At 41.6% G+C, this 72,089-nt stretch overlaps 1 protein-coding gene across 10 annotated transcripts; it reads right to left on the reverse strand.

The window, feature by feature from the left end:
* Window positions 1–9,460: 9,460 nt before the first annotated feature.
* Window positions 9,461–56,749, reverse strand: SNX19 (sorting nexin 19). Of its 10 annotated transcripts, XR_006713897.1 has the most exons (13): window positions 54,530–56,735; window positions 52,650–52,788; window positions 51,308–51,408; window positions 51,072–51,191; window positions 49,027–49,157; window positions 47,694–47,790; window positions 46,786–46,966; window positions 44,166–44,295; window positions 21,172–21,356; window positions 19,997–20,084; window positions 18,944–19,082; window positions 14,425–14,510; window positions 9,461–9,606 (listed from the first exon to the last, which is right to left on the reverse strand). XR_006713897.1 is itself a non-coding variant. In XM_045483490.1 (12 exons), the coding sequence occupies exons 1-11, from the start codon at window positions 56,225–56,227 to the stop codon at window positions 18,950–18,952; spliced, it is 3,003 nt and encodes a 1,000-aa protein (XP_045339446.1). In that variant the 5' UTR covers window positions 56,228–56,735; the 3' UTR covers window positions 9,461–9,601; window positions 18,944–18,949. The 10 variants fall into 10 exon arrangements, 8 of the variants coding, with proteins under 8 accessions (XP_045339446.1, XP_045339444.1, XP_045339448.1 ...); XM_045483490.1 differs by lacking the exon at window positions 14,425–14,510 and having other exon boundaries at window positions 9,461–9,601; XM_045483488.1 differs by lacking the exon at window positions 14,425–14,510.
* Window positions 56,750–72,089: the final 15,340 nt, after the last annotated feature.

Below are 72,089 nucleotides of genomic sequence, written 5' to 3' on the forward strand. Positions count from 1 at the left end.
CTAGACTTCCACTTCTCTCTGCCTCACTGGTGGGCTGTATTCCTTCCCGGAACTTTACATACTTCAGTACACTTAGTTGATTAAAAACATTCTTTCCATAAACTTCAAATATACTGGCAACAATTTTTGTAGCAGAAACTTTGAAAAAATGAGATTTCAGGCTGTTTTCTGTTTGGAGACTAAGCATCTGGGAAAAATGCCATTTTAACTAAGGGTACATCAAGTCACAGACACTCATGGATAGCCCTCCCTGCAACATCGTCCCAGATACCAACAAAGCACTGCACAGCCAGCCTAACTGCCTGTACCCAGCCATAATGCCTGTACAGCAGTGCATTTGAAAGTCTCTCTTATTCTCTAGAACTCATGGTGCACTGCATGCTCCTTCAGTGCTGGTGACCAATTAGTGCTCATTTGAGAAGAACAGGGGGTTTTAGAGTAAATACTAAAACCAGAGATCCAACATCTCTTTCTGTGAATGCAGCAGCCTGTGTGAGAACCCCTGTTTTATAAGCCCTCCGGAACACAGAGTGAATGCATGAACTGGGTACCAGTGATGCTGGGCTTGCCTTCCCCAGCCAGGAGGTCAATCCTCAAAGCGCTCAGAGTAAATCATGCTGGTGAAAAGTGGAGAGCATGTAGTACGATCAGAAAGCCCAGATAGAGTGCCAGCACCACCATTTTTGGGTCATGTGGCCTGGGTCTCCTATTTCTCATCTGTAAAACATGAACGCATACCTTTGTTTTGATAAATGACAATATGTGCTTTTATACTTTGGTGACTTATTATCTTGCATAAATAATGTATATATTTGTCTTGATAAATAAATATATGGCTGTTCTTCAATTTTAGATCTTAACAAGTCCATGTCCTAATGAGTTTGTTTTACTTCTTGGTCAGGGAGGAAAGAGAGAGAACAATGGTGGCTAGTGGTGACTTCAGGTCAAGCTAAAACACAGCAGAAGGTGGATATTGGTCCTGTGTCTCCCCTAGCCCTCCTTCCCCCTTGGTAGTTCTTTATCTTCTTTATCTCCAAGTGAGCATAGATTTATGCACCTGTAATAAATACATGTATTAGTGACACCATTGGTCTTTGCAATGCTCCCTTTTCAGAGCATTTTGACCACAAAGCTTATAAAGGGACATTTGGACAGGATCTACAAGCCCCACCTGCCTGGTGTCTGTGTCTTCATCCAGCTCCACTTCCTAACACTACTCACTTACACAAGAGCTCCACTCACCCACTAGGCTATTTTCTGCCTCACTGCCTTTGCCCTGGCTGCCCCTCTGCCCGTCCAAATCTTTACCAACATGACTCCTATTCAGCTCTGATACTGTCTAGAATCACCAGGAATCCTTCACCGATCCATCAGGCTGGTGAAGTCCTCCCCGCATGTGCATCTGTGTGCACCTCCAGACCTCCACTTCCCTCCTCAACCTGTGACTTTCTGATTATGTGTCTTTCCCTATACCCTTCCCCAACCTGCGGACAATGAATTTGTTCAGGACATGAGCTTTGTCTTTCTTATTCCTGAATCCTATGCCCACTTGGCACTCCTGAATCTTAAGTTATGTTGTTAGAACACATGGAACGTCGAGGAAGCCTTTGGGGCAAAAAGAGTAAGTGATTTCCTTCAAGCCCTCCCAGCAAAATAGCATCGCAGCTGGAACTAGAACCCATGAATTCTGGTTTCTCACCTAGAGTTTTTCCATTGAATCAGGCTGGCTAGAGTTTGGCTTTACCTCTCAGGGTCGGGTAGCAATGTTTGGCTGGGACAGCCTAGCATCCCACGTAGGGATTACTCGCAGTCGGCAGGGGTGCTATGTGTCCCCCAACCAGTACATTCACAGCCCGCCTAAACCGGAACCGCTTCCTTCTTGATGGTTAAGGCAACAGCGCCACCTCCTGGCCTCACTGCCACTTGTCGTAACTGGACTTGAGAGGTCTTGGGCGTCCTCTTGTGGGCTTTGAGAGGATGCAGCGCAAAAGCAACTTGGTTATCACCAGGTCACGCTGGGGATACTTCCACCTTTGATGTTTGAATTATTCTGTGAGCTTGTGCATTGTAACCAAGCCTAGAGAGGAAGGCTTATAACAACTTAGGATGCAGACAACCAGAGGCATATAAGTTGCCATTCATAGGTGACATGACAGGCTCCCTTGTGGCATAATGTCTAGAGAGCTCCTCTAAATGGCACATACAGCAGTGAAAATGGTGGTAGGTGGCATGGAAAGAATTGTGGAGAATGATGGGAAGGAATGGGTAGTGAAAAGAAGTGGAAGGAAGGCAAGTGGATGCTACTCTGACCCACACACCCTCCTCCAAGACTGAAATCACTAACAAGGCCATTTAAGAAAATCTGGCCAGAGTGCAAAAAACTTTTTCTGAGAACGAGTTCCGCAGCATTTCCAGTTACCCCTGTTTGAACTGTTCAGGAACATACTCAGCCCCTGAGTCTTCTCTCTGTTCTGTCGTGTTATTGACAATCATTGACGGCCCTGGCTGGGGCTCAGCTTCAGCTCCAGTGTCAGCCATGTAAGAATCTGTGTCTTGGGAACGTGAGCCCAACTTGAAATACACTTCCTTGAAAGGCTTATTTTGTTTTGGGATAAGTCTCATGCCAATCTGTCCTGCCAAGAAATTATTGCTGTTGAATTGTTGGTTTTCATTGCTGTCAAACATAATCTTACAAGAAGAGCAAGGGGGCAGCAACCCTCGAGGACCACCTGGGAGAGGAGATCTGGATGGGATTTTCTTAGAACCCTCCGGGGAATTAGAAAAGAAAAAGGAAAAGGAAAACCTAGAATGGCTGTGGTCTGATGAATACTGACACTCATGGTCAGCTGAACCACCCACCAGTGGCAATGAGTGGTTCCAGTCCATTTTCAATGACCTAGAACCAGCATTACTCAGGTGCCTGAAAGAGAAGGCCAGATGAAGACCTGGAACTCAGCTGCAGCTTAGCTTTGGGCAAATGCTTAGATTTCTTCTTTATTCTAAAAGAAGATGTCCTGCAGTGTCCTGCCTAACACACAAAGGTTGGGAAGAATAAAGCAACAGTGTACAGCATTCAATATTTGTCCAGATCTGGGCTACTGAGCTACTGGGCTACTGCAGAAGGGACACTGGACAAAATCAGTGTTGATGACTCCTTTGCAGTAATGCCTCTAAAAACACTCGGAAGCATGAAGAGGTAAAATTTTATGCGACTGGTCTTATTCTCTTGACTGTTTTGATTCTATAAAAATTATTCAAGTGCAAAACCAGTAGAAAATTGGTAACTCAGAATTCGGTCAGAAGAGTTGTCACATCAGGCCACATTCTAGGAAGAGTTAACAATTAGAAGTCAAAGATTTTAACTTTTCAAGTGCTTATGCCATTTATGTTTCCCTCCCTGGGACTCAGTTTCTTACTCTGTACAGTTGAGAGTTGACCTCCTTTGAAGTACCTTTATAGTTCTGATGCTTTTTGGTTCTTTGACAGGAAGCCTTATGTTATCCTACAGCAGACCGCATGTCACATCATTGTCCAGAATGGTCCCCACTTCTCAGGGAAATGTTTGCTCATTCATTTTCCCATCCATTTGGTCAACAAGTATTGAATACCTACAATATTCCTGATACCACCGTAGGTACTGAGAACAAGCTGTGAATAAAGTCAGGTCTTGGCCCTCATGGAACTTGCATTCTTATGGGGACCATACAATAAAAAAAAATACATAGTGTAATGTACTATTCTATACTATACTATACTAATATGATGTCAGTCAGTAATTAGGTGCTGTGATGAAGAATAAGGCAAGACAAGGCATATGGGATGAGGAGTGCTATCTTTTAGACATGGTGGCCAGGAAAGTCCTCTCTGAGAAAGTGACCTTTGGGCAGAGACAATGGAGTGAGAGAGGTGGCCACCTGGAGGTCCAGGGAAAGATATGCCAGGCAGAAGGAAGAGCAAGTGCAAAGGCCTGATGCTAGCATGCCCAGTGTGTTGGAGGAAGGTAAAGAAATGGGGAAATTAGGACATGAGGCTATATTGCTGGCTTCTATCTTAGGTTTTGTTGCTAAGTGTGATGGGAAGCCATTGGAGAGGTCATACATTCTTAAGAGTCAATGCTGTGAGCCCTCTGCTAGGCATGGGAAATTCTGAGAGATGAAACACAGCCTCTGTGCTGAAGGGCCTTCCAACAAACATGCTCTAACCCTCGTGCATGATGGTAAGGGACTGGGAAGCTGGTGTGTGCCAAGGGTCGTGTGAAAGGAATAGACACTGGTTCTGAAGGAGCCCCAGAGACTGGAGGCTGCAGCACTCAGATGCCTCACTCAGCAGGAGGAATCAATCAAGTGTGCACCTGGAAGAAAGGGTGGACTGAGAAGAGGAAGACTCTTTAGTCCAGGAAGGAATGAGCGACAGGAGGAGGCAGGAGCATGCAGGGCTTGTTTGGAAAATGGCTTGGTTGTAACAAAAGTCGCAGAGCAGAGCCATAGGAAGTAAGTGGGTGAACAGGCTACCAATGAGAAAAGGACCCCCCTTTCTAAGGCTGGGTAGGAAGGTGTTTCTCTTCATCCCTAAAGATAGTTCACGATCAAAGTAGTTATGACTCTGATGGCCTTTATTACTCTATGAGAGGGGAAATGGTTTCCCCTTGGGGCCTCATCCTCTCCAAGTGCTGAAAGGGATGGTTACCTCATAGGCCACCAGGCCCCACCTGCCCTGTGGTCAGCAATCCTGCCCTCGCAGGCCCAGGGAAGTAAGGATGGCAGCTTAGCCCTGCCTTGAGTACCCTTTCACCTAGTGAATTGCTGCTCTCTGCATTCTGACCAAGCCTTTCAGGTACTTCAGGGCCTCTCCACCAGGGATCACCCTCCTGCAAACCAACAGGACTTGTAACAAAAATGAGCCTCTCTGTACCTCAGCTTATGTTTTCCTGGGTTTACTCCTGGATGAGAAGCTTTGCAAGACCCTAATTTTCTAGTGCATAGATTGGCATCTTGGACCTCAAATTGTGTGTCCACTGAGAACCATGGGTGAGAAATACTCACGGGGCCAGATTCTGACCATGCCTGCCAGCAGCAAACTGGTGCCTGCCTGCTGCCACTGTCTATGAGATAATGTCTCTCCATTTTGGGATTGTGACATAGCTACATCAGACCTCCACGGCCAGTACTCACATTCCAGGCCTGAGACCAGTGTGACAGCAGAGAAACCTGAGCCTTGAGGGGACATTCTCAGGCTCAAAAATCACAAACCCGACAGGGAAAGGCATTTGATCAGAAAATGACACCATTCAGGTTATTTTAATGCCCTGGATTTGTGCTGCCCTTTAAGTGGAGCCCCTTCTGTCACAGGACTTTGGTGCCAAGTGACCCTGGCAGATGACTTTCCCTTGTTTTTAACTGTAGAGCAAGGTCACGTCTGGTCTGGGTGTGCTATGAGGGGTCCAGACTGTGGACAAGAGGGCAAGCCCTGGTTCAGGTCTGTGTCTTCCATATACAAAATGTGCAGTCAGACAGTGGCATGGGCCTGGTTCTGAGGCTTTGTGGAAGCCAGCCCAGGTGAGAACAAAGGCGAACTCTCTCCCCTCCCCAGCCCCTGCTCCTCCCTCCACAGAAAACCCTTGCTCAGTCACTATGGTATTAAATGCTATCCAGGCAATTCTCTGATCATCCTGAATTTGCAACAAAGAGGTAAGGACAATTGCCAACCACTGGAAGGGTACACTATCAGTCCATCAAACAATCAATTCACGAATCAAGATCTATTTATGTACCTGCTATTGACTGAGAATTTTGCCATGTGCAACAGAGAATACAAGCCTGCATGCAACATAGTCTGCACTCTCAAGGAATATATAATGAAAATATGAAAAAACAATACTTGTTCTCAGAAAGCCAAAAATGGTCAAATATTGAATCATCTGGTGCTGATGATAACTACAGTTGGAAGGGAAAGAAGAGAGACTATCCCAGAAAAGACCTAGAGGTAGTAGTGAGCATGCTCCCATTGTAGTGAGCATTCCGAAACCCTTTGATCTCTTAAGACTGAAGGTAGAAGATCCTTTCCCCAGAGGAGTGGGAGAGTCTGCCTTCAGGCTGTCAGTAGTATTGCATGAGAGTGGTTGGTTTATAACTTTTAAAAACTTAAGAGCAGTGGAGGGCAGCGTGGTTTAATGGTGGAAGGACTAAACAGAGTCCAGGAGACATTAGTTCTAGACCTCTCTGTTTAAGAGAGGCTCTGGATGAGATTTGCACTTAAACGTTGTCAGCTTTAGGTTTCCTTCTGTATAATAAGGATAATATTGGTGTAGGGCAGCAGAAACATCACTGAGCTAAAAGTTGGAAGACCCAAGTTCTAGTCTTGGTTTTGCCAATGATGACAAACAATTAAGATGCTTTGTGTGCTAGAAGTTCTTCTAAGCATCTAAATGCATTAACTCATTTAGTCCCTTCCCCCATCCAGTTTCTGTGATGAAAGTACCATTATTATTCCAATTTAATAGATGAGGAAACTGAGGCATGAAGATTTTAAATGATTTACCTACAGACACAGAGCTAATCAGTGGCAGAGCTAGGATTCTCACCTGGATGTCTACTAGCAGAGCCATTTTCTTAATCCTGGTTCTTTTGCCTCCTGAAAACATGGGCAGAATCTTGGGCAAGAGACAAACTCTGTGTATTTCAGCTTCCTCTTCAGTAAAACGGGGATGCCAATAACTTCCCAAAGTATCTTAAAAAGTGATTTTCAAGATCTAAATAAGATATTGTATATGAAATACTTTGTGATTTAGAAAGTCCTATATATGTGTCAAGTATTACATCTCTCAAAGGAATAATGAGAAGATAAAATGAGATGGTTCACAGAAAATAATCTGGAAAATGAAAAACAAAATGGTGTACTTTGATGATCCTAAGAAAGGTTGATTGGAGATGAATAGGTCTTTGGATTCCTTGAAAATTTGGGGATGTAGTTTTTCCTTAAATCTGTATGGTATTCTTAAACAATTTAATTTTGGCAGGCTTAAAGATGGAAAATGTAGGATGGGAACTTTGTATCCTAGGGCCCAGAGAAAGGCAAGACATTCCTCTCAGAAAGAGTATGTCAAAGCTTCCTTCCTTCCTTCCTTCCCTCCTTCCTTCTTTCCTTCCTTCTTTCCTTCCTTCCTTCCTTCCTTCCCTCCCTCCTTCCTTCCTCCCTCCTTTCTTCCTTCCTTCCTTCCTCCCTCCTTCCTTCCTTCCTTCCTCCCTCCCTCCTTTCTTCCTTCCTTCCTCCCTCCCTCCCTCCTTTCTTCTTTCCTTCCTTCCTTCCTTCCTTCCTTCTTTTTCTTCCTTCCTCAAATTGAGACCCAAATGAAGTGAAAGAAAATCTCTATTGAGATAAAAGTCAAGATGAAATATAATCATTCATTCATTTTCATGACAAACCACTTAGAAAGCATCATCACTGTTCCAGAAACTGGTCTCAAACTGGAAGACAGCCTTTGCTGTCTAATGGATGTTGCAGAGCTGAACAGGGTCTTACCTATTATCCAGTCCAACCTTTCTGTATGGAGGAAAGAAACATCAGTCCAGGAAAGTAAAGAGATTTGTCCAAGATCACTGTGACCATGACTAGAAGCCAGCTCTTTCAATGCCCAAATATGTTCCTTCCCATTTTGTTGCTTCTCTTTGCCTGAGTTTGGGGTGATTGGGAATTTGTTCAAGGTCCATATCATGCCCTTGTGACAATTCCAAAGAATGAAGTGGTCATTTTTTAAAGCTAATCTTTGGAATGTTTCTTTCTCTGCCTTTACATGCCTGAAGAGTTGAACAGGCACCATCTATATGGGCCTCATGGATACTATTAATCACCTGTTTTCCTGTGGGAAGGAGTACTGCCCTTTAAGATTGAAATCTGCTCCCATTTATGGTGCTGTGTGTTCCTGTGAGCTGAAACAATGAATTACAACAATGCATCCCAGGAGGCTGACTTTCTGCTCCCCTCCTTCTCTACCTTCTCTTTTCCCACACTGAGGGCAGAGACTTCCCCCACAGACAGGAAGATATTTCAAATCCTTTAGTGTTATTGCTCCCTCCCACTTTTGCTCAGCATTTTGAACAACGTATAATGTAATAAGAAAGGGGGGAAGCCCTTTCACCACAAGCTAGGTTGGGGATTGGAGAGTATGTCTGTTAGGGGGGAAAAAAGCAAAACCCTTTTTTGAGCCCAGAATTCATCTGATTCCTCCTGTGGTGATAAAGAGGCTCCTTCGCCCCAGCAACCAAGAAGTTCCAGCTGGCTATGTGCTTATGAGATGGGTCATGTGTTTAAGAGCTGTCAGTGTGGGGTCTGCTTCTTGGGACATTTCCACCTCAGATCAGACAGTCTTAAAGGGTGTTAGAGTCAGGTGGTGGCTGGTTACCATGGCAACAGGCCCACAGGAGTCCCCAAGGTTCAGATGAAGCCTGCTGCCACTACAAAATTCACACAAGATACCCTCTCTGGTATCAAACTGAGAAGTTGGTATACTTTGATGGCAGAGGGGGAGATCGGGGCCAGACACAGGCCAAGGGCCCCACCTTTGCTTACATGGAACTTGGGTTAGTCAAGTGGGTTTTGCTCTATTTTGTGTGTAGGAAGATGGAAAGAAAATTGCCAGATGGCAATAAGGATTCCAAGACTACCAGAAGGAAAGAAAACTGTTACTCATTGACACAAGAAGGCTGCCAAGTTCATTTATGGATCAAGCAACTGTGTACAGGCAAAGTCTGTCACAAGCTTATGTGGAGAGGACAGAGGAACTTGACAAGCTTTCTGAGAATCTATGAGATGACAGCATAAGGAGAAAATAGGGAGGTGCCATGGTGTAATGCGTAATGCTGGAGAGACTGTAATAAACATGACAATCAGCTTCAAGGGGTTTACAGCTCAGTTAGGAAGACAGGCAGCCATCTGATAAGGCACAGGTTAGAATGAACATTTTAGGTGCTTCTCAATGAAGCTAGCTGGGTATGTTTCAAGCAAGTTGTGCTGAGTCCAGCCAACTTAAGAGAAACTTTTAATTACATTTTATTTTTTGAAAAGGAGCTTCTTTATTACATATTGCTTAACAGTGTGGGTAGGTAAAAGGCATATAGTACTATGAACAACAGATGCAATTAGCAATAGTGTTTTGCCTTTCACCTATCCTCCTTCCCATCTGAGCACTTAGTCACTAGTTTTCAGAAAGTTTCTCTAGGAGGGAAAGCTCATAGAGGTAATTTGAAGGAGAGGAGAGCTTTAGCAATATACTCAGAGGCAGTTTTTATATTTTTTAGTGCCTGAACAGTTTTTACACCAGATTTTCCATGGAGGGCTCAGAAAGTCCCTAAATTTGCTGAGTCTCAGAATCTGGATTTAAAATCAGGGTAAGAGATTTACATGACTAAACTGTTTAGCTGTGTATCTTAGCTCGAGCTGCCATAAGAAAATACCACACACTGGGTGACTTGAACAATAGCAATTTATTTCTCACAGTTCTGGAGGCTGGAAGTCCAAGATCAAGGTGTCCACAGGTGGGTTTCCTTCTAAAGCCTCTGCTCTTGGTTTGCAGGTGTCCCATCTTCTCACTATGTGCTCACATGACCTGTTCTTCATGTGCATGAGGAAAGAGAAAACTGTGTTGTCTTTTCTTCTTCATGTAAGGGCACTAATCCCATTATGGGGCACCACCCTCATTACCTGATCTAAATCTAATTACTTCCCAAAGGCTCCACCTCCTAATACCATCACATTGGGGACTAGGGCTTCAACATATGAATTTTGGGAAGACACAAACATTTAGTCCATAACATTGTACAAACAGCTTGGGACATGGAAAGAATTTATCAAAATGTTTAATTTCAGGATTGGTGGTTATTCTGATTTCACAGGAGGGGACAGTAGGGCAATCTTCCTCCTAGAATATCGACTGCGAGTCAAGTATAAGAAATATCATGTTTAAGATTTCCATGGAACCTTAAGTTGCTGTCCATATTAATTTATCAAAAAGACAACTGGACTAGTGGGGCAGCCAAGTCAAACCCATGAAGATTGGTAAGCTGACATAGGAAAAAAAATTAAAGATGAGGAAAAGCAGCTTTGGAGCTGCACATACAATAAAGAGAAATGACAGAAATATGAAGTTTTTTGAAAAGGTTTCTTGTTTTTTCTTGTTTTTTACTTTAGTGTTTAAGAAAAGGGTTTCAGAAATAATATAGAGAAGAAATAGGCTTAGGCAAACTATTGGTCCAATGCTGCCTGCTATGAACGAAACTAGAAGAAAAAAAATTTCTATTACATGGGAAAAATCTACAGAAACTCTAATCTTATAACTCAGGTCATTCCACCCCAACAGTGGGTATTCTTCCATATCCAAAACCTTGCTGAAACACAAGCTCTTGCCTCAATCCTCTCCAGATTGCTAAAAGGAGGTGCATAGCCCTGCTCTTCAAGCACTAATGCCTCAGATGTTACTTCTGTATCCGCACATGCACAATTATCACCCCTCTTACTTGTCCAGACAAGCTCCTTCCTGGTAAATGTTACATGCCACCCACGAGCCCCCATCTGTGCAAGGTAAACCCCTGTACATGGGGATGACTTCTGCTTCAAACATTAGAACAACACCTTTCTCTATCTCATCCAAACAGATCACCAAAAAAAAATTTTGGGTCTTCATCCATATGCAGGATGTACAAAGCTGTCTGGAACTGATCTGGTATTAATTATGCAGTGCACAACACTGGAATAAGTGGTTAATCCCAAGGAGGTTTACACTGGAGAGTGACCAACCTGCCCCTGAGTGGATACAGAACCAATCTTGGCTCCAGAGACTATTCCACATCATGTGTTGTGCAAATGTTAACTGGCACCAGAATGGACTTCATTCCATAGCAGATGGGATCCTTTTTATGCAGACCTAGTCTAAGATAATATATGACCCAAGCACTATATTGTCTAGAGTTTCCTTCTTTTCATGAAATACATCGTTTTAATTCTCAGACTGAACCTCCTCCTGTGCTCCTTTACCTGCTGTTGCCCTCTTTCAAACCATGGCCTGGAGGCCCTTTCTGGGGCCCCCAAAACAGCAGGTGATTTTATCCCCTCAGGGCCAACATGTTGTCCTGCCGTTAATCCAGATGTCTTAGATTGGTTAGTTTTCATTCCTATGGCAGCTGCCTAGTTTTGATCTGTTGTGTTTGGGCAAATAGTTGCAGCAGGAAATGTGGTGGGGAAGATAGCAAACACCTGTAAGAACGAGGAGGAATTTATGCTATCCTTTCTTTTCTTCAAGGTTATTACTTTGTCTTTGAAGAGTTTTCCTTGTAGGATCTTAGACATGGCTTAGATATGCTGTTAGAGAAGGTCTGAAGTAAAGAATCTTAAATCTGGGACCAAAGGATTTCCAAGATTATTTTAGAGCAGTCAGGTAGCAAACCAATCGTTCTCCTCATGGTAATTGCTTTCTTACAAATTTGTGTCTGGGGCAGGAAAGAGTTGAGAATATTTCCTGTGATTGTTTGTTTTGTTTTCTGATCCAGTAGGTGAAGGTGGGGACTAGAAAGTAGACAGGGTATGTTTTGTACTTTTGTGACTGGAAGATTTTAAAAATATCTTCAAATCAGGACTAATTTTCTTTAAAAAGCTTACAGTTTTAGCACCTTATGGTCCACATAGACTGCAAACAGTACTGTTATAAAACTGTGTGGATTTTGGCATGGGAAATATAAAAACCAACTTCTTTCATTTTATATTTGCTATTGAATAAAGATAGAAGGTCAGAAAAATGAAAATGTGCTTCCCCCTTGTCCCTCTCTCACATTTCTGTGCCCAGTAAACTCTTTAATTTATTAACATATTTTACCTTCTAAAAGTATTACAAGCATAATCTTCTTTAGTTAAATAAGCCTCAGTATTTATTATTTTGTATCTATTATGCACTACCTATGGGGAGGCTGAAGCATAGGGATATAATGGGAATAAAATGGATATGTTTCTTGCCCTTGAAGAATTCATCTCTTACTGAGGACCCCATAAAATGCACATTGACCTTGATCACATTGAGAAGTGTAAGTAACTCAGAAGGAGAGAGAATTTTGATTGGCACAATCAGATAAAGCTCCTCGGAGAAGGTGAAACTTGAATTGGCCTTGACAGAGGGTGCCCACCTGTGCACAGCTGGATGAAAGAACAGGGGCCAAAGGACAGAAGCTGGAGAGAACAGGATGCAGGCCCCTAGATTTCTGGGAAGCCATCTCATCCAACCTTCTGCGAAACCATCTCCATAATACATTCTCTCTCCAAGCAGAAGTCCTATTGCCAACCAAGCCCACGTGACTCTCCCAGAGCCATATGAAGCCTTAATGAAAGGTACCCTCAGTATTCTTGAATCATTTGTGTTTACAGATGATAGGAGGCAAACTTTTGCCACAAGTACAGGAAGCTGGAAAGGAACTGGCTTGCCATTAGTTTGAATTTGGACTCCATGTTAGTATTGGTAAAGAATGTAAACTCCAGAAGGACTTTTTAAGTTTTTTTTTCTTAATAAGGTCAATCCTCCCTAAAGGCAAGATATGAAATGCAGACATTTTGCTAAATCTTTGCTAATCTTTCTGATGCTACTGGGGCAGGATGATTCTCTAACAACGTTGCACAGGCAAAAGGGCCAATCACCTGAGCTTGAAGATGCCCAAATCCAAGGCAACCCAGAACAGAGAAGTCACAGCTTCTGCAGACATACTAGAGCCTTTCTTTGCAATCACAGACTTGTGGGTTAATCTTGTTTGGCCTTTGCCCTCATTGATGAATGCAAGTGTCTGAAAGTACAATTATAGCTATAGCTCTCCATTGCTCATAATAATAGGCTGCAACAGTCCTACGGAACATAAGGGGAAGGGGGAAAAAAAAAAGCCAAAGTAGGAATTTAGATATCTGACACAGACTTACCTTCTTAATCATTACAACACCCTAATACTACAATTAGCTTGCAGTTCCTAAACAAATTCTGGTAACAAGGAGGTCTATTTTGAGTTAAAACGAGTAGATAATTGTCACTTAAAGAAATGTTAGTTCTAAGTTTGGATCCTGATACTGGTATTATTTTTTTCCTTCCCAAACTTCCACATCCCAGAAACAGTGTGCTAGTGACTTCTACAGAAGCACTTGTAGGTAAGGTTTGAAGAGTCAAGATGTGGAGAGAAAACAGATTTTGTCATGTGGAACAGACATCAGACAGGAGTTCTCTGGATACAGCTGCATGCTTCTTTTCATTTCCAAGAAAGCAGAGTTCAAGTGCATTCTCAGACCAGAGACAGGTGAGAGATGTAGGGAGGCGGCAAGAAGGCTCGGCAAGTCTGAGAATAGCACAGTGTATCTGCCAAGGTGGCTGTCAGTGCCCGCATTTCCTCCGCCAAATCAGCATTGCCCCGGCTTCCAACCCTGTTGCTGTTAGGTCACTACAGGAAAACAGCTCTGATGATTTTCACTTGCTTGACACATTTTTGTTTTTTTCTTTCTTTTTTAAACAGGCCAGTGATGTCTTTGTGTAATAAATACTGGACAAGTCTTAGGCTATGGAAGTAGTATTTGGGGTAGTCTCCCCTCACTGGCTCTCTTCTGAGAAACACTGCTGTGTGTAGCATTTCTCATCCTTTACACCACAGAATGGCGGGGGTTTGTTAGCAGAAATTCCCCCTGCAATGGTTTCATTCTCTTGTCCACAAAGGCAGTGAAAGCAACTACTGCCCTGTTATTTCTGGCACTCTCAGTGGAAAGGAAATGGAGATGCCAAGTGATGGAAGAGCTTGCCCAGTTGGGCCTTTAACTACAAAAGCATCATGGTTTCCTTTCCTTCCCAATTAACCACTCCTGCCCTTGGTTGGTTCCCATTCCCATTTGCATCCAGCAGGGTTGGCTAACCTTCCTTTCCTCCTCCTGGGAAAACACATATTGCCCCAGTGCAAAGAAGACCAAGATAAACGGCAGGTTCTTAGAGGGCTGGGGAACTGAGGCTTGCTAGAGGACAGTGTGGCTCCATGGTATGTGAAGCAAGGCATCTCCAACTGTCCCTCAGACAGCAGGACAGCAGGATAATAATACCACTGATGTTTCTATAGCATAGCTCTTGTGTTTTATAAAGCTTGTTCTTACAATTCACTTCTCAAAATGGTTGTATTTGTCCCTTTTTCTGAGAGAGAAATTTAAGTCTCAGTGAAGCTAAGTTACTTGACCACATCTTCACAGCTGAATAAGTGACAGAGCTAGGTTTCAGTCAGGCTGTTGTCACTTCAGCTCATTATACTCTATAGATCCTGAAGCCACCTTATATGTAAGAAAGAGTAGGAACAGACTCGAAGAAATTAAGGAGGGTCAGAAGGTGATGGAGACAGGGGTCAAATCCAAGGGGCAGGACTAAGAAAGGCTGTTTACCTTTTATACCACCATGTGTCCCATAAGCAGGAACTGTTAATTTTGATGAGAAATACTCCTCTGGAAGATTCCTCAACAATTCCCCACTGTGTAGAGGGAGAACAGCACCAGGTTCCTGAGCATGTCACACTAGACAGGCCCTCTCCCAGCACCCCCTCTCCACCCCCCTCCCCGCAGCCTGCGCTCCCACTGTGCCACTTGTAGCTCTCCATGGCTTTAACTTTAAATTTCTTGATTGTAGTAAAACACACATAACGTAAAATTTACCATCTTACCCACTTTCAATGTACAGCTCAGTAGCGTCACATCGACTGATACTGTTGTAAACCAGATCCCCAGGACTTTTCATTTTGTAACACTAAAACCCCGTACCCATTACACACTCCCCATCCTCCTCTCTAGTCCCCGACAACCACATTTCTACTGTTTCTGTGAGGCTGACCACTCTAGGTACCTTGGATACACGGGATCATATGGTATTTGTCTTCCTGTGATAACTGTCTTTGCACACATTGTTCCCTCCATCTGGACACCTTCCCCATGTTTTCACTGGCTAATTCTCATGAGTCTTTCAGGAGTCAATTCAGATATTATTATCTCAGGCTTTCCATGGTCCTCCACTCTCAATTAAGTGCCCTCCCTAAATATTTAGTAGTGGATTAATCACACTCGATGAAGAGTTGCCCATGTTCTAATCCCTTGATACTCAGCATGTGGTAGAAGATCCACATTCTCAATGGCATACATTGGGGAGCTTGTTAAAAATGCAGCATATTCTTTAACAAGATCCCAGCTGAATCACACGGACATTGAAGTTTGATAAGCACTGTTCTAACTCATTAGACAGGAGATCTGCAAATGACTCATGGGCCACATCTGGTCAGCTGCCTGTTTTTGTAAATAAAGTTTTGTTGGAACATAGCCACAGTCATTTCTGTATGTATTGTCTATGGCTGCTTTTGTGCTACAATGGAAGAGCTCAGTAGTTGCAAAAGAGACCACCATATGGCCACAAAGCCTGTATTCATTCTCTGCTCCTTTACCGAAAAGTTTTCACACTTCTTTACTAGATTGTAAGCTCCTTAAAAGTGAGAACCTGGTCTTATTTTGCTTTGTAAGAAGAAACATAGACTAGTGTAATGATTATGCATGTAGGGTTGAGGGTAGACTGGCAAGATCTGTATCTAGGCTCTGCCATTTCCTTGCAAGTGACTGGGCAACTCACAATCTCTCTGTGCCTTGTGTTCCTCATCTATAAAATGGGGACATATAACAGAACCTACTTTACAAGGTTGATTAAGTAAGTTAATGTAGATGAAGTGCTCCAAGTGGTGCCTTCAGCAAATATTCTCTCTTACCTGGTACCATATATTTTTAGTGCCATGGGGGTTTGTTGATGTTGTAACAGATAATAGAATACTATTAACACACATTCTCTGTTTCTTCCTTGCTAACATCTAATGGTTTTTTTAGGTATTAACTTTCCTGGGGGGTGATCTCCTCTCTGGTGGGGTAAATACTATTGCAAGCCAACCAGGTAATGCCATTTTCAGTGACCGTGGATTGGCTCAGGGTGAACAGTTTTGGCCAGTGAGTCATGAGCATTCTTGAAGGACTTCTGGGAAAAGGTTTCTTCATTCTTTAAAAGAAAACATGGGGGCGCCTGGGTAGCTCAGACAGTTGAGCATCCAACCTTGGCTCAGCTCATGATTTCACAGTTTGTGAGTTTGAGCCCTGGTCAAGCTCTGTGCTGACAGCTCAGAGCCTGGAACCTGCTTGGGATTGTGTCTCCTTCTCTCTCTGCCCCTCCTTGACTTGTGCTCTCTCAAAAATAAATAAATGTTAAAAAAAAAGAAAAGAAAAGAAAAGAAAAGAAAAGAAAAGAAAAGAAAAGAAAAGGATGGAAGAGGTGCCCCTGTTCTTTCACATTTTATGTATGAATGTGATGCCCCAAACTGCAGCAACCATGAAGGCAGGCTGTCTGAGAACAGAAAAAACATGTTTATGATGGCAGAAAAGAAAGATGGGAATATTCTGGGCCCTTTATGGGGTCAGAGTTGCTGAATCCATCAATCCCTGTAGCTTACCTACTCAGGTACTGATCTTATAGAAGAAAATAAATTTTCCTATTAGTTTCCTTTCAGTCCAAAGCATCCTGACTTATATAGCCAGGGACCATGTTTATACATATTTTACTCCATCCAGAACCTAACAACTGTTGTTGGGTATTAGGAGCAACTGGAAATGAACGTGCTGGGTAGGGCAAAAGAAAATTCAGGAATGTTCTGGGTTAGTGCAGACCCAATTTTTCATTGCCTTTTATTATTCAGCCAACAGCATCTTTTCCTGATACCTGTGGCTCTCTCCCAAATGCTGATCTCCCTTGCAGTCTGTCCCTTCTACCCAAACTTGACAGGTTATTTCAAGATCAGATGGGCTTTGATTATTTCCTTGGTGATATCCATTATTTCCCTTCTGGGCAGGAGGATCTGAAGACAATTCATGTTTTGGGACATAGAAAACAGGGATGGGATCTCTTACGTAAAATGAAATACAATGGCAGTGTCAAAAGATTCCTTAGATGTTACAGCCACAGGATTTTATGGTGTGTCAGCTTATGGACTGGCTTTGTATGACACCTGAGCCAGAACTAGTAGCAGAGATTCAAAGCAATATAGATGGCTAAGTACCTGTGAGGGTAAAGTATGAAGAGAGAAGGGTAGCAGAAATGAGCTGGCCACCTGTACCTATCCCAAAAAGCATCCGGCCCCATAGTTGAAAAAGGTGAAGGATCCACTTCAATATGTGAAACTGGAACCCCTGTAATCCTGCAAATACGTAATTACTAAAGCTAGAAATGCTGAGTTCTTTCTGCCTGTGAGTGTCCAGGGCGAAAGAAGTTTTGGAGCCATAAAGTCGCTATAACAATCAAATTTTAAGGCTAGAAGGTGCCATGAGACATGATCTCATTCATCTCCTTGTCCTTAGGCAATAATAGCCTAACTAAAGCCTTCTGATTACAGCAGAACACATTTTATAGGTAAAAGCCTCCCAAGGGGTATTTAAAAAAAAAAAAAAAAAAAGTAAAAGATTACACAACTTTCTCCCATAAACCACTTTAATTTTGTGTACATCATCTACTTCAGAGTCTAAGGGAACCTGACACTTGTTCTAGATCCATCTCCTTGCCATCTTACCCCAAGATCCCCTTCTAAATGGGAGGATCCATAATTCAGTGACAGCAGGGCACTAATAGGCAAGTGCAAAGCTAAAGGGATGAGGGGGGGCAAAGGTCTCCCAGTGACCCCCTTAAACCCTGTCAGCTACTCACATGAATTTAATGTATAGTACTTCCCTTTTGACTTTCTGTCTGCCTCTTTCCTACCAACAATTTCTCTTAATTGTTCCATTCTTCTAAGACACTAGTGTCTGATATAGTATACCTTTGCCTCCATCTTCAAGTGTTCCTAAAGACTAATTATAATCTTAAAGAACAGTACTTCCTGTTTAAAGCATTTTGTGGTAATCAATCCATTGCAGGTTTGCTAATATTATCGGTTCAAGTTAAAAGTCCCCTGCCTATGAAAAAGTCCCCTACCTGTGAAAAGAGAAGCCCTGTACTTCCCCTGGGTTCCCTCCTCTTTGGGCACATTCCCAGGCACAGAGCAGGAGCAAATCTTTCCCTTCCCTTTGGAAGCACTGGGCTGACTAAGCAACTTGCCATATGATTCTGCTGAAGGAAGACAGAGAGAAGTTCACAAAGACCAAAACTCAACTGTTCTTGGAGAGGGGTTAGGAGGAAAGCTAATAAATAAAATCTGATGCAACTCCTTTCAGGAAAGGGTGTAGAGGGTGGGGTGGATCTACCCAGAAGCTTTAGCAGTCCACTTTGAAGTCTTCTGAACAGGAAAAGTGTAGCCACCCATGGAAGCAGCCTTCAATGATATCCTCCCTAGGACTGATGTGTTGGGAAATAGCCCATCAGCAAAAAGTCCCTTGAGAAATGTTTTCCCTCCTTCTTCTGGAATTGTTGAGAAACTAGATAGAACTCAGAGGATCTGGCTTTCAAGAGTGGACCTGAATGAATTTTCAGTTTCTTAGTGGGAACAGAGAGCTCTAGAAGATTGTCTACTCCTCCAAGAAATCTGGTTACCAGTTTTCTCTTGGTCTATCTACAACTTGTGTTAATGGATTAGGAACATGTATATACAGGGCCAGGCTCCCGTCAAACAACCTTAGGAAGGAGGGCAAAGAGGAGGCAAAAGGGGCTCATTCTTCTACCTCACGGATTCCTTTTCCACTAGTAACAATCCAAACACTACAAAAAAAGGTATGGAAATGGATACGCATGCGATTGGTACATATTTCTCCCATCACCTGCTACAAATGGAGTAGAGCTAGGGAAGAACTGTGCCCCTTCTGAGTTACAGCCCAGTTTCAGAGAGCACAGGTTTCCTGACTGGTCATGCGGTGGGAGAACAACTCTCCTTTCCTAGCCTTCAAAGAATGAGCAAATAACTTATGGCTAAGGGGAGACACCCATTCTCCTGGGGTTGCCTGGGGTATCTGAGGCAGAGGTGGTTACGGTAGACTCCTCAACAGAGGCACTGAGATCCAAGAATTCCAGGATGATGTCCCAAAGGCAGTAAATCAAATGCCTGAAACAAATGGACAAAACAACTTAGAGGAGGGTCTGGCTCGGTCAACAGACACCAGATCCCTGTTTATGACATTTATTCTCCCTTCCCCTCCTTGCCCATTACTGATATCCTTAGTGAACTCTAAATTTCAATAGCTTGATGAAGCCTCCGCCATGAAATAGAAGTTTGCGAATAAAGGTTATGACCGCAAGAGAGGTAGAAATAGAACTTGAGACTAGATTTTAGGAAACTCCACATTTACTTATATAGCTGCATTAGCAGATCAGCACTACTCTGAAAAACTGTGAAGTAGGGAAAATCTTTGTGATATCAACTTACTAAGAATTTTCAGAGCTTCTGACTATGGCTGTTTCTCATAATTAATCATCATAGATCTATGGGTGACCTTACAGGCAATGAAGCAAAAGCCAGGGCCCTTAAGTAGTGACAGTTAATTGATGCAGTCTGCTTTGGGACAGGGTTTGAGAAAGGACTGGAAGTCCTAAATACTTTTCAGAAGCACTATATCCCAAGGCACCAGCCAGGGAAATACCTACCTCTTCTGGATTATTCTAGGAGTATTCACCCAATATTTCTGGTCCCTTTATCAGAGCCAAACCTTATTATCTTGTCTACTTCATATTAAGCAAAGACAATTCCTGATTGTAATACTATTCAGCTTTGCTGTGCAGCCTTGAATGTAGAGCTGGAAATTATATGACCTGTCAGTGACATATGAAGCTGTCAGTGTAGGTTTTTCTTAGTATGTGTGGATCTGGACATCACACCCTGCAGTCAGGGCCCAGGGCAAACAAAGACTGCAGTTCTATTCTTCTCAATGTGGGTTGCACACTTAGAAATCGTGGACACCTCTGAGACCAGAGATGGCTTCAGCTGTGGTGATGCTGAGTATACATACACCTTCAGCCTACCTGTTGATGATGGGTTGCTGTAGTGACTCCAAGACTAGACTCCAGCTCAGCTGGCATTTGTTCACCCCCAGGATTTCTACTACAATATCTGAAGAGAAAAAGCAGATGTGGTTTCAGTGCTACCGTGGAAGCCTTAGATTCTAAGGAGATTATCTCATGATATATGCCATCTTTATTCAAAGTAGGTATTTCTGGAAAACTTCTGAACTACATAGTCAAACTAAAACAGGGAAAAGCTAAGAGAAATGTTTCTCAAGTGTTTAAATAAGAATGGGCCTCAAGAAATAATTCTGTAACCAGTCATTAAAGTGCAGGATTTTTTTTTTCTTTTGAGAGAGAGAGAGAGAGAGCATATGCATGAGTAGGGGAGGGGCAGAGAGAGAGAGAGAGAGAGAGAGAGAGAGAGAGAGAATCTTAAGCAGGCTCCACTCTCAGCAGGGAGCCCGATGTGGGGCTTGATCCCACGACCCTGGGATCATAACCTGTGCCGAAATCAACAGGCAGACACTCAAACTACTGAGCCACCCAGGCACCCCTAAAGTGCAGGTACTTCTGATGTAACAGTTTAGGGTGGAGAGCAGAGGTTAATAAGAGTACATAAAATTGTTTTAAGAGTTAAGAGTTTACTACTGTACCCTGGTTACCACAGCACAGCGACAGGCAACAAACTGCCTTTCCTGCCTGCTAAAAGGCTATAGAAAGTAAAGGAAAAAAAGTCCTCTCCAGAGTTTGTTTTTATCTACTGCTAATAACCAGGTACTTTATTCAATGACCCCAATTTATCAAGGCCAAGCTTCTATGGCACATATCATTTTCTTCCCTAGTCCAAAAACCATGAATTGGCAGAGAACCTGAGGTCTTCATCTGGTGGGAACAGTTCTGAGACCTGCCTCTGTGGTGTAGGCAGAGCTGTTATTATCTCAAGTATCTGCAGGATTCTCACCTACTATTTACGGTATGGTCTCAGTGATTCCTTCTATTCCCTCAGCATCACTTGAATGAGGGATAAAAGAATGGCGGCCCCGATCATTTTCCTGTTGGCCTGAGAAATGGTGGGTCAACAGTCTAATCACATTTAAGCCCTTTTAAAAATGGGAAGGGGTGTGGGGTAATGGTGGCAAAGCCAGATGAGAAAGGACTAATCATCTGTATAACTTATTTCATCATCCAATTACCTGGCAGGATTCCCATCAGGCTCTGCAAAGCCTGTTTTTCAGCAGCCACTTTCTGCTCCTGGGTCCTTACAGGCCGTGGATACTTAGGCAAAACCCCACCAGGCCAGATGGACTCCTGGAGAAGTTGGAGGTACTGCACCCAGCGTTGTGGACATGTTAGATTAGCCACTTGCACCTCCAGCCACCTGTGGTGGAAGAGAGAATGGTCAGATAAATCTGAAGGAAGGACTGCAGAAAGGTGTGAATCATGTGAGCAATCAGCACAGAGCAAAGCGAAGGCAGTGGCAACTCTCACAAATGAAACCCAGCCAATTTAATAACTCGGCATTATTTAATGCCGACTTTGAAGATGAGTAATAGTAATAATACTGTTATTTACTGTGTGTCCGATAGGAACTGCATGTTGTATTAGAGGTTGCACAGAACAGAGCACTAGGAGGGCCCCAGTATCTGGCAGGGCTGGAGCTTTCCAACTGTCTTCTAGTGGGAAGTTCTGTCATTTCTCAGCAATGTGCACATGCTGCCTTTCCAGCTAAGGGTTTGGTGATTTTAGATAAATCCCTCTCCTTTGCCACCCTGTCCACATCCAGGGTGTGGCACATCCAGGCTCTTCATGGACCCATGAGCTGTTCTAAGAGTGTCCTACATCCATCTTTTGCTCGTAACAGTCTGCTCACTGACAAGGCCCTCTTCTTTCCAGTACAAGTCTGCCATCCTAGCAAGACCTGCTTAACCCCACCTCCTCCACAAAATTCTTCTTGACCATTCCAGCTAGAAGTGTTCTCTTTCCTCTTAGACTTCCTTCAGCACTTAGTTCTACAGTACAGATTCGGAACTAATAATTTACTCTAGAATATAAATTATTTTCTCATGTGCTTACAGCTTTACTTTTCCAACTAAAGTATAAGCACCACAAGATTTCTATATGTCTTATACTGTTAAAAAGTTTCCCACAGTGCCCTGGTGCTCAAGAAAGGCCTGTTGATTGACTAGCGATAGTTCTTATTACAATGAAAATTTCCCCCTTTATCTCACATTCAAAAATGAGGCAATAACTCTGAGGGGGCAAACATACTAAATCTGCAGTTCCTGCAGTCATTTCACCCTTATTCTTTATTTGTTCCTGCATTTCTTCAGAGCAATATGGTTACTAGCTGAGGTTCAAGCCTGCCAAGTCTCCTCAGTATGGAGCAGGGCTGAGCCTGACAAGGCTATGATTATAACGGATGGACCATCAACCACTTCTACTCTATTTGGTCCTGCACCACATGGCAGCTCATGCCATTGCTCCTATACCCGAGTTACTTGTCGCCCATCCAAGAGCAGAGGGGGCTGCCAAGGCAAACTTTATTTAACCTCCACTCTGCCAGACAGTCTGCATTCCACTCAAGCTAGGCATTCCAGCCTTGGGGGCTGCAATCCCCCAAGCCGAGGGCTCACAAATGATTCTAAGAATAGGAAGTATGAAAGGTAATGGCAGGGCAGGAATGGCAGACACCGATGGAGATCAAGAGCGGCACAAAGCTGCTCTTGCCCAAAATAGCCATCACGATCGTATTTGATATTATTAGGGCTGCATCTCCTTTTTATAGGGCTTTTCATTCAGCGAGCCTAAGACGCCTGATGAAAGGGATCCAGTAGCAAGAATTTCTGTTCCTGTTTATAGAAAAGGGTCAGCAAAGGGAGGTGTATGCAATGACCTGATCAGATTATCTGCAGGGAATCAAGTGACCCAACTCTCGTTCTTCACCTCAGGCCACAAATACTTGTGTGACTTCTGCTAAGGTGAATGATGTGCACTAGGGTCTCATCTGAGCAACTGGTTTCATTGGAGTGAAAACCAAAATCTTGAAGTCCTCCAAAAAAGCCAGGAGAATCTTAAACCAGAAACCTTTGCCTGGAATTAGTTCTAGCTCAGCTTCTCATTCCCATTTGCACATAAGCCAGTGTACCCTTATTCTTGTTGTCTGGGGCCAGTGATGCCTGTGACTCCACTCTTCAAAGGTATCTATCTCAGCATCTGCTCAACCCTTCTTAGAGCAGAATACTGAATAGTAAATCTGGGGACCTCGGTCATCTTCTGGGCACGTCTTACAATATAGGAGTCTGATTGTTTTGAATTAACCTTAATTCACCTGATAGGAACAGGCCCTTGCACCACTGCATTATGGCAAGGATGTCCTTTTTGTTCTCTTCCATTGTGACTTCGTGACTCAAGCATACCAGCTGGGTGCAAAACAAATTTTTGCACATGGCAAAATATGAGTGTATAAATGTATACAAATCTATAGAACTACAACTTATCAAACCCTAAATGGGAATGTTGGGAAGGAGAAACAAAGTAGGGAAAAGTAAAAATAAGGTCCTTGATGATGAGGATGAGTCAGTGAGTCAACTCAAGTTGTGGGAGCTAAGTGGAACTGACAAAGAGAACTAAGGTCTCCAAGTAAATGTCAACTGCTGATAAAGAAACTGTCAAGCACTATAAACCCTGAGGCACAGAAGTGATCAACAAGTTATTCCCAGGAATGTAAGGAATATGAGAAAGTATAGGACTTGTACAAATTGGTGGAAACGAAACAAACTGCATGTCTAAAAAGAGGAATGTAATGTACAAAGTGGCTTCTACCTGCAAGGTGCTGTGGTTTCTCTTACCCTCAGGCTTCTTCATACCCTGAAGGTAAAAGACACCAACCACACACACTTGTACCACGCAGATTTAAACATTCACCCTTTTCAAGATTCTCCTCTTGCCCAGGTTCCTCCCACCTCTCTTCCTCTAAGAAAACAGGCTTTCTCCTGGACATCTAGGGTTAGCCATGTTTCATTTCCTAGCCCCAGACAGCCCATGGAAAAGAGGCAGGGCAGCAAAACCTTTCGTGCTCACAGAACTCCTGAGATATGGTATCTTATCGTGAATGATGAGCATCCCAAGGTAGAAGGAAAAAAAATCATAAAGCCAAAACCTAGAAAATGACCAGTGCCGACTACTACCACCACCCAAATTGCCCTGCGCCTCAGACAGAACAGAAAAAATCTGTGAGCTTTAGAACAATTTCTAAGGCATGCTTTATTATTACACAAAATGCCTTTCTTAAGTTGTAAATGACCAGATTCAGGGATTCTGTATTATTTACCTTGCCTAACACCTAGCACAGAACCAACAACTGATGACAACAAAGAAGGCAGGGGTTTCTTCATCCAATGATCTCTTCTCCCCTTTCCATCCCCATTTTCCCTTCCTCTTATTCCATCATCCTTCTCCAGAGTAGAGCTCCACACATACCACCACAGTGCTTTATCTAGTCTTACTGATTCCCTCCATATTGGTCTGTTCACTCTGAAACCGGGCTAGAGAATGTGAAGAGATTAAGCACTGGAAAATTAAAAGAGAGACTAATGCCTTAGCTTATTAGTTCCCTTCATCTCTCTATTCCACATGCTGTCTTTCTATTCCTAACTTACAAGTGGGAAAGTTAAAAAGAAATCTGTATCCCTATAGTTCTTTTGAGGCAAAAGGAATGGAATGCATGTGTCTGAAGTCCAAGGTACCACAGGAGCTTCTCCAGTATCAGTTTCTGGAATCTGCTGGTACCACTTACTATTATGCTAACAGAAATCTGAAGTTTCAAGGTGGACACAAACACATATATCTCAGTCTATTTATTATAAATTATTTATAAGAATTCATTTACTAAATACAAATGTTATTGTTTATGTAATTCAAGATGCATGAGGTAAATATGCTAAAATAAATATGGTAGCGAACATCCACAAATAGCATTGGTTTTATTTTCTACTACTATTCCAGTTCTGTTATTTGATTTAGAGATATCTCCTCCTACCATCCTACCTTTTCCCCAATAAAAAGAAGAAGAAAAAAAGCCAAACCAGGTCTGTTCTATGAGGCCATCTCTGAATGATTCAGAGCACATGGCAGCCTTACTAGTGGGCCCAGAAATAGCCAATAAAGTGAGAAAGAAGCAACAACAGATTGACACTGAGATATTCATGAGCTTCTTTGATGCCAGACATGGAAGGAGGGAGGATGTGGAGATTAGGGCTTTTCATTACACTGGGAGTGCAAGTCTATCCGTGTTCACAAGAACCTGGTCTGAAATAGCTACAGATAGAGGAATGGAGCAGTGGCTAAAAAGGAGACAGTTTAATACTAGGGCTTAAGACAGCACCTCAAGGTTAGTACAAGGTCATTTCCCATCAAAACAACAGAATCAACTCTCACAAGTAAGGGGAGAAAGGTTAAGGGACCATGTCTAATCTAATTAGCCAAATTCCCTTCTCTTCTCTGCTAAGAGCTTCTATGGCTGAGTGAGGAGGGGCCGTGGGTAAGTGAGCCTAATGGGGAGGACAGGGGGAGAAGGAGAGTGAAATCATAACATAGAAAATATTCTTGGGGTGCCTGGTGGCTCAGTTGGTTAACTGTCTGACTTCGGCTCCAATCACTATCTCATGGTTTGTGAGTGCAAGTCCCGATTTGGGCTCTGCGCTGACAGCTCAGAGCCTGCTTTGGATTCTCTGTCTCCCTCTCTCTCTCTGCCTCTCCCTGGCTTGTGTTCTCTCTCTCTGCCTCTCAAAAATAAACAAACATTAAAAAAAGAGAAAATATTCTTAACAGCAGTAACAATATTCTAACAAAAAATGCTTGGTATAGCCTAAATGAAAGATACAGTAGAATCATTCCTCTCATCCTTTTTTCAACTGGGCTACCTCTGTAGACAATCCAAGGGTGATTATACTCCAACTCCTTAATGTACCAAACGCAGTTCAAAGTAAAAGAGTAAAAGAAGATCAGCTTAAAGCTTCTGCCGTTGTAAAAGATCTATAGTAGATTAGAAGTGTCAGCTCATTTCAATTACCTTCAGAGCCAGGTTTTCCAACTCTGGCACTACTGACATTTTAGGCTAAATCCTTGTTGTGAAGGGCTGTCCTGTGCGTTATCAAACACTTAGAAGCATTTCTGCCCTCCCAGATACCTCTTGTGTGACAATCACAAACATTTCCAGACATTGCCACATCTCCTCTGAGGGACAAAACCTTCCCCAGTTGGGAATCACTGACTTAGACCTAGGGTCTTGGCTGCCATGTGTCAGGCTACTTCCAAAGTCATTTCAACTCTGGTGGCTGTAGCACGGTATTTCTCAAATTCTGAATAGCATTAGAGGTGGCCATGTACTCAACTCTGGTTTGTGACAACATTTAAAAACATCTAAGTAGAAACAGCTTAGAATACATAGAAGTGTATTTCCTGCTTTGGGACTCTTTTTTTTCATACATGGACCTACTGATGTGTGTGCATGCATGTGTTGTGTTCACAGTGGGTCCTGTTGTAAAATGCATTTTTTACTGTGGGTTGAAGTTTAAAAATAGTTAGAAAAACATTGATATAGTATAAGGAATGAGGAGTTCCAAGAAATGGGGGAAAAAGCCCAAGCTACATTTTTAGCCTCCTGGAAACACTCCCCACCCTCCACCCATCCCCCAAGTACCCTGTAAAATGTTTACAATGGCATAAACCATGAACATTGTGTTCTGTACCCACAGTCCTATGAGTATTTGCTCATTAATTCAGTAGCCCCAACGTACAGAGTGGAGAGAAAGGAGATCTTGAGGGTGATGGTGTGGATCCAGGGTATTTCCCATTAAACAAGTTATTTTTGCCAGTATCACACCTGATAAAAGTAACACTTCTCTTCCCTCTGATTCTTTTCCCAGGCCTCTGCCTTCCTGCCATTGCCCCTTCTTTTGTTTACAGACAGTTCCTCCGTGTCAGCTCTCACTAGCCTTCTTGGTCCTAGAACTGGCCAGACCCAGGTTACTCAGTTGTGTCTGAGAAAGTTGAGCATTGTTGCCCTCTGACTGTGTATCTAGGTCACCATCCTTTCCTGCTCTGTGTTGGAAGAAGAATGGGGAGGAAATGAACTTTGAGGGCCAGAAACTCCTGTTTCTTTTTTCCAGTGACTATTGTGAAATCTAAAATGGCCATGGAGTCCACACAATTTCTTCTTTGATTTTTGCTTTCATGTTTTAAATAATGGATCCACATCTTTAAAACACGTGCTTCAAGGGAAGACTACATATGGCCTAAACACCACAATTTAAGAATCCTGAGTTCCACACTTCTGTATCTAGCCACGGTTTTTGTTTTTGATTAGAAATGAACAAGTTACAGTTATAAGACTATTATGCATTACAAACTGAAGCATTTTGAATCAAGGAAGGAAATTAAAGAAATCATCTGTTTAACCTTGGAGGTGATCTACTCCAATAATCTAACCAATTCACACATGAAAACAGAGAACCAAAAAGGACTACTGCATAGCAAAAGGTTTATAATAAGAACATACAACTTCATAGCTGGAAGGAAACAGGCAATCCCTACCTCACCTCCTCCCAGAGTAGAAATCTCCTGTGTAACATCATGGCAGAGCCCAAGGGTTCTGGTCCGTGAATCCAGAAAGCTGGGCTTTCATCTTAGCTCTGCCACCAATTAGGAATGTGACTTTGGGGAAGTTGCTTAATTCCTGAAAAGGATAACTGCAATTTATTAGAGATGCTTCTTAAATATTGGCAACCAAAAACTGCCTCGTTGTAACTTCTGGTCATTGTCTTGCTTCTACCCTCTGGAGTTAAAAACAGGAATTTTAAAGTTACCAGGTCATATCTCTTTCAAAATGTTTCAAAGACTTACATGTGAGACTTGAAACCATAAAACCCTAGAAAAAAACACAGGCAGTCACTTCTCTGACATTGGTCATGGAAACATTTTTCTAGATATGTCTCCTCAGGCAAGGGAAATAAAAGCAAAATTAAACTATCAGTAATACACCAAAATAAAAAGGCCTTTGCACACAGTGAAGGAAACCATCAACAAAATGACAAACAACACTGAATAAGAGAAGATATTTGCAAGTGATATATCCAATAAGGGGTTAATATCCAAAGTACATAAAGAACTTACACAGCTCAACACCAAAAAAACCTAAGTAATCCAATTAAAAATGGGCAGAGTTCCTGAACAAACACTTTGCATTTTTAAACTCAACTGCTATTTCTCCCCTAAGTCTCTGTTACAAGTTATACATCCACGATTCTGATAACCTCAAAGTTGAGCACACAGAATACACTCAACAAAGGTCTAAAGAATGGAGGAGAGAAATGAACGATTCCTCATACTGGTTCCAACCTCTGGGTGTGTGCTGCTTTCTATTCTCTCTTAAAATGGAGTACCCAGAACAAAACACAACCTCCAGATGTGCCCTGACCAGCAAAGAATGAAAGAATGCAGAGGATTAGTGCCTTCCTTGATCCATATACTACACTTCTATTAATACAAAGACACTGTTGGCTTTTTGGGCACACACATCAAAGCACTGACTCATACTGAGTTTTGTAGTCAACTAGGACCCTAGTTCCACATATGTACTTTAACAAAAAATCACATGCTTCTCTGTTAAGCCTAGTCTTGCCCTTCTGTACTTGTGCAATTTTTGAATCTAAAATCTAAATTCTAATTTATAACATTTATTTCTATTAAATACACCTTGTTGGTTTTGACCTATTATTCTAAACTTTTGAAACTTGATTTTTGTCATCCAGAGTATTAATTATACCTCTAAGATTACAATTACTTGCAAATTTACTGATGACAAAATTGACCAGGATAAGAACAAGAAAAATGCTCTATCACTAAAAATTTCCCTCCATGAGGCCGTCAGTTTGTTAGATAGATATCTTGGGCTAGAGAAACTCAACTAGCCGTGAATCACTTAAAAGTACTATAGTTCAGGCCACATATGCCCATTTTTTCCACATGGATATTATAAGAATATGGCCAAAGCTTGTGGAAATCCACCTACAATTTACTAACTAATGCAATGTAATGGTTTAATAATCCTGCTAAAGAAAGACAGAAACTATGCTAATAAGGCAGGGCATGTTCCCACTGAACACATACTGGTTTCTGGGGCTCGCCATTTCTCCCTCCAAGCATGTTCACAAAACATCTATTTAATAATCTGCTTCAGAAATTTCTAGAGATAAATATCAGGGTTAATGACCTGTATCCATTTTTTATAAGGCAACATATTTGTCCACCTCCAACCCACCGCATCCTATATGCCAATTTTCTTAATGAACTTAGGTCTTCAATGATAAATACAAATGTTCAGTTCCACAGAATATAATTCATCTGGGTCAGGTATGGGAGCTTCAAAATAGGTTAAGTGCTCTTTTATCTGCATTTCTATTTTAGTCTTCTAGTTTAATCATGTCTGTCCAATTCTTGTCAAACCATTTTCCTTGACAAGAAAAAAATAACAAACAAACAGAAATTAAACAGCTTAGCATACAGCAGGCCAATTTACTGCTGAACAGATGAATAAATGCTTTCTCAAGGTAGCCAGTGGATACTACAGCATCTGTTTCAAACAATTTAACTTACTTTCTTTGCTTTTCTTGTTTTTCATGTTGTTGTTTTTTAAAGCCTTTAGCCCTAACATTTATCCACAAATTCAACTCTGAGTTTAAGCTTACTGGACACCATTCTTATTAGTTCTGTTGCTACTATTTTGCATTACTCAGTGTGTGTCCTCCCTTCTGCCCCCTTTTTAAATATATGCATACTTCTAGAATCTGATCTCAGTTAACGAAGCTGGTTTCATCTGATTTTGATTCTTTCCTTTCCTCACTGGAATTCTGTGTTTAGTTTGTTTATTCCATTTATTCCACACAAATTGGTTGAGCTTCTTGTAGGTGCCAAAAGAATAGACTGTAAGGTTCTGCGGAAAGGGATCTTACTGAATTCATTTTGATATCTTCCTCAGCATTAATATAATAGTGCCAGTCATACAACAAGCCATCAAATACTGAATCAATTTTATTCCACGATTCTCATGGTAACTTTGAGTGTTAAAATTTTGAGTTAACTCATTATTATGGCATATAAAACAGTAATATTCCTTATCTCATTCTCTGTCTGTTCTCATATCCAGTGTTAGCTTTATCTAAAAAAATTTTTTTTTTACCTTCTTGCTCTTCACTGAATTGACAGGTCTCCTGCCATGTACATTCTATTATCCTTGAGTTATGCTCTATTTGATAGTCAGGAGTCCACCATGTGAGTATCATGTGCCAAAGAACAGAAAATTTGAAAATCTTCCCTTTGTACCAGCTATACATTCCACATTTCCCTTTTTCTTCCAAAGACAAAAGAACTTATAGACAGAAGAAAAGACGACAATATAATCTGGGCTCTTGGGTCTCTAAGTATTCTATTAAAAATCTCAAAATGACTAGGGATATAGTCCATGTTTCCTCATATATCATCACTTATTTTTACACAAAAGGAGATAAAAATCTATTGATTTAATGAGCAGCCGCAGACTTTTTTAAGCACAAGTCAGATGTGCTGTATGGAAAAATGTCATACTGTCCTATCAGTCATGCTTCTCAATCTACACACTGGAAAACAGAGTTATTCTTTCTCCTTTTCCCTGTTCTGAATCCACATACACCCCTGCAACACCAAGGATTTAAACAATTAGTAAATCTGGGTGATCCTACCTCCTCCATCTCACGAATTCTTCAACCTTTCCCATCTCTATCACAATTCCTCATCACCTTTCATTGCTGTCAGTACAACCCTTTCCTAATTTGTCTCCCTGGTGCTAACTTTGCCTTCTTCAACTGATCCTCTGCAGCGCTATTTAGGTGATTTTTCTAAGTTACAAAGTCAATCATGTCATCACCTGTTTACATTTTGTAAGAAGCTTCCCCACAAATGGGGGACACACTTGACGTTCTCTGAATGGCTCACAAGGCTCTGTATGAGTTGGCACCCATCAGACTCTTCAATGTAATCTGGCCACTCTCATTACACGTCATATATTCCTAATCATACCTGACTTCTTCGAGTACCATAAAACATCAGGCTGTTTACTGCTCTGCCATCAATACTCTGTTCTCCAGTGTCTGCTCTCCATTTCCCTACTCCTTTCAATCCTGCCTCAGAAGTCATCCTCCTGTGAGCCTGCTCTGGGCCTCTCATTGTTCATTACTTTATCACTTCTCTTAATCACCTACAGGGTCCTTGTTAAAGTCCTAACTTTGTACTCTAATTCCTAATTTATAATATTGCACCTCCAACTGAATATTAAACTTTGTAGGGTAGGAATTTGGGGTCTTTTTTGTATTTTGATCACTTAATGAAGTGTCTAGCGCAGAGGGTAATCAATAAATGTTAGTTACTAAGGGAATTAATGCTCTCTATGGGACAATGGTCTAAAAGCATGGCACACTGCTCAAAATAAGCTTTGGAAAAGGCAAATATCCCAAAACTTAAAGCAGGAAAAGAATAGTAAGAATAGAAAAGAATAGTAAGCTCTTCATTATTCATGCTTATGGAAGAAGACAGTAAGAGATTAAAAAATTGTGGACAATCTAGAAATCCTTTGTATTTGGCATTTTATATATATTTACATAAATATTAGGCAGATTTATTTTCCTAATAATCTTTTATTTAGGTTAACATTAAAATTAAACTGTGTTCCAACACACCAGGTATAGGGTAAATGTTGTAAGTATCCCAGGTAGTAAGTCAGCTGAGCTAGAATTAAGAGTTCATCATGAGGGGCGCCTGGGTGGCTTAGTCGATTAAGTGTCTGATCCTTAATTTTGGCTCAGGTCATGATTTCATGGTTGCAAGATAAGCCCCATGTCAAGATCTGTGCTGGGCATGGAGCCTGCTTAAGATTCTCTCCCTCCTTCTCTTTCTTTCTCTCTCTCTCCCCCTGTGCCTCCCCTGCTTGTGCACTCTCTCTCAAAAACAAAAACAAACAAAAAAAACATGAATAATCCATGCAATTCACCTCTGGTTATGTATTCCCCCGGAGGGCAAGAGAGGTAGAAGGAAGGGACTGGGTCAGCCATGCTTCGTATGTGGCACACTCTATAAAGCCTAGAGAAGAGAGACACCTGCCAGCAGTCTATGTTTTTGTCACTTTTCCTGGCAAATAGGCCCAGAAGATGGAAGAAACTGAAAGTCAAACAAAAGCAAAGGGGTTAAGAGGACTGTGAGTCACACTTGTATTTTGGGAAATGCCCCTGATGGATGGAGCAGCATCAAACTGATTCCAGCCCATTACTTGAAACTAGTAAGAAGAAGAAAATAGCAGAACGTCTGGGTAAAAAGTGACCAAAAGCAAGGGTCAGGTTACCTTTCTAACAAATACAGAATAAGAGGAAGACACTTGAGGGGTTCTGTGTTCATGGGATAAATGAGACTAATTGCAAAGGGAGAGCTCTAGAAATTTGTTCTAGATTTGAGGATTGTGACACCCTTAGGATTCCAGTTTGAAAGTTGGTTACACAAATCTAGTATACCTCTGAAGACCTTCCCATCAACTTTTCTCAGCCGCATATAATGTTGCTAATGCACCATAATCCAGCCCTGAAAAGTCACAGCTGATAGATTCTAAGGCTAGGCAAAATCAAAGTCATGCTTCCTGGACAATTGCCTGTACTCTTTGTTTGATCCATGTAAAAGAAGCAGCAGAACATCTGCCTCATAACCAGCAGCCTCCTTAGTGTCTCTAGAGCAGTCCATGTCTTCTCCAAGCCCAAGAGATTCCTCTATCACCACAGTTTTCAAGGCAATACCGAGTATAAACTAGCTCATACTCTTCTATGGAAAGACACATTCAGTGGCCACAGCTACAAAGGCTTCACACAAGCAGTGTGCTATAATGACTGGAAACAACACTAGAAAGCCACAGGTTTGAACCTGGCTTGACCACTTGAATGACCAGAGTTCTGGCTTCCTTCTTAATAAAATGGGCTAATTCTTGCCTTACCTTCTTCACAAAGTTAATGATGGTAAAGTCCTGAGTGAGCTTTGCATTTCATGCCTTAGTTTTCCCTTTTGCAAACTGACTCTCCTCCTGGCAGGCTTAGGGATATAAATATTAGAACAGCGAACCATTTTTGTACTGTGTGTTTAAGAAGATTGGAGAGAAACCACAGGGGCTTATGGGTAATTTGAAGATTATATTTTGGAATCCTTCCTAAAGCAAGACCTCAATAATACTAAACAATGCAACTTTCACTGCAAGGACTGGACTGCAGGATCCAAAATCTCTCTTTCCTTCTTTCCTCACTCCCATGTGAACAGCAAGCTTGGGTCGTTCTCAGTCACCAGGCAGCTGAGCCTTTCTTTTTCAGCACGTAAGGCAGGAAGGCAGGGAAAGGGAAGGCTGATTAAAATGGGCACCCATTCAGAAGAATACTGAGTCTATGGAGGGGAAAGGACAGGGAGACGGAGAGGAATGCTTAGAACTGGAGCCCTGGAAAGAAAGGAAAGGGCACAAAGGAGGGCAGAAGGCAGGAATTTCACTGTTGTCTTGACAACTAAACCCCTGTTGTTCCTGGTTGAGTTTACCTCACAGATGGATGCCCAGGTTCTGCTCTGAGCAAACCCCACCACTATCGGAGAGGAAGAAGGAGGGAGAACTGAAGGATGGAAAAGTGGTAAGTGTGTGCTCTACATGATGCGACTGGCTCCCAACTTCTACTAGATCTCAGGTTAAAGTATGCTTAGCCATGATCTGGAAGAGAATTAGGGATTGGGTTTAAATAAGTAGACATAGTAGGGTTCCAAATTATACTGTGAAAATGGGTGGAGGAAGCTGGAAAAGGCTAAAAAGAACAAGGGGTAGAAGAGTAACCCAAAGGTAGTTGTTTTCAGTTTCTTGTCTACAGGCTGAATTTTAAAACCTTTCCAAATAGAAGGTTATCCATTCTGATCCTAAGGATATGGAATAGAGCTGTGGTGACTCCAGATGCCCACATAGTAGGGATTTTGGGGGCACCACTTGTGGTTAGAAAACAAGGGGGAGAGAGGAGGAGGTGGTCAAGGGGCTTACTTTGAAGCTGCATTTCCACACCAAGCATACCATGTTATAGAGATTATATATTTACTGAGGAAGGGCTAAATTCCCCCAAAGAAAATCTCCGGTGACATAATTACAGCACTAGACTAAGGTGTATTTCCCACCGGGTCACCCCTACTACCTCCCTACTCTAGTACCATACAGGTCTATTCCTCCACAGGGCACTTGGTGAAGTCTCTGTCTAAAGACAGAGGTAAAGATCAAACCTGAAGCGTTAACATATGGCTGTGTTCCAATACCAAGTCAACAGGAAAGAGACAAATGATCTCCATCCATGGCTGAAAGCAAAACGAAATACCCTTGATCATTTAAGAGGTTTATAAGATTCCCAATATCAGTGCAATCCAGCATTGACAATGTCTACCTTAGTGACATATATATCTAGGATTCTGGATATCTGGATCTAAAAAGGCCTTGAGTATAGGACCAACTAGCTTATAGAGAGTAGCAACAGAGTTTTTCAACTTCAGATGTCCAGCTGGTTTAATCACTGTAGGCTCTCTGGTTTACTCTGGGTTTCTGAGTCAAAACTGTTCTTGATGAATCAGCTCCAGCACTGGACCCTTGAGGGGTGGAATGCACTCAAACGGGCAACTTCTGGCAGTACATACTGCTCAGAGAAGCAAGTGTACACTGAAGACCGATCAGAGAGAGGGGAGAGGGTGAAAGATAAAAGAAACGGGCTCATCTAAAAGTCAGTGGCCCAGAGTAGAGGGCAGATAAGTAGCTTCTGAATCATAGAGCAAGGCAGGGAATGGTTTCTGTTCCTATCACCACCAAGACAAGGACCTGTAGTTGCAAAATAAACCCTCCCTCAAAGAAGGCAAATGGGCACAATTTAACTTGCAGTGCCACCTGGTGCCTAGAGGGAGAATTCCTGCTCTAATTCCCTCAGCTTCTTGCTGGGCTTTCCAAGATGTATTTGTCAAAATGATCTTTCTGTCTTCTGTGCGCATGAAGATTCTCTCACCCAAACACTTCCTCTGTATCTGTCTCTGTCTCTCTCAGAGAGGGACTGGATGAAGATATTCAAAATACGTTTAAAGTTTACTTTTTATTTAAAGTAGAAATAATGCCCCTCCTCTCCTTAAAATGTTCAGTGTCTGTACTATTCTTTATGCTAAACCTAACTGACACCCATCTCACATACAGCTTTAAAAACTTACTTTCCTTTATAAAGCCTTTAGCCCCAAGAATCCTAATTTGTTTTGTACTATGTTTACAGTCTATATCCAGTGTCATTTGGCCTCACATTATTCAATATTTCTAATTGTTTCATATGGGTTATTTCTTCTCTTAGGCTGAAAGGACCTTAAAGTAGAAACAGTCACACATTAGATCTGAAGGGCTAGCACAGAGGTATCAAATCTTAGACTTTTCAAAAATTATTTGTAAAGAGGTCACCATAACAAGAACATAAAGTTAGTTTCCTAGAAAGCAAGTGAAGAGGGTTAGGAGCATCTACATTACAGGGCAGTCCCCTGGTTCTGAAGAAACTCTGAGGTTCTGCTCTGGATATGACTGGGGGAGACTTTAAGTATGTAAGGTAGCATGGAGCGCATAGATAGATCATATGAAGAAAGAGGCCCTGCAGATCACAAAGCAAGCACAGTAGAAAGACCTCTCCAGAAAGATGTTGAAATGTAAACATATTCTCTACCTCAGATATGTTACTGCCCCAGCAAGTCAAAATCCCCAAGGAAATGGAACATGGACCTTATAAAGATGGGTGAGAAGTCATGGGTGATGCTGCCCTGTGCCAGGCTCACATCAAGAGGCTTTCATTATCATCTCTTATTCTCCAACTAACTTCATGAGTTAGGAACTCTTATTTCCATTTGGAGAGTAACTGAGGCAGAGGGAGGTTACGTGACTTGTCTAAGTCACACAGACAGTAAGACACAAAGTAGTAGGATTTGAATTCAGATCTGTCTGACTTCAAAGCGCATATTCTTACTTCCCTGTGTGGAAGGAAAGGGGCTGAGAAGGTACAACAGCAGGAGACGCTTCCAGAGAGGTCAAGCCTGTATGGGTCTTACAGTGGGAGGCCCAGGGCGGAGAGGGCACTATGTTCTTTCGGAAAGGAGAGTGCCACCAGGATAGGAGAAGGCCTGAAAGGCCCAAAGGAAAACCCTCTTCTCAGGCTCAACCATGGCTATGGGAATTCAAGTTGCTCACTTTGAGCTGCGGGGGAGGGATATAACAGAGGCTCAGTTCACGTTTGTGTTTCTTGTCCCCTAGCACTACTGAGGAATCCCTGCAATTCTCACTAGTGGTAAGAAGATGTTCATTTGACATAAATTTGTTAAGTGCTTTCCACATATATAGCTAGGTACTTATGACAGAATGATGAATAAGACAGAGTCCCCACTCTCAGGATACGGACAGTCTGAAACTGTCCTTCAAAACTGTCTTGGGTTCCTATTTGTTTTTTTAATTTTTTTTAAATGTTGATTTATTTTTGAGAGAAAGAGAGAGAGAGAGAGACAGGAAGAGAGAGACAAGGAGAGAGAGACAATGAACAGGAGTGGGGGAGGGGCAGAGAGAGAGGGAGACACAGAATCTGAAGCAGGCTCCAGGCTCTGAGCTATCAGCACAGAGCCTGATGTGGGGCTTGAACTCACAAACAGTGAGATTGTGACCTGAGCTGAAGTTGGACGCTTAACCAACTGAGCCACCCAGGTGCCCTGGGTTCCAATTTGTAGTTATAGATGGACAAGAGATACAAGTAATGTGCCTTGAAAGAAGGTTTTGAGGTTGAAATACCTCATGATACTGTTTTATTCATAACTGATGCAATGATCAATTCTGCCTCTGTGTTTCAGTGTATGAGAATTTATATACAGAAGTGCTAAAACCCACAGGCATAGGCACACAGCCAGTCAGGTACCACCTGTCTGTTAAAACTTTAAAGAGGTATTCAAGTAGAAACTGTCAGTATATAATAGAAAAGGCATGAAGTCTTTATCCTAAGATGGGTGTAGGGTAAGTGGCACCTAAGAAATCTGACAGGGAGGCCACTCATAATAGGAGAGACTGCTGTGGCCCATCCTGGCACAATCTATAGAAGTTGAGACCTTTGTCAAGGTCTAGTGGAAGAAGCGTAAGACAAACGATGTTCCTTTTCCCCAAGGAAGCACAATACAACCTAATCCAAAGCCATCAGTGCAAAAAATTATTTTCAGCAACTCTAAAAACTGCCTGAGTCAATAATGAGAGGGCCAGAAAATAATCTGACAGGAAAATTTGAAGACTTAGTCTGAGATAATTTTATATCTAGGGCTCTTACAAAAGTATGCTATTTTCTACAGAAATTGTGTGTAGAAAGAGATCAAGTGTAAGAAACCACAAGGCACCAAAGCTGAATCAAAAGAGAAGTTTATGGAGCAAAGGAGAAAGCTGTAATTTGCGTTTCTTGAGAAACTCTGAATCTTAACTCTGAAAATCTTTTTCTGACTGGGAATAGGATGTAGAACCCTAAGGGAAACTATGCAATCTCTGATCCAGGAATGTTTTAAGAATAAAATCAGAAATATTCAGATGGAAATGAATTTATATACTACCATCATGTGCATGTGTCCCTCAGTCTAGTCAGATGGAAAGCAAGAGAGATTAGATGGAAATAAGGCACAGGAACTTGCAAGGTCAATTCTAGTGGTCACGCCTTGGTGAGGAAGCTTGCAGAGTAGGGAGGCAGTATGGAGCAGCAGCAATTTCATAGGCTTTGAGGCCAGGATGACTGAGGTGGAATCCTGGGTGTGATACTTACTAGCTCTATAATTCTGGGAAGATTATTTAACCCAAATATCTTTTTCCTCACTTGTAAAATGTGTAAATATATGTCTATCTCACAGAACTGCACTGCACATTAGTACCTGAAGTACATGGCTGCTTACCTGGTATAGTTAGTATTTAACAAATGTTAGCTCCTTTCCTGTTGCACTTACTTGTACCCTTTGGTGGCAGGCCTGATGTTCCCCCCTTAAGATATAACCAATGTCAGAAAGACCCTTTATCCATCTGCTACCTAGACATGCCCACTGAGAAAGAGGCCCTTGAATAGATTCCTCTTAGAGAGCACCTAAGACTCTGGAGTGACCTAAGAGAATTAGTGGAGGCAAAAGAGTACACGGTCAGCCATTCATAATTGTCTTTCTGGAAAATGCACATTCTTGCCTGGCAGCACAGCCTCTCCAATGCTCCCCTACTCTCTCTCCCCATACACCTTCTGATTTTCCCTGGAGATAATCTATAGAGACTGCTTTTCTAAGAAAATGAGTCCATGGCCTGGCATAAAGTCCAGTGCCTGCCATTTAATTTTTTCATCCATTTAATTTTCAAGTGCACTGCTTGTTGGACTCCTTAAACCTGACACATTCTTTCTTTTCTTCTTCATCTCCATATAATTCCTGACTTAACATAACTAGTCTCTTTGCCCACAGATCACAGAACCTTCTTCCCTTTTCCCTACTCTTTTTATCACACTATTCCATTCCCACGTGCCCCTCAACATACACACACAAACACATTCACTCACTCACTCACTCTTTAAGAAATCCTGATGTAGATGCCAAGAATGTGTCTGCTGCCCTTTTGACACAGAGTCTGATGCCATCTTCGGGGCCATGGGGAGGGCAGAGCCACGAGACGTGGCATTCGTGTACTCTACTGCTAGCCTGCCTCATATTTTTATCAGATCGCTGCTCTGGGCATCCAAGCAGGGAACCAGTCCAGCTTCTTCTCATTCCTTTGCTCTACATCAGGACTCCATAATAATCTCACCCCTTACCTTGGCTGGGTCTTCCTGCCCCAAACCTTCTACCATCAATGGAGCACAGTACATCTCTCCTCTTTCCCTCCAGCCTAGTCATATCTGAGTACTTGTCCAATTTCTTAACCCTGATTCTGATGCATGCAGGGATACTGTTAAGTTTCTTCTGTTTTCGGACATGAGCAGTCTGCACAAGCTGGATTCACTTCTTGGCTTAGACTGCTACCCCCACTCCTCTTCCCCTCCCTCTGTCTCTAATTCCAAATAAGGAGTGCTCCTTCTTACATAATTGGATGTTCCCAGCACGGAAGCTGACATACGAGGTCAGGCGCGCATGCGTGCAAGACTTCCCTTTGACTTAACAATGCCTTTTTTGGGCATCTAACTTCTCTTTAGCTCCCTTCCCCCACTCTCTCCACACCATCAACAACATCAACAATCAAGGGAGATTTATGAAGCCTGGCTCAGACCAGAACTCTTCCAACCTTGGCTTAGAAGGAGGGGTCATGAGGTTGAATTTACTCTCCTTTTTTTTTTTTTTTTTGCAGGCTAGAGAGAGACTGAGGGAGTGACTGTTCATGATTTGGCAGGAGTCCTTGGCATCCAAGGCAGTTACGTATATAGATCTTTTAAGGGAGCAAGGGGAGTAAACAAAGTTGAAAGCAGAAGCTAACTTATTTTCTTAGAGATGATAATGCTGGAGGCTGGAAAATTATGACATTTTAAGGTAATGAATGTAAATCTAGATGGCAGTTCTGTCCCTGATGCCCAAACTGCAGTGTGTTCACGATGACTAGAGAAGTGGCAATAGCTATCAGTGCCATCAATACCAACTACCTTTAAAGTGCAGAACTAAAGACAGCCCAAGTATGCTGCAAAAGGATACAGCTCAGATACTTATGGTTTCAGAGACTGAACAGCCATGGTGCTTCCTGGGGACAGTCTCAGAGAGGCCAACACTGAAGCAGGCAGGGACCACACTGTACCTCTTGTAATAGTAACAAAGGTATGTGGAGTGGTGGGGAGGTGGGGGAGGTGCTGTAGCTTTGGGGGGATATCAAATTCCAACTTATTTGCTTACCAAAGCAAATAAAGCCCAAGAATGTAGCACTGTATTAACCGCATCTTAAAAATAAAAAGAAGCGTAAGCCGTTCAGGGGACATGTAACATGGGATGACCTTAGGATTAGGATGCTGCAGGGCCCTTTGTGTTACATGAGAATGTGCATATAGGGAAATGTGATTTGGATTTTACAAAATGACTGAAAATTTCCTCTTGGGGAACGTAGACTACTCTGAGGCAAAATAATTTTGTTGGTTTTTAATCCCTTCAAATCCCAGAGCAAAACTGATCAGAAAAGATGAAGTCATTAAGCTGAAAATTAGACAAACATGGGTTCAGATTCTGCCTGTGGTATACCTATTAGCTCTGTGATCTGGATTAAATAACCACACTTCTTTGTAAGCCTTAGCTTCCTCATCTTTGAAACGGGGATCATAGCTGTTCTACAGGGCTTTGAGGGGATTAAACGATATAATGCGTTTGTGTGTTCAGTATAGTGTCTGCACAAAGTAAACTCTCAACAAAGGTTTGCTGGGCACTAAATATGCTGAAGGTGACAATGTTATCTACATTGTGTTATCTACATTGTTATCTACAAAGTATCTACACTTTGAGTCCTGAAGTAAGCCCTGTCTATTCCCTGTCTACCATGCACAGGGGAACTTGCTGGTGTAAGACCACAGGCCACAGATACTTCGAACTTCTGGAAGGGGAATTGTAATTCTTTCCCCAGATATCCATGGTTGCCTCTTAACTCCCATCTTTTATTTATTTATTTATTTATTTATTTATTTATTTATTTGTTTGTTTGTTTAAACATTTATTCATTCTTGAGAGACAGAGCATGAGTGGGGGAGGGGCAGAGAGTGAGAGAGAGTGGGGAGACACAGAATCCAAAGCAGGCTCCAGGCTCTGAGCTGTCAGCACAGAGCCTGACGCAGGGTTCAAACCCATGACCATGAGATCATGACCTGAGCCGAAGTCGGACGCTTAACTGACAGCCCCTCAGAGACCCCTTGACTCCCTTTAAAACGCTTCAAGAACACTGTGAACCCAGTACCAGCTATTTGAGAAGGGGGCCATGTGCATCATTTAAAAGATGGGAATGATTTCTAGGGAAGGATGAAAGGCCTTGAATAGGGAAGGATGAAACTCTTAATTCTAGTCTGTGGAGACTTAGGGTGTGAAGGGTGTCAACTGGCTATGTTCCCATTTCCACTGTAGCTAACACAAAACAAAATGGACCTAACAATAACATTTGATAGAAGTGGGAACTTTTTGATAGGAAGGGTATGAGACAAGTGAATAAGGACAAAATATCATCGCCTGGAAAAATCTATGATGAACAAAGATAACAGACCACAGTTACAAAGAGTTTTCCAGAAGTAACTAGCCACAAAATTCTATTCTTGCACAAGATTCATCTTGGCTTCATTCAAATTCACTAAAGACATCCAGAATTTCCCTCCTTTAACAAACAGAGATGCCACTCCATTAAAAAAGAAAAAGTTAAGGGAATGTCAAGGGAAATTTAGTTGTAAGCCCTCTCCCTGATTTTGTTTATGGTGTGAGCTCCATGTGGGTTTTGCTCATATTCATTCACCAGACAGCTATCTATCCAGCTAACTAGAGGTGTAGTTCTAGTAGAATTGTCAAGGGCTGGGGATGAAAAGGTGAGCAAGCCTGATTCAAAGTTCTTCTCATGAAGGCATTACTTGAGTCTAGCAGCTCTCCCCACCCATGTAACCAGGAGCACCTGGAAAATACTACTGAATTCTATACTTAACCTACACTTGTCTGTCCTGGAAATATACCTGGGTGGTCTGCTTCATGATGTCAGACATGGGAATACTCTAGTTGTTACTTTAACAAAGGAACCCATTGGCACAAAGTCACCTAGAAACCCCTTACAAAGCCTTTATTGTTTAGGAGCTCTATTCTGCAAAACTCAGAGACACAGGCACAGTGGGGATAGCAGTTGCTACAGGAGACGGGTATAGGGTAGACCAACCTGAAGATGTAAGAGTAGAACAAATCTGGGGTCACCAGCTGGAGGAATTAGAAAGAGAAAGAATTTTTTTTTTATCCTTTCCTTTTTCTGAAGTGCAAATAATTAGGACCTAACATCTACTGGATACCTTCTACGCACCTGAGATTGACACTATTATTATTCCTATTTTCCAGATGAGGAAACCAAAGCTCAGAGAAATTAATCATAGCAGAGTAGTAGTATATTGTGTGGATAAGAACTTGGGCTTTGGAATTTCTGGATTTGATTTCTGGCTCCACCATGCATTAGCTTTGTGATCGTGGATAAGGCCCTCTGTTCTAACCCCCATTAAACTGTACAAAATGTGAAAAGTAGAGACTATCTGTTTTGTTCACTACTGACCAGCCTGGTGAATTAAGGAGTAAGACCAAAACAATTTCCCAGCTAGATAGACAGGTAACAGTATTTCAAGGGGAAGTGGATGAATGCTACAAACAGCTTGGACAACTGTCTACCAGTCAAACCCAGAAACTGCTCAGATCAGAGGGCACAATATATTTACTTCTGCACATCGCATCCACTCCACTTTACTCTTATCTCTTCCCTATCCCGAGAGAATTTATAATCATTGCCCACTGAGGTAAATGCAATCTGGCTTAGAATTCTCAAGTTTGAAATTTCCTTGTATTTAATCTCCCTGGTTTAGATCTCTAAGAACCCTGACTATGTAAAATACTACTTCTTCAGTGATCAGCCTGTAATCGCCAAATATATTTCTCTCTCCTTATCTGGTACTGGCTCAAGCCCTTTAATATTCTGAGTTATTTACACTTCAGGTAAACTTCTTCCTACCTTTTTCATATATGAATCCTTATCTTTGAATACTTTCTTGTGTTTTGAAACCAATTTGTCATGTAAATGCCTTCAAGGATGAGGGTAATCAATTATCACATACTAGCTAGTTTTAGGATCTTCCAATTTTTTGAAAGATCAGCATTTTGGAAGATTTTGGAAGATCAGCAAGGGGAAGCTTAACAGAGGAAGAAGAGAAACAAAGGCTCAATTAACAACATCCACAAGTGACTGAAAACAACACAGACAGACTCTGCTTTCAAGTATGAAGGTAATGAGAAAGGAAATGTTTATCTTTGATTTGGCATTTAGTGAGCATCTTCTATGTCCTGGGTCCTGTGTAAGTTGCTGGGGATATAAAGTCAGGTGTACTCCCTAAAGAACTGGTAGTCTAGAACATGGTTTCTCAACCTCTGTACTACTGTTATTTTGGGTAGGATGATTCAGTGTTGTTTGGGGCATTGGGAGTGGGGAGAGTGCTGTCCTGTGTAGTGTAATAGCATCCCTGGCCTCTACCCACTAGATTAAATAGTCTCCTATGTCCCTTCCCAGTTGTGACGACTCAAAATGTCTCCTGATATTGCCAACTACCCCTGGGAGAAAACTGGCCCTCACTTGACCACTAGTTTAGGGAAAGAACATTATTTCTCTAATACGCTGTGTTATCAGTATTATGATCACAACTCTAAGGGTAGACAAGAGGGCTCCTCAGTTCTGGGGGAAGGTGGGAGAGGATACCACAAAAAGTTCCACAGAATAAATCTTTTCACAGATCTTTTAAGAGATATAAGTGGTGTTGGGATCACAATCCACATTTTAAATCCAAGTATACTTCTATTCCTTACCATCCTGTGGAAGTACTTGCTCAGTTGTTGACTATTTACCCACCTTTTGGAGAAAACAATCTTTATTTTCAGAGCACTGATCTGTTTTCGCCTTGTCTTTCTCATTATTTATCATCACAGTGAATACATACTGTCAGTGAAATGTTCACTGTAACAAGGTGAACAGTGTAGGGCTTGGGGTTTAACTGGGTGGAGAATGGATCCCCCAGTAGTAAGAGTTGAAGTATTTTAAGATCACAGGCAATGTCTGTAACTCGGTGGATTATGCCAGAAGTCCTATAGAAGCAGACCCATTCATTCTTTAGACAATGAGGTGATTAATACAAGCCTTTTGGTACACCTCAGGCAGTCTTCATCCCTGTACCCCTACAACAGAGTCTCTGTCTTCCGTTATGGCCACAGGTTTCCTGGACTCGACACTTTCCCTCTCCAGTGCAGAATTCAGAATTCACACCCAAGCCCTGTCCAACTTGAGACTCTAATACGATAGAGAACTCTGCAGTCTTACCTCTGAATTAGGGTCCCAAAGACAAGACGAAGAACTTTTTGCATGTTTTCTGTACACAGCCATCTCCACTGTTCCATTAGCAGCAAGAGGAGCAGATCCAGGGCTGTGTCAGCTAGCTCTGTCTCTGTTCCTGAGGAATGAAAGGCATCAAAAGTAACTGAGAAGAGACCCATTCAGGTGGAACATATTTCAATGAACTGGATCGTCACCTTTATATCAATCATCTTGTATTTCTGTAATTCTTCTTTACTCAAATCAAGAGATGTTTACTTTATATCTAAGAAGTTCAGTGATAGGCTCTGTATTTCTTTATAATTCTTTTGTTTATGTTTCTCAGTCACTCAGTAAATATTGTTCGCCTTTCTAAAAGATTTTACATATAAATATTTTTCCCACCTAGCTTCTGTTTCTTCTGTATTCTCTCCAGGGAGCTGAATACATTCTGTTCCAAGTAATTGCTCCCAACTAGTGACTAACTGGAATTGGCAAGGCCCAGTCTCTTCCATCCTTATATTCCACTGGCCTCCACAAAGCATCATGGAAATGTTGTGGGCAGCAGATCTGGGGAAAGATTTAGGATTCATTCTCCTATAAACAAGTTGCTTTGAAAGCGTCTCCATTACACAGAGCATCCTGCCTTGGGATCCAGGAGGCTTCAGTTTGGTTCTGAGATAACATGCAGTTCTAGAAAGAGCACTATACCTTTGGTAAAAAAGGCCATGACATTTATTGATTTCCTTCCTATTTCAAAGACTGGAAAGAGGACCACAAATGAGTTCACATCCGTGCTAGGCTGAAGTCTCCTGAACAGATGTATTTCATGGATGGAAGCATCTGTTCTCTAACCCTGTTCAGGGGTCCCATGTCATCTGTGATTTGCCTCCCAAGAGACATCCCTAGGAATATATGAATGAATGAATGAATGAATGAATGAATGAATCTCAGCAATCTGATGCTATTGCTGTGATTAATATTACAATTAATCATCAACAATAATTTTGTTGGTCTAGGACAAATAGGTATTGTCTGGGCCAGTTTGCCCAAGCTCTTCTCCCTAAAGGGTTCTTTAGAACATTAATGACTTCAGATTTAGATGAATCTGTAGAACTGAATCCTACTTTTTTCTTAATCCCACCCAATATACATATTTTTTATGCACTGCATCTCAAGGGGAAATTAGAACTGGTATGTTTACTTTCCAGTCATTTGCTCAAAGACAGGATATTTAGGTCCTTGGGAAACAGCATCATTCTGAGCATCTGTCACCCTTCTCAATTCTATTTTCTCAGGTTTAGTGTTTACCTAGAGCTGCCACCATGTGGTGACAGTTAGTCATAGCAGAAAATATAAGAAAAAGCAAAACAAGGCACCAAGTCCTCTGGAACAAAATGGTAAATTTCCTGTCATGTGAGAATTTTGAGTTTCTTAAGGCTAAAAGAAAAGCTCAGGCATAAACTATATCTTTAGAGTTATGATGTTGAAAATTTACAGCCTTGATTTTGGCTGTTGATACTGTTTTACCCATTTCATCTTTCTTACAGTTCTGATGCTTTTGCCATTATAACACTTTATTTACTTACCCAGTGAGACATGTGTGAAGAGGTGGGGTTGTAAATTTCATTTTTTCTTCCTCACAGTTAAGCAGAGGTCCCATAGAGTGAGGTCAAGTGACTATTCATGGGCATCCAAGAAACAATGTTGAAATCGGCTTTTTTGGTTTTTTTTTCCTTCTGAACTAAAGATTTTGTAATCTCTTCTTGAAGAGACTTTGTGGGAAACTTTGTCTTGGTGGAACTGAAAACCTTTTTTATAAATTATAGCTCAGCAAACATACTAATATCCTGGGCTCCCATTTTTGCCCATGTAGAAAACATCTGCACTTTTTCTAGGAAGCAAACCTGCCCTATCCTCACCTCTTCTCCTTTCCTGCTCTATGGTGGGGCACTGGGTGGTATCACTTGCCATGGCAGTAAATAAAACAGAAGGAAAAGCTCCAGGGAGAGGAAGAATTCCATTTCACACAGGTTGCACTTCAGCTGCCCTGTGCTATATCTAAGTGAAGATTTCTAGTAGGCAAGTGGAAAGACAACATCCAACATTTAGGCATCATCAGCACATGTGTTAGATTTGAAATCAATAGTACAAATGAGATCACTCAGGGGGACCATGCAGAGTAAGAATAAAGAGCCAAAAATAAAGCTCTGGAAGGCTAGTAAGAGAACCAACAAATGGGACTAAGAGACTAACTACATGAGAGGCAGAAAGAAAACCAGGAGAGGGGGACTACAGACATGAAGGAAGGAAGTTTTGCAGATAAAGGGAGTAGTCCAAAGATGCCAAAGCATGCCATAAATAACATACATAAGATAATGATATGATAAGCATAGATCTCATCTTGCTGGATCAGAGCTCCCTGTTTTTGTGCCCTGTTGCCCTGGGACTGTGTCGGATTCTTCTTTGTATGCCAGGCTCGGCAGAGCACCTCAAGCACTGGTTTTTAACACATGGTTTGCTTAGCTAAACAGAAGAGAAATTAAATGGACAAATCCCACTGTCACAAGTCCCAAGTATACTATACCATGGCTCCCTTCTCTGTAGGAGCAGGGACCCTGTCGCTTACCCGGATCACTGGTGCTGAGGTCTTGGGCTGGCACGGCTGGATCTGACAAGTAACCATCCACACAACCTTTGGGGATTTGTTCACAGTCTTTTTCTGGGACTTCTGCTGGCTGCATTTCTAGTAACTTTGTCTGTTTTTCAATAAAGGACTCCATCCCAGACATGGATAGGATCTCTGACTCCTGAGGAAAGAGCCAGTGGCACATCACATAAAGTATGAGAAATATACGAGAGCAACTGTGGCATTTGAGTTTCCCTGTTCCTTCTCTGCAAAAGTATCATGAGTACAGAACCCAAATGACTCTGTGACTACCTCAGGAAAGTCTTTAGCTTCTACCAAAACTGCAAGTAAAACAATGCCTTTGTATTTGCACTTGCTGCAAACACATTTGGGTCATCTATTCTCTTCCAGGAACTGGCTTTCCTTCTCATTCTGCCACCTTTTATTCCAAACCCATGGTGCTTGAGAAGTCAAACTGCTGACCCAGAGCCAGTAGGAATTACAAACTACCCAGAGAAAATACTTTTAGAATAAAAGTTAGAGGGGTGCCCGGGTGGCTCAGTCGGTTAAGCGTCCGACTTCAGCTCAGGTCATGATCTCGCGGTTCGTGAGTTCAAGCCCTGCGTCAGGCTCTGTGCTCAGAGCCTGGAGCCTGCTTCAGATTCTGTGTCTCCCTCTCTCTTTGCCCCTTCTCCAGCTCACACTCTGTCTCTCTCTGTCTCAAAAAGAAATAAACATTAAAAAAAAATTAAAAAAAAAAAAAGAATAAAAGTTAGAGACACAGATGCTGGTTGGGTCCTTCAGCAAGGCACCTACATCCCTCCTAACTTTAGAGAATGTCTCAATTGTCTATAACTGCAGGGTCAACCTCCCAGTGATTAATTCCAGGAGTCATCTGGTTATCTTACCACACTGCCTTCCTGGAAACAATATAGAATCTTCTCAGGTGCTTCAGTTATATTCAGTGCTGGAGCAATCTTACTGGATGAGAACCTCAGCCTGGACCTGGTATTGACACAACGAGCAGAAACAGAATGTAATGCATGATTTTGATTCCTATATGAAGGACTGACAAGTATTAATACCTTAAAACAAGAACACTCATACTTATTCTAGGGATCTTACTGTGGTCAGAGTTTCCAGGAGAGACCTGGCCCTGAAATTCCCCAAGTGACAGTCAGGCAATTCTCAATACATAGTGCAACCACTGCACTAAGCTATGTGCACAATGCATTTGTGAAAGGGTTTTTGCTAATGTAAAACAGGGACCAGTCTATTATGGCCGTATTCCCATAAGCTAGAAAAATGGCTAGCATATACTATATTCTCATTAAAAATTTGTCAAAGATTAAAGAGACGTGTGGAATAAACCAAGGCTTTAGTTGTTACTGTTAGTACCCTATTTGCACATCCATTTATTCTCCTTGTATTCCAAATAAAACCAGGGGAGGGACCACAAGTGCTAACCTCAATGTTTCAAGCATCTTATAAGCACAGATATCATGGTCACCTTTCAAAATATGGGCTCAGTAAAAAAAAAAAAAAAAAAAAGGCTAAAAATTATGAGTGTTATTGCTGGTACATGACACATGTACACAAAGACAGTCAGACATACAGACATAAACATACAAACTCTATCCTTCCCTCTCCCCACTCCAACACACACATAAACACACATTATCTCTCTCTCTCTCTCTGTCTTTCTCTCTGTCTCTTCATAATGGCCCAGATACAGATATGAAGTTTGCACTAAAGGTTGAGTGGTGCCATTCCCTTCCACATGTCGGCTTTGAAAGGGTATATCTGGGACCCTAGTGCAGGAAACAACAGCTGGCCCCTTCCTGTTTATTGCTAGTATATGCATCTTTGGAGCTAAGAGCTGCAGAAACGATGGCAAACAGAGATCAGTTATCAGCCTTAATTCTTCATAGAAAAGAAACATCTCAATTTTACAGGAAAATAGAAAAGGACATTATCTCTATTCTAGAGTTTTCCTTCTAATTAAAAATTCCTGATCAGTTTAAGTCCTGGGATCCTATGGCGAGACAAACATTCATCAGGGATGCCTATGCTGGATCTTAGGCTCCTTTAGGTTGGTGGAGCCTGGTTTTGTATAATAACTGGTATGTGTTACCCATCTCCTCTCTCCTAGGGATTGAAAGTGGAGATGGGATTTGGCTGAAGACTGGCAATCAACTTGAGAACTGGAAAGGGTCCCTGGATAACTGAAGGGTTTCTCACTTGCTAGTCTTCTTGCCTTCTGTCTGGGGCTTGCTTTCTGTCTCGGCCTCACTCAGCTCTTCTGTGGGACTCTGGGGTTCAGAGCGAGGAAATGCTGTCTTCAAGGTGTCCACGATAGCACTCACCACCATCTGCAGGGGTCAGAGGTGCAGGGTCAGACAGGAACCACCAAATGAGCAGTTGTCTCACGCTGCTTTATGCAATTAGGATGCGCAGATAGCTAGGCTAGCTAGTGGAGTCTTACTCATCAGCACAGTCAGGTATCAGGCAGATTTACTGTCAACTATTCTCCCTTTTCTCTATGGCCATAAAAATCTTCTTCCTCACAGAGTTAAGACAAACAATACCATGGGAAAATAAGTCAAAACAAACAATGAGATAAATAAAAACCTTGAGAGTTCTACAGGCTGGTGAAATACTTTTCATTTCTCAATTTCTTTCCTTGTATATAAAGGAATAATTTTTAGTTTTTAAATCAATAATACTTTCACCAAGATGTGAATAAATGGAAGTAACATAGGCAGGGATATATGGAAAAAAGAAAGAGTAAAGATTATCAAGTAAGAAATGCAGTCTGGTAGCATACATATTAACATGCTCAGAGTAATTCACAGAGTAAAGAACTGGTTTTTCCAGTTAATTCAAACAATTTCTCTTCTTTACAGAAAGAATAACAAAAATCACTCATGTCAAAATTAAGGAATCTTGAGTTGATATCAACTTTTCTACTCATAAACACCAAATATTTGGTCATAAAGACCAAATAAAGCAATCCTCACTGAAGAGTAAGAGTTGTCTGTATTTCTCAGAATGGGAAAATGGCATATAGATATTTGCTAAAAAGGAAAATGCACAAACAAATGAAACCTTACAATACTCAAGAAATGAAAAGAAATCTTTACTTTTCCTTTGATGCTCCTTGCTAATTAACACTGCTGGCTAAGAGTAGTGTCATGCCTTCCTGAATTCATGCCTGTGTTCATCCTCTATAAGGAGCACAGCTAGCACAGCTGAGACAAGGCTGGAGTGGCTGAGTAAGACTACAGTAAAGCATAGGGCATAACAAACCAAGGAAAGAACACAGAGGATAGTATGAATAGATAATGGCACCTTGCTCTCAAGGCTCACAAAATTGTAGATCTCTGGGGAGGGTCTTTATCTGCTTTGTCACTGTTGTGTCACCAGCAGCTAGTACTATTCATGGCTTTGAGGAGGCAAGCAGTAACTGGATGGTGAGTCAGTGAGTGAACACATCTGTGTGGATGGACACATCTGCACGGAACTTTGGGGATTTTACCTCATTCATCCCTTTCCAGTTTGCAGGTTTTTCCTCACAGCAGTGAATTTCTCCTAATTCCTACCACATGAAATTCCACTTTAACATTTTATCCTCTTAAGTCTAGAGTGATGCCCCACCTTCTGCTAATGAGTCAGTGTTTTCTAACCTTTTAAAACATATGCCATCTTTTGATAAACATAAGTCTCAGACTTGTGCCCTGGGGACTCTAAAATCAGCTGGTAATCACTATTTATAGGATATAATGTACTACACAAATATCCTTCTCCTACCATCTCCAAAGGTTCTGAGATCCCCTCTTGAAAGTACAATTCTCTCCACTCTCTGTTCTCTAGCAGAGAACCACCACACCAGTCTAAGTCCAGCTGAGTGTGTGGTCTTGGGGCTCTTTTACTTGAGTGACCAATACCAAGAATGATCTCCTCCAGAAAAGACTTTTCTGACCTCACCTATTTATGGAGGTACAGATCTATCCTTACCTCCTTCCACTAGAATAACAATGTCATAATATCCCCCAGGAGATATGTGTACATGTATAGTGTCAGGGTGAGTGTATCCTCATAGTTGCTTACTGTAATTCAGGAAGATGATGATCCAAGCAATATTTGCAAGAGGTCTTGAAAATTCTAGTCCATGTTCTACTGACTCCTTTCTGCTGTCTCTCCCCATCCCCAATCTCCTTTATTTTTTAGTCCCTGCCTATGCTCTGATGGGACACTAAAGCTGAGCACAGTGGCCCTGCAGGTACCTTGTCTATTCTGGACACCATGAATGGTTTCTTGACAAAGGCAATACGAGCATCTGTGTTCAGAGCAAGGAACTCCTGCATCTCCTCACTGTTAGTGATCTCTGGAATGGCACAGAGTTGCTGCAAAAGACACAAGAAAGACTTCAAAGAGAAATTCCTGTCCCCAGGTCTCTCCAGCTTGGCTTGGGTATCTGGTAATCAGAATGAGAGCACAACCAAAACAGAAGGACACTGACCTTTAGAAAGGATTCCAGGAGGCTCTTACGGGCTTCTACTCTGTCACTATCCATGTTTCCAAATGGAAGATCTGGAAAGAGCTTTTTAGGACCCTTTACATCTTAAAAAAAACAAAAAACAAAAACACAAACTCATTCACTTAACATTTACTGAGGTATTCCATATAAAACATATCATATATGTAAGGAAAACAGAACTATTGAATACATTCCTAGGATTTTTTTAATTTCAGGCGTTCCAAATATATCTTAAGGAAATAATACTTACAATCTACTCTTGTACTAAGGTATATGAGGCCATACACTACAACGGTTATCGATGAAGGCTCTGAACTCCAGTTGCCCAAGTTAAATTTTTTTTCAAGTTTATTTTAGTTTTTTAAATGTTTATTTAGAGAGGAGAGAGAGACAGAGTGCAAGCAGGGGAGGGGCAGAGAGAGGAGACACAGAATCCGAAGCAGGCTCCAGGCTCTGAGCTGTCAGCACAGAGCCCAACGCAGGTCTTGAACTCAAACTGCGAGATCATGACCTGAGCTGAAGTCGGATGCTTAACCGACTGAGCCACCCAGACGTCCCTTTCTTCTGCAAGTTTAAAGTTTTGCTCCAGTCCCTACTGTGAGAATGACCTAAGGCAAGTTGTTTAATCTTCCTTTGACTTTTTTTTTCTGTATAATGATAATATGTTTCATAAGCTGTTAGAATTAAATGAGCTAATATATGTAAAGTACTCAGAAGAGAAACTGGCATATATTTTCAAGTTTAACTCAGTAGTAGCTATTGTTATTAAGAAAGAAAATACATAACTGAAATCCATAACTTATGCCTAAACTTTATTTGGGTGATCATCAGTAATTTTTTTTTTTAAACAAAGTAGCCGCTTACCAGCTTTTATTTAGATTTAAATTTTATTACCTTTTTGTATTGTTCCTACGCCTTATGGGTGTCAAACAACACAGACACAAAAGCCTGATTTTTGAAGGATGGCAAACATTTCTGGATACTATTTTAATATTTAAGAGCAATCCATTGATGCCTCTGGAAAAGTTAATTTAATGCCTCATGCTACCTCAGAGACACAGGTGCAAATGTGAAAGCTTCTTAAGCTTAAACTAGATAGGCCCCAGAACAGAGCATTCAGTGGCAAAGAAATTCCTCAGAAACAATGTGATTAGTGCCATCCTGCACTAAAAAGCATCTGAAAACAAATGGGGGAAGCACAGGCTCCTTGATGCTGTGTTCTCCTCCACCATCCCTCCTCACAAACTAGTAGGCCTCTAGCCTCTCAGATCAGGTGGCTAGATATGTAAAGCAAGCAGGCAGTCCAGCCTGGGGAAACTCTGACTTTTGATGAACTTCCGTAGATCTGATTTCTCCTCCAGACGTGTCTGCAGATTGAGGAACTCGCGGTAGCGGCGATTCACAGTGTGGTAGGCCAGCTGCTGCAGGCCACTGCTGTTCTCACCGTCCAGAGCTGTCTCATACTGTTGAATGAACACATTTGTTTAGTGCAGCAGCTCACTGGCCACAGAGTAAGAGCAGAGTAGGGGTAGAGGGAGAAAGATGTTCCTATTGTTTCTGAACCTATTAGAGCTGATTGCTGCCCTGAGTTGTAATGAGTAACTCAAATTCCCAGGGCAGCTGAATTAAGGAATGAGATGCATTTCCTAACACATGTGCCCCAGAAAAAGAAGAGTTTTGCTGTTCTCCATTCTCTTCTTCCATCTCAAAACTCCCTCCTGCAAACACTTTGACTTATAAAATTGGCTAATTAATTTTCAAATCTCAGAGTATAAAACAGAAGATAAAACAGCAATAAAAGTGACACTGCCTCTTTCACTCCTAAATAATGGGTTTGGACGTTATAAGAGGATAACCATTTGCTATTATACTCAACCAGTGATTATTTATGTTAGTTGGGAGAAGAACAAATAATCCAGAACAGCTGATGAATAAAATCATTTGTTTGCCTGGAATGCATTAAAGAACCATGTGTTTTTATTTTGCTTTGGGCAGATTAATTATTATTCTTGGAGCTCAAGTGAAATTTGTTTTCCTAAGTACATATCATCTGTATGATTGGAAGTCACATGAAGACTGGAGATGTCGTAAGGGGTCAAGGTTTGCTGTCTTAATATGCGTGGAGGGCCAGTATGTGGGAAAAGACAACTTGTACTGGATGTTCCCCCAGAGTGAACACCCTGAACAGCATGGAAGCTGTGACTTAGTACAGGGTAGACTTTTTGACAGAGTAGTTAAGATATAATGAAATTATGTGGAAGAACTATGTATACACTTGTCATTAGGAGTAGGTTACCATTATTATTTGGAGGAGGTATTATAGTGTGAGGCAAGTGATGGAAGAAACAATCTCTTTGTTGGTGGGACTTAAAGCTATTTTAAAATTCTCTAGAGCCAGAGAGAACTATTCATTATGAACTGACATGAGCAAAGTAGTAGTCCCTCACACTAGCACTGAGAAGGCCTAGCTATGAGACAGATGGAATTCAGGGTAGGGCTCTCAACCTTGGAGCACCTGTGAATTAGGATGCTTTTTGTGGATTTTTCTCCTTGAGGGACACTAGTCAATACTCATACATTCCCAAACCTGGCTGCACGACAAAAATCACTTGGGCTGCTTTTTAAATATTCAGATTCTGATAGATTTGGAGTGAGAATTTCCAAAAATACCCTCTTCAGGTAATCTGGAAGCAGCCTATCCTACAGCCAGTTAAAGGGAGACTCTGCTATAACTGAACCCATCTGATACATGAACCCCTTCATATCATCTTTGCCAAGTAGTTCCTACTTCTGTGCTTAAACATCTCTAGGAATGAGGAACTTGCCACCTTCTGAGATGTATATAGGTAAATAAACTTCCTTCCTAAACAAAGTACAAAAGATACTAGTAATTAAAAAAGGAAAGAAAGAAATGAACAGTAGAAAGAGAATTTCTGGACAAAACTCTATACATTGGGAACCACTGAAAAATATGACCCTCAGTATCCTAAGAATCCTGAGATTCTAGGATTATCTGCATGGGTACAAAACAGAGGCTAACTCTGCTTTACAAATGATCTTCAGACCATTCACATATAGATTCTTGTTCAATTAAACATAACAAGTGAAGAGTACCCTCTCTCCCTTAGATTCCTAGCTTTGCTGTCTCTGCTTTCCAAACCCATTCCCAGCCCAGTGGGGGTGACCAAATTCTAATCCTGTTACCTTCACCGTGTAGAGCGTGTATGGGTGGAATCCAGTGCCACTGTGCTCTCGAGCAGTAATGGTACCAGTGATACGAAGGTTCTGGATAACAACTGGGCCGTCTGGACTGCTCAGGGGCTCAAAGCTGAAGGTGGCTGAGCTGACAGGACCGGTTGGAGAGGAGGAAAGCAGAACCTGTGGGAGACTAGAATCTAAGGAGCTCACGCCATTGGTGAGATCCTTCTCTAAGCATGAGGGTCGTGGGGGGCAGGTCCTCTCCGGATCTGTCAGCAAAGCTGTAAGAGAGGTGACATCTCCTTGCTCTACTTCCTTGTCTGCTGTGTCAATGTGGATCTCTGGGCAGGAAGTCAGCATGGAGACCAGCAGGCCTGCCTCTGTTTCTGTTCCTGGACCCTCCTCGGCCTCTGCTCCTTCGATTCCTTCAGATGCCTCAACATTCTTAGACTCCAGAGACTGGGGACCCTCTAGGGCACACAGGGCATCCTGGATCCTGTCAGAGAGGAAGTTGCCTGGGGTCATGAGCATGATGGTTTCTTTACTCAGTTCAGACAATGGAGACTCCAGCTCTTCACATAAGAACAAAGGACCTCGAATATCTGGCTGTAGGAAATGAGATGAGTTGTTTCCTACTTTTCTTTCTTCTGGCACTCCACCCAATTCTCCCTCTATTGCTTCATGGCCTTCTTCAACTTCTGGCGAGTGGTGGGAAGGCCCCTCTGGCTCACTACAGTTTAGTAGCACTGGTGCTGCTGCTGGAGACAGGGCTCTCACTTCTGGCAGACTCTGTACCTCAACAATCAGAGGCAGAGATGTGGGCACTGAGGGCTTTTCCAGAGCACTGGCTGGGGAGGTTGGTTTAACCACTCCTGTAGGATTATTTCTGGCCTTGGAAAAGATGCCCACAAGTACAAGGTGGATCCAGTCGGGATCTGAAAGCTTGCTGATTAGTGGTAAGATTACATTGCAAGTAATGAGTTCCACCACAACATGGCGCCCGGTCCGGGTCTCCAAGTGGGGCTTTGGCACGAGTCCTTGCAGTAACAAATTTACAATGCCACGTGTATAGGTGACCTCAGTGCTGGGGCTCTGTACAGCAGGATGTGGGGCAGTAGCTCGGCAGTAAGCCTCCCAGAGCTGGGAGGGCTCAACTGTACCACTCTGCTTCTCAGCTGTGGCCTCCTTTGCCTGAATATAGCTCTGCAGGTGACAACCGCACAGAGTCAGAACCCTCTGAACAAGAGCATGACTGTCCACCATGCCCATCCTCCTCCGGAGCTCCTGGACCAAGCCTCTCATGGCGGCCTCCATTTCTTCCTCAAAGGCTGGCTCCTGGCTCACTGAGCGATACCAGGAAGACACAAAGTCCCGAATAATCATCTGGATGGTGCGGTTGATCTCCTGTTCCAATTGCCTCTCTGCCTCAGGGTTTGGAGGACAGGTGGCCACTGGGATGAAGCGTTCCAGATGCAGTCGACCTGAAGCCCCCACAATGGCGTTTGAGCCCAGCCATCCTCCCAGCACTGCTAGCAATGCAGACAGAAGGCAGAGAAGCCACACATTGACCAGAAAGTGGATGACCATGAGCCAGCCGAGCACGATCCCCACAGTCATCAGCTTCCGGCTACTCAGCAGGTTACTGAGGCTCCAGCTGGACTCAGCTGGAGTCTCTTGCAACGAGGACACTGTCTCTGCCTTCATGGCTGAAAGGGTCAGGTGGCTACCCAGACAACCGCTCTCTTATCTCACCTGAGTTAGGGAATGGGGCATTAACTGTGTACGGAGACGAGGTTATGTGGAGTGCTATTCAGGACCCGGCGGGGGCTCTGGGCCCTCCACGTCCTAGAGGCAATGCAAAGCGACAGAGGCGGCTCTGCTTCTCCCCCTCGCTCCAGCCCCTTCCAGCGGAGAAGCTGCTCTCAAAGACTCGGCTGCCTTCATAATGCGGGGTCGAAGAGCCTCCGCGCAGCCTGGGGAGGGCGGGGCAGGGCCTTCAGTGGTCCTCACCTGACACTTACAGACGCCGTGCACCGGGTCACATACCGCTGGGGGGCGCGCCCAGACGGAGCCCCGATGTTCGAGGGACTCAACGGTGTCTTCGCCGCCGCCCTCGGAGAGACCCTACGCCGGGTTGGGGTCCCGGACGACTGCGCTCCGCAGCCCGACTTCTGTCACGGCTGCCGGCCGGCGGCCGCCGGCGACAGCTTCCGGGTCGACGTCGGCGGAGCAGGGCATGCTGGGAGAGCGTTAGCGCACCCCTAGGCGCGGCGCTGCGCAGCGCCCCCTGGTGGTGAAGAACGGCCGTGACAGCACCTGCGGACACCGGTTTCCCAAACTGTGTGCTTGCAGAGCCAGTGCTCAAAGGGTGTGACCAAAGCCGCGTGGAACGCAGAGCGGCCTTGCAGGCAGACCCCCCCACGAAGGACTGAGACTTCTAGGTTTAATTATTAAATAAGTTCGCCGACATCTCTTCCTGCTTAGGCAAAGTCTCACTAACCCAGTTTGTTTCAATCCCATATGGAAATGTTTTCGTTGTCATGATACATTTCAACATTTACCCTGCTTCCCCCCAGAGGCCCCCCCCTCGAATCCCCAATACACAGCTCACCTACCTTGTTCTGAGCAATTGCAGAACACAAGGCATAAAACATTATTAAGGGATGGATTTATTCCTTAAATTTCATATACTGTGTTACAAAATCCTATTTGTGATTTGGGAGTTATTTGCTGGTGGCATTACCCAAGCTATTAGATACTTTGAGCATCTGCTATAGTTAATCACTGTGAATGGGTACTGTGGAGGAATAGAAGCAGTCCTTGTCCTCAAGAACCTTGTGGCTAATGGGGGAGACGACAAGTTCTTGGATCATGATGGATAACAACGCAAGTCAGTATGGTGTATAGTAAAATGCAAAATCTTATAGGTGTTCAGGGGAAGGACAGATCACTGTCGGTTGCAGTGGTGTAAGGGAAACCTCACAGAGAAAGTAGCCTTTATGTTGAATCTTCAAGCGGGTGAGTTTGTTTCTACCCACTCCATGACTTCTTCCCCTTTCTTCCCCAAATATATGAGAAAAGAAGGCAGAAGTAGAGATGAAGTTAGAGACAATCCTCAAATATATTTGTTTTGAAATGTGCTCTATGTTTGGTTGTTTTGTTTTAGTAAATTTGCCTTCAGTTATCTACACAGACAAAATTACCTACAAGATTGAATACCTAACAGTAGTACTGACCATGTGTAAGAATGTTTGTGCCAGTGTCATTAGAAGCTAGCTTTCTTGGGGCGCCTGGGTGGCGCAGTCGGTTAAGCATCCGAATTCAGCCAGGTCACGATCTCGCGGTCTGTGAGTTCGAGCCCCGCGTCAGGCTCTGGGCTGACGGCTCGGAGCCTGGAGCCTGTTACCGATTCTGTGTCTCCCTCTCTCTCTGCCCCTCCCCCGTTCATGCTCTGTCTCTCTCTGTCCCAAAAATAAATAAACGTTGAAAAAAAAAAAAAAAAAAAAGAAGAAGAAGAAGCTAGCTTTCTTCACCGTCTTGGTCCCTAGGAGCTCTGCCTGCAATGTGGCTATCCTTTTTATTTTTACACAGGATGTATATCATTTGTATAGAGCTATTTATGATGGTTCATCTTCAGCTTTCTCAATGGTGTTAGCAGCCTTCATCATTATAGCATTAGTTCCCAGATGCTTAGAGGAATCATCAGGCAAACTCCAACCAAAATTTGTGCCAACAAGAAGAAAACGTATTGTAGCTTCTCTCATTTCTATTGTTGGGGCAAAGATTTTTTTTGAAAACAAAAGGAACCATCGTAGTTAATGCCTATCAATTCTAATGCAAATATTTGATTTAATATCAGAATGTCCATAAAGCAGACTGAGCACATCCCTGAGATCCTAGAATGTGGTTCAGTATTTCCATGGCACAGACTACTTCTCTGCTGCCCTTCTTCACACAGAAAAGGAAGATAAGAAGCGGGTGCTGCTGCCTTTATCCACCCAGACCACTTCATTGTCCTTAGTTAGAAGATCACAATGATGCTCTCGAGAAATATCCTTGCCACTTAGCCAAGAACTAAAAGAAGTGGATGAGGAAGAAACTAATGTGATCTTGAAGAGTTTTAAATGACAGTTCAGAGAGAAAGTTTACTCTGCAGCATAATCTGGAGTGTTCAGGGTAGTAAGAAACTGACCTTGTAAGTGGGCACTGTGCCACCTGACCAGATGGTCTGGAGCATGGAGGTAGCCAAGAGTGCCTTCCTGATTCTGAAATGGATTTGATGAAACAGGACTCTCAGATGAACGTGCCAGTGCACTTGTCATTTTGACTGGAATGAGTTTCTGCCTAGAGATCTGGGGCCAGCCTTAGTCTCCAAACAGATTAATCACAGGGAGGAGGTGAGAGGCAGAACTGATGTTTGGTGGTAGTGATGCTGTGTATATGTGGTGGGAGGAGGCTGGCTGTTTGGCCACATCACTCACCATCTCAGTAGGTTCTTCCTTTCCTTCTTACTATTTCTTAAAACATTGTAGGCAAAGTGCTAGATTGTTGGAGATAACAAGACAAATAAGACATAGTGATTCACCTCAAGGGATTCTTAGTCTAATTATAGAAGAAAGACACATAAATAAATAAATAAATAAATAAATAAATGCAACAAAATATTATCATGTGTGGTATGATAGTTGCAGTAGAGGTATGTACAATAAAATGGGAACACGAAGAAAGGGTGGTCAACTGGGGAATTGGGTGGTGCCAATAAAGTCTTCATAGAAAGTTGGAAAAATGTTGGAAAAAGAAAAAGAAGTAAATAAATTATTTTAGGTGAGTGTAGGGTAGAGAGAGCAAGTGGAAGAGAGAGGGAAAGTCTGTTAGGCAGAGACAGCAGAGAGAAATAGGCATTGACAATGAGAACAAGTGGGGCTGCACCAAGGGGGCATGCTGAAAGCAGCTCATGCCACACCTCAATTTTCTCTGAAAAATGGAAGTCAAGGTAGCTTACTAAAGAGAGAAGTAGTGATGGGGCAAGTGATTTGGTTTGGAATTATTGCTGTGAGAAACAGAAGGAGGTATTGAAGTTCATGTAAAGAATAAAGAGGGACTGAGGACCTAACTCGGGTTAGGACCTTGAGGTCTTGAAGAGAGAGTTGTTAAAACTTAAAATCATCATGTCTATGTGTCTAAGGAAGGAAATGAAGCCAGGAGAGAGATCATCAATTATGAGATAGGGTTAGTTGTATTGGAAGAGACTGAGTGAGCCAGAAGAACCAAAGCTTGTGGTTAGAGATTGGTTTGTTGGAGCCTGTGTTAGTTTCCATTGCTACTCTATCAAGTTTCCATAAACTTAGTGGTTACAGCAATGTAAGTTTTTTTCTCTGAAAGTTCTGAACGTCAAAAATCTAAACTCAGCTGGCAGGGCTGTGTTCCTTATGGAGGCTCTAGGGGAGAATCAATTTTCTTGCCCTTTCCAGATTCTAGAGGTTGCCTGCCTTCTGTTGCTCATGACCTCACATTACATTGACTCTGCCTCACTCTAACCCTTCTGAGTATTTCTTATAAGGATCTTTGTGATTGTATTGAGCCCTCCCAGATAATCTAACGTTGTCTTCTGATCTCAAGATTCTTAACTTAATCACATCTGCAAATCTCTTTTGCTATAAAAGGTAACACAGTCACAGATTCTAGGGATTAGGATGTGGACATCTTTGGGGGGTCATTATTTAATTTACAGAGCCAAAATATCCAGAGGTGAAAATATTTGTGATGATAAAGTCTGGGTGTATCCAATTAATGAGATTCTGAAGTAGGATAAAGAAGAAATTTTCTTCTGAGGAAGAAATTTTGAAACTGTTTTTGAGAAGGATGATCTACATGGCATTGGAAGGTACTGATGTTAGGGTAGTGAGGACTGGGGGTTTTGTACAAAAATGAAGAGGATGACCAGAGGTTTATGGGTGATATAATGAGAAGAGTGGTGTATGGTAATATCAAAATAGGAGGAGGGAGTTTTTCATAAAGTGGAAAACAAGTTATCTGGAAGAAGTTACAAAGAGCTGTCTCAGATGTAGCATTGGAGAATAAATAGCCACCAGAGGGCAGAAGGGAGAATGGCATCTTAACGGGAAATTCTATCTCCTTTACTCCTTCATTCTTCCTTTCATGTATCCATTCATTAGCATTAAGCTAGGTATTGGGAATTCAAAGATGGACTTTGTGTGGCTGCTCTTCTTAAATAATTCACAATCTTTTACAAGATACAGACATTGACACAATGTTAAGAGTGCTATCAAAGAAATATGTCAAAATATCGGAACACAGAGAATTAGGGAAAGTTTCATAGAAGAAGTGACATTTGTGTTAGCCTTGAAAGATGGGTTAAATTTCTCATGAAGACAAGAACAAGTCATTCCAGGAGTAAGGAAAACATGAGGAACACCGAGTAAGCTCCTGTATTTGCTAGAACTGTTATAATAAAATATCATAAACTGGATGGGTTAAATAACAGAAATTCATTTTCTCACAGTTCTGGAGGCTGAAAGTCCAAGATTAAGATGTTGGTGGGGTTGGTTTCTCCTGAAACCTCTCTCATTGGCTTGCAGATGTCTGCCTTATTACTGTGTCTACACATGGTCTTTCCTTTGTGTGTGTGTGCCTCCCTGGTACCTCTCTCTCTCCTTTTTAAAGACACCACTCAGGGGTGCCTGGGTGCCTCAGTTGGTTAAGTGTCCGACTTCAGACCAGGTCATGATCTCACTGTTCATGGGTTTGAGCCCCATGTCTGGCTCTGTGCTGACAGCTTGAAGTCTGGAGCCTGCTTCAGATTCATGTCTCCCTCTCTCTCTGCCCCTCCCTTACTCATGCTCTGTCTCTGTCTCTCAAAAATAAATAAAAATAAATACACCACTCATTTGAATTAGGGCTCACCTATATAGTTTCATTTTATTTTACTCACTGTTTTAAAGTTCTCTTTGTCAGGAGAACTTAGTCTGTTCTTAGCTAGACTAAGTCTGTTAGTCTAAGTTAGTTAGTCTTAGTTAGACTAAGTTCTTAGTCTAAGTCTGGATCTCCAGAGAAACAGAACAAGTATATATGTGTACACACACACACACACACACACACACACACACGTACACACACACACACATAGATTCGTTACGAGGAACTGGCTCCTGCCAGCGAGGCTGAGAAGTCCCATGATCTGCCATTGGCAACCTGGATATCCAGGTATTATTCAGTACAAGTCTAAAGGCTTGAGAACCGGGGGAGTTGATGATGTAAATCCCAGTCTAAAGGCTGAGGAAGATGAGATGATATGTCCTAGCACTATCTGTGAGGCAGTAAAAATGGTGAATGTCTTCTTCCTCCACCTCTGGTACTATTCAGACCCTCAATGGATTGGTTGATGACCACTCTTATTTGAAAAGGCAATCTACTGTGTCCACTGATTGATATGTTAATCTTTTCCAGAAACACCCTCACAGACACACGCAGAAATAATGTTTAATGTGGCATCCCATGGTCAGTCGAAGTGACATGTAAAACTAACTACCACAAGGCTTTATTTCTAAATACAGTCACATTATGAGGTGTCCTGGGGGCTAAGACTTCAACATATGAATTCTGGGGACACAAAATTCAGCCCATAAGAGCTCCTTTCTGTCTGTGGCTTATCTGGATGGTCACAATTTGATGATCAGGATACTGAAAAGGAGGATGATAGTTTTAATAGTTGTCAGGATTTGCTTTCATGGCATACAAAAATGAAAATAACATTGAACTACAATTCAAAGAGACCCAGACTTAAATATGTCATCTGACTGCACATAATATTAAGTGCTTTTCCACTGCAGAATAACTAGATCCTGAATGCAAATACTTTTTGGTGAATTGATGGATCCATAAGAGGAAACAAATAGGTAATAAGTTCAAGCTGCACTATCCTGGCCCTCTCCCAAAACAAAAGAACAGAAAATGGACTCTGAAATGAAGGCAGAACTGGGAGTAGCGGGCGGGGTGGCCGTAAGGACAGATGTCCTCAACAGGACTGTAATCCAGGTTCTGAACCTTGTATCAGCAGAAGGAGGTAAAACTCAGCCCCTGACTCCTGCCTTACCCACAATCCTTGAGGGGAACTTGAAGAGATTCCAGGCCAGTGGTGCTCCCTAGCTTCTGGAGGACAAAGATGAAAATCCTTTCTGGAAGAAAATATACTCATTTTAAACCCCCAAATTAATCACATTTAATATAGACTGAATATGAATTCTAAAACCAAAGTCATCAGGTATATGAGAAGGCAAGCCACCTTGAGTGACAATTAGAAAAAATAATAAACAGATCAAATTTAGACGAACAGGGCTGTAGAAATGGAAATTAACTGATAATTATCTGTGTATGAACTCCAAAGGAATGAAACATAAATATGACCTAGCAATTACAGATAATACAATATGACCATATAGATTTTTTTAAAATAGCCAAATGGAATTTTTATAAGTGAAAAAATCAATTGCAGAAGTTCAGAAGTTCCCAAAATATGTCACTTTGGCATATGGATTATTTTGAGCTAAAGGAAAAAAAAAAAGCTTCAAATAAAGTTTAATTTTTCCCCTGTGTAAAGGAAACTTACACTTATGAATGAAATTTCCATTAATAAATGTGTATGTACCAGGAAGAGAGCTACTTCCAGAGTTAACTTTTTTCCCATCTGAGAGACTCTTAACTGCATAAGAAGGCAACTTTAATTTACCATGTATTTCCTCTTCTCTCCTTCCCCTATTTTGCCCCCCCCCCCAACTGCAGAAGCCTAAAACCCCTCTCCATTTTCCTTAGCTCAGGATGGTATATAAAGTCTCAATCATCTGGCTGCCTCCTTGAGTCTCATGTTTTTTTGAAATTCTGATGCACATAAGAATAATTAAAATGTTTTTTTCCCTGTTAATCTGTTTTATGTCAATGTAATTCTTAAATTAGTCACAGAACCCAGGAGGGTAGAGGAAAAGTTTTTCCTCCATCACACTACTGAAATAAACATCTTAATATATGTCTTTAATTGTTGATTATACATAACCAAAGAGAAAATTAATGACCTGGAATATATGTTTAAATATATTACTTAGACTATATCACAGAGAGCAAGGAGATATGATAATGTATAGAAAATAGAATGGCGGGGCGCCTGGGTGGCTCAGTCGGTTAGGCGGCCGACTTCGGCTCAGGTCATGATCTCGCAGTCCGTAAGTTCGAGCCCCGCGTCGGGCTCTGTGCTGACAGCTCAGAGCCTGGAGCCTGTTTCGGATTCTGTGTCTCCCTCTCTCTGACCCTCCCCCATTCATGCTCTGTCTCTCTCTGTCTCAAAAATAAATAAACGTTAAAAAAAAAATTAAAAAAAAAAAAGAAAATAGAATGGAGAAGATGAATCAAAGAGATATTGGCAGAGAATTTTCTAAAACTGGAATGAAAACATAAATCCACACATAGATTCAGGAAGCATCAATAATATAAAGTAGATCAACAAGGTCAAAAGTTGATTGTAAGAAAGTCAAAAGTTGATTGTAATAAGAAAGAAGAAAAAATCAAGTGAAATAAATTGAGAACAAAAAAGAGAGAAACACAATAACAATATTGAGTCAGAAAAAGGAGACATAATTATAGATATAGGGGAGAACAAGGCTAGACAATTTTTATGACAGCCAACTTAAACTCTAAGATAAAATGGAAAAATTTTTAGAAAAATGTAAATTACAAAATAATTTCAGGAGGAAATAAAATGTCTGGATAAATCTACTCTATCAAGAAACTTAATACTATTTTTAAAGTTTACCACAAAGAAAACACTGGAGAGTTTTATCAGCCAATTCTACCAAACCAATTCCAAATGTAATATAGTCATTCCAAATATATATAATATATAAACGTCTTAAGAGGCTAAAAATAAAATAAAATAAAATAAAATAATAAAATAAAATAAAATAAAAACAAACATCCCTCAAAATGAACTATGGTAAGAGGGCAACGGTATCATTTTGAATGGGAAACAGAGAAGCATTTTCCCCATGTCACTAATTTTTTATATTTAAATATTTTTAACAACTTGATTGAGGTTTAGTTCACATAAAATGAATTGCACATACTGAAAGTGTGCAAGTTGATTAAGTTTTGACATATGGAACCACTACCACAGTAATAACTAACATATCTGTCATATTCAAAACTTTCCCTCTGTTCACTCAGCATTGTCCTGCCCCTTCCCCCAGGCAACCACTGATTTGTTTTCTTTCACTTTAGATTAGTTTGTATTTTCCAGAATTGTGTATAAATGAAATCATACACCATAGACTTTTTTGTGTCTGGCTTCTCTTACTCAACATAATTGTCTTTTTTTTCAAATTTATTTTTTAATTTTAAAAAGTTTTTATTTATTTATTTATTTTGAGAGAGAGAGAGAGAGAGAGAGAGAGAGACAGAGAGAGCAGGGGTGGGGCAGAGAGAGAGAGAGGGAGACAGAATCCCAAGCAGCTTCCAGGCTGTCAGCACAGAGGCCGATGAGGGGCTCAAACTCATGAACGGTAAGATTGTGACCTCACCCGAAATCAACCCGGCATAATTGTTTTGAGGCTCATTCATATTGTTGCATGGATCAATTAACAATTGATCCATTCTTTTTATAGGTGAGTAGTATTCCATTGTATGGATATGTCATAATGTGCTTATTCATTCATTTGTTGATGGACATTGGATTTTTTAATGTTTACGACTATATGAAATAAAACTCTTGTGAACCTTTGTGTGCAATTCTTTATATGGAGATATTCCTTTTTTTTTCCTGTCTTGGGAAAATACCTATAAGGGCCTGCCAAAGGCTCTAAGCAGCATCCCTTTCTGCCACTGATCCTTCAAACACCACTGACCTGATGGAGCATATGGCCCAACTGCCAGGGCACCTTCATGTCAGCCTGGACGTGTTACAGAGTATTTTCTTGTTCTGGACCCCACTCAAAACAGCTTTTTGGGTCACTTAGTATATGAGCCAGAATAACATGCCCAAATGAGGAATATGTTTCCTCTAAAATCCAGAGGGTCATTAGACATTGTGTGTAGGAGATACAGGAGCACCTCAATATATATGACAATGCTGGACTTCTAGAAATTTCATTGAACTGGAAAACATCTGACTTTTGTTGTATTTATTTCCCACCCTATGACATGCAAATTTCTTACCAATAAGTCTAGAATAGTTGCCAATTTGAGCTTACTAGCATGTCAATGTCATCAATGTAATGGTACAGCATGAGATCTTGTGGAAGGGAAAGGCAATCAAGTTTCTGCGGATTGAATTATGACATAAGGCTGGAGCACTGATATACTGCTAAATTAAGACAGTGAAAGTATATTCTAGCTCAAGGCAAATTGCTTCTGGTGGTCTTCATTAATAGGTATCAAGAAAAGAACGGATTTTCCAGATCAATAGCTACATACTAGGTATCAGGGATGTGTTAATTTGTTCAAGCAGTGAAATCACATCTGGAACAGCAGGTGTAATTGGAATCATTACCTGATTAAGTTTATGATAATCCACTGTCAGTCTCCAGGATCCATCTGTTTTCCACACAGGCAAACTAGGGAGTTGAATCGGAGTATGATAGAATTACTGCCCCTGTGTCCTTCAAGTCCTTGATGCTGGCACCAATTTCTGAAATCCATCTGGGAGTATGCTATTGCTTTTGGGTTACTCTTTTCCCAGGTAGAAGCAGTTTTAGTGGCTTTCACTTGGCCTTTCCCACCATAGTAGCCTGTGGGGGATAAGTTTAAGAATCTCTTGGGCTTACACCAATGGGTTAACAAGGCATAAAGAAATACAAAGTCATAAAATGTTCACACCTGAGTTTGGGTAAACCAGATTGGCACTCCAAGAATAGGGGCGTGCAAAGACACCCTGAGAATAGGGAGGCATAAAGGTGCCAGGAATATGGAGGTGCAAAGGCACCCTCAAAATATAGAGGGGGTGCAGAGTCCCCAAAATGGAGAGGCAAAAGCCTGGAACTGAAACAGCACAAAGGTGGCCAATACATAGGAATAACAAGATTAGATATTCAGGGTGAAAGCACCCCAAATTTAGTACTATAGCAGAAGGCTGCTTTCATAGGAGAAGAGGGCCAGGTTAGGTAAATTGGTGAATTGGGCTATGGACCTCTGTGCTACAGGCAAAGCAGCCTGGAGCGGAGATGGCTAACAAAAGAAAAGGTGTCTTGTTAACCCTGAGGTTATTTCCCCTATCTGTCTCATCCCTTAGGTTAGCAAAGATAAACAGGCATGGTGCCTCCTGTCTGCTGTTAACAACCATCTACTCATCTGCCCAGCACCAGGATTTTGTTTTACACTGACCCAAACCCCAAACACTGTATATCTCCAAAAGCCCCCTTTTCCCCTCACATCCCCAAGTTAATGTTTACAGTTTCTTTGTCTCTTTGTGCACGCCCATCACGTTTGTAAGCCTTCTGATCTGAATAAATACGGGGCAAGGATCCTTATTCGAGGCTCTTGTCTTTTCCCTGGACATAAGCCATCTCTCGTTTTAATCCTGCATCCACTCTTTTCCTGGCAAAAAGAGAACTTTAGACTTAGAGTCTATGACAGTAGCCCTTCCTCTACAGGCTAGGGAAGATGTTGTGGGGATTCTGCCAGTTGCTCAGTAAGTCTATTCCAATTATGCATTCTGAACTGTGAAAATAACCACAGGATGTGTTTGGTGACCCATTGTACCCCCTGCGGAATGGACTTGAATTAAAACCATATTGATAATCTGACCTGCATAAACCCCTTAAGCCCCTGCTCTTACTAGTGGGCCACAGTGGCATTTTGGGTCTTCTAAAGTTAGTGACAGTTCAGAGCCAATGTTTCAATAACCTCCCAAAAGTACAATTATTTTCCTTTTCTGTAATGTACAATCTCCCTGGTAAAACTTGATCAAGTCTTAACATTGATTGAAGGGGCAATACTTTTTGTTTTCGTGATTCAAATTAGACTTCTGTTCTCTTGACCTAAAACACTTTTGCTTGATTTAGTAGATTGCCCATCTATTTCTCTTCCAGGGACAATGATCAAATAACCAATAGCATAGGTGTCTGTGTCGGATTATTCTGATTACTGTCTTGATCATGCTGTCCATTTGTAACCACACCCACCTTGTATTTGATGATTAAGTGCCTCCACTGGACCCCCAGCTACCTTTGGATCCAATTATATCCATTCTTTTAAGTATCCTAGTTTGGAGCAGCAGATCCCATTGGAATTTCTGGCCTAAGGAGAAAAGCGACCACAGTTAAGAATGTTAGGGCTCACCTCACAGTTTATTTCACAGAGTTGTGGTGAAAGGCAAGTCACTTGGACACAGAAGTAAAGCAGTTCTTACCTGATAAAATCCCTGTAACATTCAAATCTTCCTAAGCTTTGGGATATGTTACCCTATGGTATACCAAGGCAGTTCTGGCATGTCAATTTCAGTTAGTGTTGGCCAATTTTTGGTCCATGTTTCAGCTAACAAACCAGACAAACTATTAGATCTCTTTCTAACCCCTGGAGCTATAACATTGAAATGAGAATCTCTGCTTAGTGGACCATGTCAATGAATTTGATCTGATCCAATTTTATGTTCCTTCTACCATTTTCTCACACCACTAATATCTATTACCACACATATTCCCCAGATTTATCCCTGTATGAATTGGAAAAATCACACAGTGTTTTAGAGTGTATGCATTTCCTAATGGGTCACATTTTGTATCTCATCCTTGAGGATCTGCTGGGACTTGAATCTTGCTATGGGTCTAGAAGCAATTAGAGGTCATGTGGGGGTAGATCCTGAGAAGAATAAGTAGTGTCTTGCAAGTCAACTACCTCAGGAAAGGCTATTACAGTTCTCTCAGGCAAAGTGGGGTCATCTCTTCGGACAGGGATAGCAAAGCAGTCTGCTGGCAAAGAAGATTCGGGGTTCAGTAACTCCAGCTTCATCAGGATCTGCCCACATCTTCTCATTCTAGTTTTCAGGATCCTATTCCTTCCTAGACAATGTCCTTAGTTTAGCAAAATATACCTTATGAAATTGAGAATTCAATTTGCTTTGTAATTCAGCTACTTGGGGGATGAGACTCCGAGTTTGTTTTTCAGAAGTCTCAGTTCTGCTGCTATAGGACATAAGACTTTCTTTGTAGCATGGCATAGACACTTTCTGTTGATTTATGCTGAGCTTGAGCTAGGAACTTGAAGCCTTGAGCTCAACTGCTTATTTTCCTACTTTCTCCAGTGCACTTAGGAGCAACCAGTCTATCTCATTATACTTATTAGTCTAAATAAACTAGGTATCAAACAGATGGTCACCAAGAGCCTTGTCTTTTGTAAGTATTTGATGAGGAGTATACAGTAATGATATTTTATATATCTTTATTGTTGCATCATGCCATAGACTATCACTGTCTTTACCACTGGCAATAAAGTCATTATTACCTTTAAATATAGTAAGATTAGAGAACCAACTCCAGAAACCCACAAACCAATTCAGAAACTTATCCTTAATATTCTGTTTATCTATCTATATCTTATATATAGATGGAATTTGAGTAATAATACACATTTTTATAAATAATGTATATTTTTGAATGTATTAAGTAAATAATAAATATATATTTATATTCATAAATTATCTATATAAATATCAGGAGATTTGTTTTAAGGAATTGCCTCATGCAATCATAGGGGCTGGCCTGTCTAAAATCTGTAGGGTAGGCTCAGGCAGGAATTAATACTGCAGTCTTGAGGCAGAATTTGTTATCTGGAAAATCTGTTTTTACTCTGAAGGCCTTTCAACTGAGTGGATGAGGCCCCTGCCCCCACTGCCTTATCAAGGGCAATCTCCTTTACTTAAAGTCAATTGATTGTAGATGTTCACCACACTTACAAAATACCTTCACAGTAACACTTAGATTAGTGTTTGATTAAATAACTGGGTACTGTAGCCTAGCCAAGTTGATGCATAAAACTAACATTGACATCATCAAATACATTTTCTATATTTACTAAGAGAATCATATAGTCTGTTAATGTTAGTTTCATTAACTAATGTTCTCATGCTAATCCAAACATGAATTTTTGGAACATACCCCATTTGGTCATTATGTATTATTTTAAAAAAACATATGATTAGAGGGGCACCTGGATGGCTCAGCCGGTTAAGCGTTGGACTTCAGCTCCGTTCATGATCTCACATTTTGTGGGTTTGAGCACCATATTGGGCTCTATGCTGACAGCTTGGAGCCTGGAGCCTGCTTTGGATTCTGTGTCTCCCTGTCTCTCTGCCCTTCCCGGCCCATACTCTCTGTCTCTCTCTGTCTCTCAAAATAAATAAAATATTAAAAAACATTTTAAAAAACTATTATTAGATTTGATTGAATAAAATTTTGTTGAGAGTTTTTGCATCAATATTTATGAGAGATACACACACACACACACACACACACACACATATGTGTGTATATGTATTTAGAGAGAAAGAGAAGGAAAGAAAGATGTTCTTTTTTTTTTTTCCCTATAACGTCTTAGGTTTGGGTATCAGAGAAATGGTGACCTTACAGAATGAATTGGAAAGAAGTCCCTCATTTTCCACGTTCTGCCATTATTCTTTTTAATGCCCTGCCACAAATTTGGCTAACAAGATCCCTTTCAAGCTGTCTTCCAGGTTTCTTCTGATCAGTGTTAGAATAATATGTAGTTTTTATGCATTTACTTCTAACAATGTGTTGTGTTTAAAGTGGGTTTCTTGCAGGTAGCTTTTAGTTAGTTATTGCTTTTTTTTATCCACGTGGATGTTTAGACCACCTCTATTTAATATGACTATTTATATGGTTGAATTTTAATCTATCATCTTGCTGTTTGTTTTTCATTTGGGCCATCCTATTCTTTGTTTTCTTTTAGCTGTTTTCTTCCTTTCTTTTGGATTAATTGAACATTTTAATGATACCATATTTTCTTCTTTGTTGCCTCATCTGCAATGATCTTTTTGTGTTTCATTTAAGGTTTATGGTACACATCTGTAATGTTGTACAGTCTAGCTTCAGGTAATATTATACCACTTTATAATGTATAGAATTGTTGAATAACTATATTGTACACCTGAAACTAATTTAACATTGTATATTAATTATACTGAAATTAAAATAAAAAAATATTTGGGGCACCTGGGTGGCTCAGTTGGTTAAGCGTCTGACTTTGGCTCAGGTCATGATCTCGCGGTTTGTGGGTTCAAGCCCCACATTGGGCTCTGCGCTGACAGCTCAGAGCCTGGAGCCTGCTTTGGATTCTGTGTCTCCTTCTCTCTCTGCCCCTCCCCTGCTCATGCTCTGTCTCTCTCTGTCTCTCAATAATAAATAAATATGTTTAAAAAAATAAAATAAAATAAAAAATATTTAAAATTATATCACTTTACATATAGTTTAAGAATATTACAAAAACATACTTTTATTTTTCTATTTCTGATCATTGTGATATTGTCATACATTTAATTTCAGCATATTTTGTAAACCCTGACATACATTTCAGTATTTTTGCTTTTGCTTGAAAGAGTGAACTGTCTTTTTATCTATATATATAATTTATTGTCGAATTGGTTTCCAAACAACACCCAGTGCTCATCCCAATAGGTGCCCTCCTCAATGCCCATCACCCACTTTCCCCTCTCCTCATCCCCCATCAACCCTCAGTTTGTTCTCAGTATTTAAGAGTCTCATGGTTTGCCTCCTTCCCTCTCTGTAACTTTTTCTTTTTTCCCCTTCCCCTCCCCCCGGTCTTCTGTTGAGTTTCTCAGGATCCACATATGAGTGAAAACATATGATATCTGTCTTTCTTTGTATGACTTATTTCACTTAGTATAACACTCTCCAGTTCCATCCACGTTGCTACAAAAGGCCAGATTTCATTCTTTCTCATTGCCAAATAGTATTCCATTGTATATACAAACCACAACTTCTTTATCCATTTGTCAGTTGATGGACATTTAGGCTCTTTCCATAATTTGGCCATTGTTGAAAGCGCTGCTATAAACATTGGGGTACAAGTGCCCTTATGCATCAGCACTTCTGTATCCCTTGGGTAAATTCCTAGCAGTGCTATTGCTGGGTCCTAGGGTAGATCTATTTTTAATTTTTTGAGGAACCTCCACACTGTTTTCCAGAGCGGCTGCACCAGTTTGCGTTCCCACCAACAGTGCAAGAGGGTTCCTGTTTCTCCACATCCTCTCCAGCATCTATAGTCTGATTTGTTCATTTTAGCCAAAGAGTAAACTGTCTTTTAAAGACATGTAAGTAATAAAAATGTATTTTGTATTTACACATGTAGTTACCAGACCTGATGCTCTTCTTTCTTTGTGTGCATTCATATTTCTTTCTGGTATCATTTTCATTCTGCCCAAAGGAGTTCCTTAACGTGTGTGTGTGTGTGTGTGTGTGTGTGTGTGTGTGTGTGTGTCTGTGTGTCTGTGTGTGTGGCAACATTCTGCAGGTAATAAAAGTTTTAAAAGTTT

The sequence above is a fragment of the Leopardus geoffroyi genome, chromosome D1 (assembly GCF_018350155.1).
Source record: "Leopardus geoffroyi isolate Oge1 chromosome D1, O.geoffroyi_Oge1_pat1.0, whole genome shotgun sequence".
In the NCBI taxonomy this organism is placed as follows: Eukaryota; Metazoa; Chordata; class Mammalia; order Carnivora; family Felidae; genus Leopardus; species Leopardus geoffroyi.

Bases quoted from the DNA above. Each gene is read 5' to 3' on its own strand.
- SNX19 (XM_045483490.1), bottom strand. From the start codon at position 56,227: ATGAAGGCAGAGACAGTGTCCTCGTTGCAAGAGACTCCAGCTGAGTCC. The intron at 46,967-47,693 runs GTAAGATAACCA...CTCTTTCCTCAG, and splicing joins GTTTCCAGGAAGGCAGTGTG to GAGTCAGAGATCCTATCCAT. The intron at 20,085-21,171 runs GTAATTGGATGA...TTTTCTCTTCAG, and splicing joins CCTGATGGGAATCCTGCCAG to ATATTGTAGTAGAAATCCTG.